General features: G+C 40.9%; 2 protein-coding genes across 3 annotated transcripts; one reads left to right on the top strand and one right to left on the bottom strand.

The window, feature by feature from the left end:
• Window positions 1–26,229: 26,229 nt before the first annotated feature.
• On the bottom strand, window positions 26,230–29,566 carry eevs (2-epi-5-epi-valiolone synthase). Of its 2 annotated transcripts, none has more exons than XM_030730077.1 (5): window positions 29,384–29,566; window positions 27,693–28,326; window positions 27,243–27,482; window positions 26,840–27,089; window positions 26,230–26,640 (listed from the first exon to the last, which is right to left on the bottom strand). In XM_030730077.1, exons 1-5 carry the CDS (start codon window positions 29,524–29,526, stop codon window positions 26,543–26,545), a joined length of 1,365 nt encoding a protein of 454 aa, XP_030585937.1. In that variant the 5' UTR covers window positions 29,527–29,566; the 3' UTR covers window positions 26,230–26,542. The 2 variants fall into 2 exon arrangements, with proteins under 2 accessions (XP_030585937.1, XP_030585936.1); XM_030730076.1 differs by having other exon boundaries at window positions 26,840–27,092; window positions 29,384–29,526.
• Window positions 29,567–37,795: 8,229 nt separating this feature from the next.
• On the top strand, window positions 37,796–48,647 carry LOC115780623 (uncharacterized). The gene is made up of 11 exons (XM_030729911.1): window positions 37,796–37,997; window positions 39,499–39,688; window positions 39,782–39,873; window positions 39,969–40,201; window positions 40,426–40,662; window positions 40,743–40,814; window positions 41,103–41,319; window positions 42,582–42,790; window positions 43,710–43,782; window positions 46,160–46,277; window positions 47,856–48,647. Exons 1-11 carry the CDS (start codon window positions 37,982–37,984, stop codon window positions 48,049–48,051), a joined length of 1,653 nt encoding a protein of 550 aa, XP_030585771.1. The 5' UTR covers window positions 37,796–37,981; the 3' UTR covers window positions 48,052–48,647.
• The last annotated feature ends 9,741 nt before the right edge of the window (window positions 48,648–58,388 follow it).

Raw genomic sequence — 58,388 nt, 5'->3', positions numbered from 1 at the left:
TGGGTCAGCTTCATTATCCGTGTCTGCAGCTAAATGCAGTAGCCTCTCATTCAAAAATATCTACACTAAACAATAAATAGTCATCACTGACAGTATTGCTTTCAGTTAAGCTAGCAAGGTGACTTAATTCTTCTGCAATTGTCTGAGACAAGACCTGGAAAATTCACGGATGCTCATCATCTTTATGATATAGCGAAAGGTAAGGTTAACAATAACAGTACTTGTTAGTTAGCCGTGGTAATGTTATCCAGCATTGTCATTTTATCATTCTGTATCTGCGTATAAAAGAAACAATCTCTGATTGGAAAGTAAGCTAACATCAACTTTAGCCACAGGTAGCTAAAATATATACTGCTGCCTGTCAGTGCTGTAATGTTAAAAGGTTTACTTTCTATATTAATGTAAAAATCAGTGACATCTTCCAACACTGTTGTTTAGAATAGTGTTTTAAATATTGACCTGAAAGCTATATGCCAAACCATTTCAATGTTCTGATGTGATTCATAATTTTCTTTTTGCCTTCTTCTTGTGTCCATCTTTCTCAGCAGCAGCCCACCTAACAAGCATGTCAGTCATCAAGATGTTACTACAGTGTGCCATGCTGTTCCAATAATGAACAAAAAAACTAGTGTTATTTGAGTTTCCACGATTTTCCAGTGGACACAGAAATACATGTCTGTTGAGGGAGAGCGATCAGGAGAGATGAGGGCCAAGTTTTAAAATCCTTTGTGGAGGAGGACAGTGTGTGACAGTGTCTGAAAGGAGACAAACCAGGTCAGAGCCTCCCTACAACTCACACTTCTTGGATGAACATTCATTACTCCAAGCAGCTGTGTTGGAAATCAAATCTCTCTGTACATCTAACCTGTGCTTTTTAAAAAAAATAGCTATTAATGAATGAATTGATGTGAAGAATTCTGTAAAATGTTTTGTAAATAGCTTGTCTTGAGTGATATGCATATGTACATCTTTTACATTTAAATTGCATATTTTTGTACATTTTACACATTTGGCAATGGAGCACATGGAGGAGAAAAAATGCTCAAATTAAAGCTTCCATTGTGGAACAAAGAAACAAGGTTTGTGGCAGTTTCTTGCAAACATTTATTAATTATATTAAACACTGTACATGGAGCAGTGATGGTAAAAAATATATATATTAGTACATACACAATTTAGGTCCATTTTGCATTGGCAGAGAAAATGTATTTATGAAAGGCATATCAATTGCATTTCAACATTAAACTAAATAAATTCCTCAGGGTTTTCAACTGAAGAAGACATCCATGTAGATGTCATGATAGAAATGATCGAGTCTCTGTCTCATTGAGAGGATAAGCTCCTCATCCCCTTCAACTCCATGCAGCAGCTTGCATATCCCTGGTTGTGGACGTGTGTCCTTCAGTTTCTCCCTGCTGGCCATGATGTGAGGATCTGGAAGAGGACCTGCAAAGTGAGATATGTCAATTTTAACATAGATTTCATTATGTCATGTGACCTTGCAAACTATGACAGTCACACTAATCACCTCCCTGTACATGTTTGTAATGCAAAAATAACTCCTTTAATAGTTCAAGCTGCTGCAAATTTTAATAGTAAAATTTTATTATAAAGATAATATAGAGGGCATATATGAAAAGCAGTACATACTATTACATACATACTATTCACTCTTATGTTAGAAATGCATTACCATCTTTGAATAGCTGGGGGCTCATATATATGTTTTGACAATATTTATTTATTTACTGTTAATCTATTAGCATAACTTGTTCTTCAAATAGCCATTTAGATGATTGGGGGATGAATGAATGTGACTGCTGCCTGGGTCTTCTAGGTTCTTATTTGTCTGCAGTGTTTATCTCCTGACATCAGACGGCTCACTGTGCACCTTTCATCCTCGCTGAAGCTGTTCAGCCTGGGATGAGCGTCTTCCTACTCACGTCTGTATCTTTGCAAGAGTTTAATTTCTTAGGACGTGGTGCAGTAGCGGGTGGACAGTAAAAAAATGCGCAGGTGTCTGTCTGTAGGCAACTGAAACTGCAGGACGCTCAGGCAGCACCGGGAAACCACATTTAACTTCCAAATAACAAACGATTGCGTATTTTTCGTGACGGGCGGCAACCCTAGTCTATACTATAAGGATCTAATCAAGATTAGAGCCTAAAGATGTTCTATTTGCAAAACAAAAAGGTCACGTAATGTTAGCTAGCAAACAAATTGACTAATGCTATCCTAGTCTATTAATTAACAGCTAGAAAAGACAAAGACATGTACCTGTGTTCAATGTTCAATGAAGAATTTGTAGCCTTTGTCCAGTTGTGAACGTGTTGTTCGTGAAAACTTGTCTGCATGTCATAGTATATCCTAAAACCATATTAGACTGTGTAAACTCCATGGCCATAGACATATGGCCAAAGGCGCAGGCATGCACAATCGATCTGCACATGGATCCTGCTCCTTCCTGTTTATTGACCAATAGTAGAGGAGCTGGAGCAAGAAGACAACCCTCCTCATTTGCATAATGAGGCAGAAATGCATACGGAAAAGGAAAAAGAGCAAGCAGAAATACGAGCGAAAAAAGGGAAAAGAGCAGGCAGAAATACATGTGGTAAAGGAAAAGCGGACGAGGAAATGTAAAAAGAACAAAGGCTTGTATAAGGAAAAGGCAAAACAAATATATACATTTCCTGATGAAAATGCATGTGTAAGGAAAAGGAAAAAGAAAATTTATACATTTCTTGATGAAAACGTGTGTGTAAAGAAAAGGCAAAACAAATATATACATTTCCTGATGAAAATGCATGTATAAGGAAAAGGAAAAAGAAAATTTATACATTTCTTGATGAAAACGCATGTATAAGGAAAAGGAAAAACAAGATATATACACTATATATATATTTCTGCTTTTATTTCTGATTATGTCAGTTTTGGTCCTCCATATGGAAGTACATCACAAGCCCTAGTGCAACTAGCCCATTGCAAGGAAAACAGCAAAAGTCTTTGAAGTTGTGCAAAAACACTAAGAATCCTGTATAGAATCCTGTTGCTTAGCAACAGTAACCAAACATTCTCTGCTTCAAAGGAATCAAGGGAACTGCTGTGTTTTGATGACACATTGATGACATCATTTCTGAAATTCCAGAATGCTTGAGTACCCCTACACAGGATATCTCTATCAAAGCACAATTTACTACGAGAGAGTAACGATCACAACACACTTTATTCTACAGAGGATATCTAACCAAAAGCTCAATTTACCATTAGAGAATAACCAATAAAAATGCCTAATAACAAGCCAGTACCACCTAATGGAGCGAAGCCGCACACTGCGCCCATTAAATCTGGGAAACATTTACCAGCTAAGCATGGCTTGGTTCCAGATAAGAAAAAGACTCAGCGCACAGCAAATCTGACACCTTCACCTAACTTGTGCAAAGTCACCAAGAACAGTGAGGCGCTAGACACCATTATCTTCAATACCTTTCAGAAGGCTTCTGCAGATATCCATGAGCTAAAGATGCATATACGCTCAACAGAAAAATATGCTTCATTTGAGAATGCTGATGATACTGTTGAAAAAGAAATTCAGGAACACATGAAGATGTTTTTTGAAACACGCCGACTGACTGCTAAGGCTGTTGGAGATGGTATAAGCATTGCAGACCTTGTTGAGATGATTATGCCTGGCATTACGGATGCCCATCGGATTAATACGGAATGCCAAAGCTTCGCAGATGTTGCTATCGTTGAAGAAGACGTGCCACTGCCATTGCTGACAGAGAGCCCTCCAAATATCTTTGAGGAAGATAAAGAGGTTGCCCCTCCTGAATCCAGTGTGATTCAGCATGAGGTTGTGCACACTGTTGCTATCGTGGAGGAAAATGTGCCACTGTCAGTGTTGACAGAAAGCATGACAAATATCTTTGAGGAAGATACAGAGGACTCCCCTCCTGAGTCCATTGTGATTCAGCACGAGGTTGAGCAGACTGTTGCTACCATGGAGGAAGACGTGCCACTGCCCGTGGTGACAGAGAGCCCTGCAAATGTCTTGGAGGAAGAGACAGAGGTTGCCCCTCCTGAATCCAGTGTGATTCAGCATGAGGTTGTGCAGGCTATCATGGAGGAAGATGTGCCACTGCCAGTGTTGACAGAAAGCGTGCCAAATATCTTTGAGGAAGATACAGAGGACTCCCCTCCTGAGTCCAATGTGATTCAGCACGAGGTTGAGCAGACTGTTGCTACCATGGAGGAAGACGTGCCACTGCCCGTGGTGACAGAGAGCCCTGCAAATGTCTTGGAGGAAGAGACAGAGGTTGCCCCTCCTGAATCCAGTGTGATTCAGCATGAGGTTGTGCAGGCGATCATGGAGGAAGATGTGCCACTGCCAGTGTTGACAGAAAGCGTGCCAAATATCTTTGAGGAAGATACAGAGGACTCCCCTCCTGAGTCCATTGTGATTCAGCACGAGGTTGAGCAGACTGTTGCTATCATGGAGGAAGACGTGCCACTGCCCGTGGTGACAGAGAGCCCTGCAAATGTCTTGGAGGAAGAGACAGAGGTTGCCCCTCCTGAATCCAGTGTGATTCAGCATGAGGTTGTGCAGGCTATCATGGAGGAAGATGTGCCACTGCCAGTGTTGACAGAAAGCGTGCCAAATATCTTTGAGGAAGATACAGAGGACTCCCCTCCTGAGTCCAATGTGATTCAGAACGAGGTTGAGCAGACTGTTGCTACCATGGAGGAAGACGTGCCACTGCCCGTGGTGACAGAGAGCCCTGCAAATGTCTTGGAGGAAGAGACAGAGGTTTCCCCTCCTGAATCCAGTGTGATTCAGCATGAGGTTGTGCAGGCTATCATGGAGAAAGATGTGCCACTGCCTGTGTTGACAGAAAGCGTGCCAAATATCTTTGAGGAAGATACAGAGGACTCCCCTCCTGAGTCCAATGTGATTCAGCACGAGGTTGAGCAGACTGTTGCTACCATGGAGGAAGATGTGCCACTGCCCGTGGTGACAGAGAGCCCTGCAAATGTCTTGGAGAAAGAGACAGAGGTTTCCCCTCCTGAATCCAGTGTGATTCAGCATGAGGTTGTGCAGGCTATCATGGAGGAAGATGTGCCACTGCCTGTGTTGACAGAAAGCGTGCCAAATATCTTTGAGGAAGATACAGAGGACTCCCCTGCTGAGTCCTATGTGATTCAGCACGAGGTTGAGGACTCCCCTGCTGAGTCCTATGTGATTCAGCACGAGGTTGAGCAGACTGTTGCTACCATGGAGGAAGACGTACCACTGCCCGTGGTGACAGAGAGCCCTGCAAATGTCTTGGAGGAAGAGACAGAGGTTGCCCCTCCTGAATCCAGTGTGATTCAGCATGAGGTTGTGCAGGCTATCATGGAGGAAGATGTGCCACTGCCAGTGTTGACAGAAAGCATGACAAATATCTTTGAGGAAGATACAGAGGACTCCCCTGCTGAGTCCTATGTGATTCAGCACGAGGTTGAGCAGACTGTTGCTACCATGGAGGAAGACGTACCACTGCCCGTGGTGACAGAGAGCCCTGCAAATGTCTTGGAGGAAGAGACAGAGGTTGCCCCTCCTGAATCCAGTGTGATTCAGCATGAGGTTGTGCAGGCTATCATGGAGGAAGATGTGCCACTGCCAGTGTTGACAGAAAGCATGACAAATATCTTTGAGGAAGATACAGAGGACTCCCCTCCTGAGTCCAATGTGATTCAGCACGAGGTTGAGCAGACTGTTGCTACCATGGAGGAAGACGTGCCACTGCCCGTGGTGACAGAGAGCCCTGCAAATGTCTTGGAGGAAGAGACAGAGGTTGCCCCTCCTGAATCCAGTGTGATTCAGCATGAGGTTGTGCAGGCTATCATGGTGAAAGATGTGCCACTGCCAGTGTTGACAGAAAGCGTGCCAAATATCTTTGAGGGAGATACAGAGGACTCCCATCCTGAGTCCATTGTGATTCAGCACGAGGTTGAGCAGACTGTTGCTACCATGGAGGAAGACGTGCCACTGCCCGTGGTGACAGAGAGCCCTGCAAATGTCTTGGAGGAAGAGACAGAGGTTTACCCTCCTGAATCCAGTGTGATTCAGCATGAGGTTGTGCAGGCTATCATGGAGGAAGATGTGCCACTGCCTGTGTTGACAGAAAGCGTGCCAAATATCTTTGAGGAAGATACAGAGGACTCCCCTGCTGAGTCCTATGTGATTCAGCACGAGGTTGAGCAGACTGTTGCTACCATGGAGGAAGACGTGCCACTGCCCGTGGTGACAGAGAGCCCTGCAAATGTCTTGGAGGAAGAGACAGAGGTTGCCCCTCCTGAATCCAGTGTGATACAGCATGAGGTTGTGCAGGCTATCATGGAGGAAGATGTGCCACTGCCAGTGTTGACAGAAAGCATGACAAATATCTTTGAGGAAGATACAGAGGACTCCCCTGCTGAGTCCTATGTGATTCAGCACGAGCTTGAGCAGACTGTTGCTACCATGGAGGAAGACGTGCCACTGCCAGTGCTGATGGAGAGCACATTAAACACATTAAATGAAACATATAGTCAGACCCCTTTGGAAGAGGCAATTCAAGACTTGCCCACAGAAAACAGAACTGGTGAACCGGCCACTGAAAGCCCTTTGTCACCCAATATCCTGGAGGAAGAAGGAGAAGATATAAAGGTGGTAAGACAAAAGAAAAGAACCATTTCAGACACAGAAGAGGATGAGTTTCACAAGAGAGAGAATAGTGAAGTGGCCACTGACAGCTCTTGGGAAACAATTAGTTCAGATGCAGAAAGGGAAGATATAAAGGTGGTAAGTCCACCAGACTACATAGGCTCCACCAGCAGAGCCCAAAAAGAAAAGAAAAAATCATGGTTCAAAAAATGTAAGAAAGGATTGAAAAAAATCTTTAGAAAAAACAAGATTGCCCCAGAAATAAATCCCACTCAGGAATCCACTCTGATCCATGATGAGCCTGTGCAGGCTGCTGCCATGGAGGGGGGAGTGCCTTTGCCAGTGCTGGCAGAGATCCCTTCTCACATGAAGAAAGATCTAGAAGAGGATGAGTTTCACAAGAGAGAGAATAGTGATGTGGCCACTGACAGCTCTTGGGAAACAATTACCTCGGACGCAGAAAGGGAAGATATAAAGGTGGTAAGTCCACCAGACTACATAGGCTCCACCAGCAGAGCCCAAAAAGAAGAGAAAAAATCATGGTTCAAAAAATGTAAGAAAGGATTGAAAAAAATCTGTAGAAAAAACAAGATTGCCCCAGAAATAAATCCCACTCAGGAATCCACTCTGATCCATGATGAGCCTGTGCAGGGTGCTGCCATGGACGGGCGAGTGCCTTTGCCAGTGCTGGCAGAGATCCCTTCTCACATGAAGAAAGATCTAGAAGAGGATGAGTTTCACAAGAGAGAGAATAGTGATGTGGCCACTGACAGCTCTTGGGAAACAATTACCTCGGACGCAGAAAGGGAAGATATAAAGGTGGTAAGTCCAACAGAATCCATGGACTCCACCAGCAGAGCCGAAAAAGAAGAGAAAAAATCATGGTTCAAAAAATGTAAGAAAGGATTGAAAAAAATCTTTAGAAAAAACAAGATTGCCCCAGAAATAAATCCCACTCAGGAATCCACTCTGATCCATGATGAGCCTGTGCAGGGTGCTGCCATGGAGGGGCAAGTGCCTTTGCCAGTGCTGGCAGAGATCCCTTCTCACATGAAGAAAGATGTAGAAGAGGATGAGTTTCACAAGAGAGAGAACAGTCAAGTGGCCGCTCAAAGCTCGTGGGAAAATATTAGCTCGGTGGAAGAAAAGGAAGATATAAAGGTGGTAAGTCCACTAGACTCCATGGACTCCACCAGCAGAGCCGAAAAAGAAAAGAAAAAATCATGGTTCAAAAAATGTAAGAAAGGCTTGACAAAATTGACAAAAAATAGAAAAAACAAGAGAACCATTTCAGAGGTCAATGAGGATCAGATTACACCAAAAATAAGTGCTACTGCTGAATCCACTCTGAACCGCGATGAGGAAGTGCAAGCTGCTCTCATCATGGAAGAGGAAGTGCTTCTGCCTGCGCTGAGAGACAGCTTCTCACATGCTGAAGCAAATGAAGAAAACAACAAGGAAGAGTTGAAGAAGCAATTGGCGGAAGTGTGCGCTGATGTGGTTCAATACATCCAAGATCGTTGCATCCCATTAGTCTCCCAGTCAAACAATAATCTTGCACCTTGATAAAACCTCTTTTTTCTTACCACCTTTTTCTAGTAACAAACAAATTGGCAAAATGTGTGTCCAAAATTTTGACTGGTACTGTATAAAAATAATGTCATTTGAATGTAAATTTGAAAATTTGATTATTAATAAAAAGTAAAACAAAAATTTCAATATGTATGATTGTGATCTGTGTGTTTGTGATAAGAATATTGGTTTATTCACCCTTGAACCCAACAGCAATAATGTGTATCTTTGTGAATCAAACTGTGTAACTTGAATTCACTGCAAAGTGAAAAGCAGTTACAAAACAGCAGTTAAATTTTCTATTAAGCATCCCACCCAGCTTGTTGGGATGCCGTCAATGAAAATCCCTCACAAGGGAATCATCGAGGATGGCAGATCATGATACCCAGTAAATTTATTCTGGGCTATAACTCTCCCAGCCCACCATGTACTGTACTAGTACATGTACTGTACATGTAGTAGGCCACAACCCCAGCATCTCACATCTAGCAGTCTCTTGACAGAGTAGACTGGCTCCCCATCAATGACCCAGGCAGGTGGCAGGGGCTGGACACAATAGGTTTCAGCTGGGAGACGCAGTAGATGTTGGGGATCCTCATGTTTCTGGAGAGATTAAAGCATACAGTCATGGGATTGATATCTATTTCAAAGGGGCCAATCAAGTTGGGTGACAGTTTCTTTGATTAAACTGCATTTGTTTACAATTTGGAAAAGAAAAAAAGTTATTGTTTTCTGTTATTGTTAAAGTTATTGTTCACACACTTTGATGCTGAATAAATCTTAAAAACTGGAGGATTCACCGACAAGCTCTGAAGCCTCTGTACAGCTGCCCCATTAATCTGTTGTACAGCATCACATAGCTTTAATGATTAAAAAATAAATTCACAATGAGGATCAGGAAAGAAAGTGTGCATCAGGATCTCGTGTGACCTGTTTATGATGTCTTTTCAACTCTTTAAACAACTGATCTGGAGCTGGTCAGTTCGAAAGTAACAGCTTCTGCATTTATGGTGTGATGTTTACTGTCTTTTTTATTTTATTTTTTTTATTTAAATTTTTATTAAATTTGAAAGACAAGCAAACAAACAAAAACATAAAACAAACAAACAAACAAAAAAAAAACCCAACCAAACCCTTGCCCCATTCAAACATACAAAACAAAAATAAAATAAACATCCTAAAATACAGATAACAGCACAAACTAAACTAAACCAAGCTAAACCAAGCAGCACATGCCCACTATACTTTCAACAGAGTATGAATAATTGTAAACTCCCCAACCATTATGCTTCTTTTATAAAAAACAAAAACTTATTCCAAACAAGTGCATAGGATTCCTGTCAGTCCTGTAATTTGGCTATCAGCAGTTCAAAAGATGCAATCTCCATCATAGTTTTTATCCACTCCCTATATTCAGGTCTTTCTTGGCTTTTCAATTTGCGAAGTATAACCCTAGCTGCTGCAATAAAACCAGTTAATAACAAAGCAGATGCATGTTTAGAAATTTTTGGCAAACATGACCTGTCTCCTAAAAGACACAACTGGGGCAATACAGGTGAAGGTATACCAAGCCATTTTCCCATTGTTTTGATTGCCTTTTGCCAAAAAGGCTGTACCAAAGGACAGGCCCATATTGCATGAATAAAAGTACCTTCCTGACTCTTACATTTCCAACACAAGCTGTTCTCCAGTACACCCATTATAAAGAGACGACTAGGTGTGAAGTAATAACGATGAAGTATCTTATAATGTGTCAATTTTCCTCGAGCCTCTCTTGTAAACCAACCCATTTTGGAAATTATATTTTTCCATGAATCCCTATCGATATTAACCTGCAAATCTCTTTGCCAGATCAGTCTAAGGCTCTCACTATTGTCATATAAAGTCTTGGCCATCATTTTATAAAACATAGAGGCTGACTGAACACTTCGTGATGCTTGAAAATAAAGCTGTACTACACTGACTTCCCCTGACAGGTATTTAATCACCTCACTCAAACTGCTACGTATTTGTATATATTTCCAAAAATCTAATTTGTTTTCTAAACCGAATTGAATTTTTAACTCTTCATAAGGTTTAATTGTTGTATGAGTAGCCACATCAGCAATAATTCTTATGCCCCTAGCCCATTAACGTTCCGCGGCCCGATCGCGGGCCGTCGCGCAGCATTCTTAAATATACAGTCAAATTTCTCCGTCCCTATGTTGTCAAAACACACATACGAAACATTAAAAGAAAGCTACGGTTCTCCTCTTTCTAACCATGTATGCCATTGCCATGTACAAAAATCACAGCATATACAGCGCAGGGTATTGTAAGCTGATAGCCTAAACTAGTAATTTGACTTTCCTACCTTCGACCGCTCGTCTGGACTCCAAATCTTCATAATTCTCCACAAATTTGGCATCATTCTGTCCATAACAGTCCAGTGAATATAATCCAATACATCCATGAGGTCAAAAACACGAGTCGTATCCACAAGGGCACCAAAAACAGCCTAAACTTTTCTTGAAAAAACGTAAACACTGTTTGTTGCCTCCTGTTAGCTGTGTAGCTGCCGATAGAGCCTCCATTTTGTTCCAAATCGGAAGCTCCGGGTCTTAGGCTTTGATTGACACCTAACTTGACCAACTGGGACACTGTGACGGCTGTCTGTAGCAAGGAATAGCCAATGGGTGTCACAGACTAGCACAAGCTCCTGCCCACATTCTCATGACAACAGATCCAACCTATCAGCTCACAGAATAAAAATAACACTACAGACGCTTAGCCAATGAAATTCTGAACACGTGGATGTATAGTTTGAGGGGTCTATGTTCTTTCTGTAAAACAGAGCATCCTTCGAATGAGAGATTAGTGGTTACAGGATTTCTGTGCGCTCATGTATAAAAGTTGTTTTATGTGTGCTATTGCTGTTTTGATGGGGGTTTTTTTTGTTCAAAACATTGCCAAAACACAAAGAAAAGATTATAAAAGGCTATAGTGCCATGAAAAAACTCCAGTCAAGTGTGTACCATGCCTTTGTAAACCGTGATGACTGACACAGAGAAAAGAACATGTAAAATAATAATGTGCCATAAGTATGTAAATAGTTTTATTTAATATTTTTATTTTAAATATAGTATGTATATAGTATATATAGTAATATTTGTGTGTTTATTAAAATGTTTGTTGACTATAGCACTGGTTTGGACTACTGTTTATAATGCACACGTTTAGTGTACTCTTTATTGCTTTTTATGATAAAATATGAATTTCTAAATCAGGGAGAGTGGCTTTGGCTCTATATTCTAATTCCTCTAAGTGTAAGCTTTCATTAGAGCCCTCATTGATGTCTGTAGGATGAAGCATTCAGACGTTATTGCCATATTTCAGGGTTGTCCAAGTGTATCCAAAAATGTCACTCTGAAAAACGCACAACCCATACCTTATGGAATATGCTGTAAAATGCTCAATTTTACAGCTATTGCTTTCAAATTTGAAATGGGAATAGCCAAGACCTTATTCTTTGCAATCATGATGTGTTTTAGTCCATAAGTACCAAATTCAACTGTCTACACACTTGTTTTTGTTTTTTTTTAATCTAGGCGAGAAAAAAAATCTTCAAATCTGTCTGTTCAAAAGAGAATAACTTTCTGATAGTTACACTTAGAGGAAATCTTACTTTTGTATTAAAAAATATAGAATGTTACCTTTCCAAAATGCCCAAGCTTTTTCACATAGTCCCAAGGGTTTAGGAACAGCTTTAACTTAAAAATTTTTAGGCGTTTTTGACACAAAACCCCCGGAATGTTAACTAGACAGCCAGGAATTCCAGAAAACTACATTCTTCCCCACTTTTACTGCTGGGTTATTCCAAAGTGATGAATATACCTGTTTATAATGTGAAATCTTTAACATTTTACGGAGTTTAACCCAAACATTTTTGGAGTGTTGGTAAATCGGATTAATCTCCTTAGTTCCCCGTTCGTATAAAACTGGGGTTCTTTGTGATAAAACTTCAGTTGGATTGAAGGGGGCAGCATATTCTTGTTCTATATTCACCCACCCTAGGTACTCATTCTCCTCCTGCCTACAATGTCTTGCCAATTCAGTCATCTCATAAGCAATGTTATACAACTCCACATTGGGTAGTGAAAGCCCTCCTTCCTTCCTTATTACATAAAGTTTATTTAAATTTATCCTTGCCTTTTTCCCATTCCATAAATAATCTTTAATCATTCTATTATATTGCGTTAAAAGCTCTCCAGATATTGATATCAGAAGCATCATTGACAAATAGTTAAACTGTGGCGCAACCACCATTTTGACTGTATTTATTTTCCCCCACAATGTTAAATTAAGCATCTTCCACTTCTCCAGACTGCTCTTTATCTTTACCAGGAGGGGAGTCATATTAATATGTATTATATCCAATATATTAGCACACAGTTTAACACCTATGTCTGTGTAGATTCTCAGTTATCCAGGTCATAGTAGTCTCTGGAGCTTGAAAAAGGCGACTGGACTTCTTTTTGTTTCTTGAAGACGTTTCACCTCTCATCCGAAAGGCTTCTTCAGTTCTCAACCAAATGGTGGAGAGACCCAGGTATTTAAACCCCTGTGGGCGTAGTCCCCTGGAGGTGGTTATGACCCTCTATTGATCATGTGCTTGACCACATGTGCCCAGGTGTGAAGGGGGCGTGGGTCATATTTAATCAGTGGTTTCAGTTGAAACCAATTTAGGACTCCGCTCCATTGTTTCCTGTGGCCTATTGAGGTCACTGGAACAAAGGTGTGAATGGGGGTTGAGACGTCTGGGAAGGGAGCTCAGGACAGCACTGTAAGCAGGGGAAAGTTGGTGACGTAATCCACCTCCTCTGTTCAATGATGGTTGTTCACAGTGGACATAGATGGCTTCTTTCACTCCTCTTTCAAACCATCTGTTTTCCCTGTCCAAAATGTGGACATTGGCATCCTCAAAAGAGTGCCCTTTTTCCTTCAGATGCAGATGTACTGCTGAATCTTGTCCTGTCGAGGTGGCTCTTCTATGTTGTGCCATTCGTTTGTGAAGAGGCTGTTTGGTTTCACCAATGTAGAGGTCCGAGCACTCTTCACTGCACTGAACAGCATACACTACATCGCTGATCTTGTGTTTGGCGGGTTTGTCCTTGGGATGCACCAGTTTTTGTCTTAGGGTGTGACTTGGTTTGAAGTATACTGAGATGTCATGCTTGGAGAAAATTCTTCTGAGTTTCTCTGACAAGCCTGACACATACGGGATGACAATGTTGTTCCTCTTGTCCTTCCCATTCTCTGTAGTTTGTGTTTGGCCTTCATTCCTGTGCATCTTAGCTGATTTGATGAAGGCCCAATTGGGGTAACCGCATGTTTTGAGGGCTTTCTTAATGTGTGTGTGTTCCTTATGCTTCCCTTCTGCCTTAGAGGGAACACTTTCCGCACGGTGTTGTAGGGTCCTGATCAACCCAAGTTTGTGTTCCAGAGGGTGGTGGGAGTCAAAGAGGAGATACTGGTCTGTGTGTGTGGGCTTCCGGTAAACTTCAATGTTGAGGCTTCCATCTTCCTCGATAAGCACCGCACAGTCCAGGAATGGTAACTTGTTATCTCTGGTGTCCTCCCTGGTAAAACGTATGTATTTATCCACTGAGTTAATGTGACGAGTGAAGGCTTCTACTTCTTGGGTTTTGATTTTGACCCAGGTGTCATCTACATATCTGTACCAGTGGCTAGGTGCCTTCCCTTTGAAAGAACCAAGAGCTTTACTTTCCACTTCCTCCATGTAAAGGTTGGCTACAATGGGAGACACTGGGGAGCCCATGGCACATCCATGCTTCTGTCTGTAGAATCCATCATTGTATTTAAAATATGTTGTGGTAAGGCAGAGATCTAAAAGTGCACAAATCTGATCTGGGGTGAAGCTGGTTCTGTTCAGTAAGGAATCGTCTTCCTGTAGTCGTCTTCTGACGGTCTCCACTGCCTCAGTTGTAGGTATGCAAGTGAAAAATGAAACCACATCAAAGGACACCATGGTTTCATCTGGATCCAGTACAAGATTCTGGACCTTGTTAGTAAAATCTGTAGAGTTTTCGATGTGGTGGGGTGTGATGCCAACAAGCGGTGATAAGATGGTGGCGAGGTGTTTGGAAATGTTGTAGGTGACCGAGTTTATACTGCTGATAATGGGTCGAAGTGGGACTCCTTCTTTGTGGATCTTTGGGAGTCCATAAATGCATGGAGTGGCTTCTCCAGGGTACAGGCGGTAGTAAGTGGGGCGGTCAATGGCTTTTTCCTTTTCAAGTTGTTGCAGGCCAAACCAGAAGAAAATGTGCTAGCCAACGGACTCAACTTTGCCATAGCCCCACAACAGCTTCCCATAGTAGACCTCATCACAGCAACAGAAACCGCTATAAGAAATAACAAACTTTCTCATCCTGTAGCAGAACAGATCAGGATGAAAGTTTCAGCCACTCTCTCCAGTGCAAGACTTCCTCCATCCAACCTCACCATTCAGGAGAAGAAGGCCATCACAGCCCTAAGCAAGGATCAAAACATCACCATACTGCCAGCCGACAAGGGGAGGTGCACGGTTGTGCTGAATTCATCGGATTACCACAACAAAATTACTACACTCCTCAGTGACAACAATACTTATGAGGTCTTGAGACGTGATCCCACAAGCAACTACAAGAAAAAAGTTGTTTGCTGCCTGCAACAACTTGAAAAGGAAAAAGCCATTGACCGCCCCACTTACTACCGCCTGTACCCTGGAGAAGCCACTCCATGCATTTATGGACTCCCAAAGATCCACAAAGAAGGAGTCCCACTTCGACCCATTATCAGCAGTATAAACTCGGTCACCTACAACATTTCCAAACACCTCGCCACCATCTTATCACCGCTTGTTGGCATCACACCCCACCACATCGAAAACTCTACAGATTTTACTAACAAGGTCCAGAATCTTGTACTGGATCCAGATGAAACCATGGTGTCCTTTGATGTGGTTTCACTTTTCACTTGCATACCTACAACTGAGGCAGTGGAGACCGTCAGAAGACGACTACAGGAAGACGATTCCTTACTGAACAGAACCAGCTTCACCCCAGATCAGATTTGTGCACTTTTAGATCTCTGCCTTACCACAACATATTTTAAATACAATGATGGATTCTACAGACAGAAGCATGGATGTGCCATGGGCTCCCCAGTGTCTCCCATTGTAGCCAACCTTTACATGGAGGAAGTGGAAAGTAAAGCTCTTGGTTCTTTCAAAGGGAAGGCACCTAGCCACTGGTACAGATATGTAGCTGACACCTGGGTCAAAATCAAAACCCAAGAAGTAGAAGCCTTCACTCGTCACATTAACTCAGTGGATAAATACATACGTTTTACCAGGGAGGACACCAGAGATAACAAGTTACCATTCCTGGACTGTGCGGTGCTTATCGAGGAAGATGGAAGCCTCAACATTGAAGTTTACCGGAAGCCCACACACACAGACCAGTATCTCCTCTTTGACTCCCACCACCCTCTGGAACACAAACTTGGGGTGATCAGGACCCTACAACACCGTGCGGAAAGTGTTCCCTCTAAGGCAGAAGGGAAGCATAAGGAACACACACACATTAAGAAAGCCCTCAAAACATGCGGTTACCCCAATTGGGCCTTCATCAAATCAGCTAAGATGCACAGGAATGAAGGCCAAACACAAACTACAGAGAATGGGAAGGACAAGAGGAACAACATTGTCATCCCATATGTGTCAGGCTTGTCAGAGAAACTCAGAAGAATTTTCTCCAAGCATGACATCTCAGTATACTTCAAACCAAGTCACACCCTAAGACAAAAACTGGTGCATCCCAAGGACAAACCCGCGAAACACAAGATCAGCGATGTAGTGTATGCTGTTCAGTGCAGTGAAGAGTGCTCGGACCTCTACATTGGTGAAACCAAACAGCCTCTTCACAAACGAATGGCACAACATAGAAGAGCCACCTCGACAGGACAAGATTCAGCAGTACATCTGCATCTGAAGGAAAAAGGGCACTCTTTTGAGGATGCCAATGTCCACATTTTGGACAGGGAAAACAGACGGTTTGAAAGAGGAGTGAAAGAAGCCATCTATGTCCACTGTGAACAACCATCATTGAACAGAGGAGGTGGATTACGTCACCAACTTTCCCCCGCTTACAGTGCTGTCCTGAGCTCCCTTCCCAGACGTCTCAACCCCCATTCACACCTTTGTTCCAGTGACCTCAATAGGCCACAGGAAACAATGGAGCGGAGTCCTAAATTGGTTTCAACTGAAACCACTGATTAAATATGACCCACGCCCCCTTCACACCTGGGCACATGTGTTCACGCACATGATCAATAGAGGGTCATAACCACCTCCAGGGGACTACGCCCACAGGGGTTTAAATACCTGGGTCTCTCCACCATTTGGTTGAGAACTGAAGAAGCCTTTCGGATGAGAGGTGAAACGTCTTCAAGAAACAAAAAGAAGTCCAGTCGCCTTTTTCAAGCTCCAGAGTTTAACACCTAAATATTTCAGACCAGATAACAGCCATTTAAAGTGTCCTGCACTAATCATATCTGGGTGACGTGTCTTGGATACGGCTATAGCTTCTGATTTATGCCAATTAATCTTGTAACCAGATCTGAGAAAATAAGTCAACCTCATCAAGAAGAGCCTGGGTAGAGGACGCAGGATCCGACACTAAACAAAGAATGTCATCTGCATATAAAAAAAAGCTTATGTTCTCTTTCTCCAGCCTCCACCCCCTTGATTCTAGCCTCCTTTCTTATCGCCACTGCTAACGTTTCTACCACTAGTGTAAACAGCAGCGGAGAAAAAGGGTCCCCTTGTATTGTGCCTCTAAATAACCTAAAAAAAAGGGGAAATCAGACCATTTGTGACCACTGCTGCTCTTGGTTTTGCATAAACCGTCTTAACCCAATTAAGAAATTCTTTCCCAAATCCAAATTTTTCCAATACGTTCAGTAAAGAGCCCCATTCCACTCGATCAAACGCCTTCTTAGTATCAAGTGAAAAGGCAGCTACTGGTACATCTTTTTCATGACTTAACCACATCGAGTGAAGGAGCCTCCAAAGGTTATCAGAGGCAGATCTCCCTTTGACAAAACCGACTTGATTGAAATGAATAAGTGATGGAATGACCTTTTCCATTCTCATAGCTAAAATTTTTTGTAAGAATCTTACAATCCACATTCACTAGACTGACTGTCTAAAACTACCAGGATCCACTGGGTCCTTATCTTTTTTCAGAATGAGTGAAATAAGGGCTTCATAAAAAGTCTCAGGTAGGCATCCAATGGAGCCTGCTTCTCTATAGAGCTCAGTAAGAATTGGTGCCAGCAAGTCTATATTGTACTTATAATATTCTACCAGAAATCCATCGATCCCAGGAGATTTACCCATTTTTATAGATTGAACTGCCGCTCTAATCTCCGCTTCCATAACTGGTGCATCTATAAATCTTGCCTGATCTGGAGAGAGCTGAGGTAGCTGTATTTTAGAAAAAAAAGCTTCAATTTTGTCTGCATCAGTCGGTATTTCAGAGGAATAGAGCTTTGAATAGAACTTCTGAAATGTATGATTAATCTCACAGGATTTAGTTACTATATTGCCTTGTTCATTTCTAATTCCTGGAATTATATAAGCGGCTTCCTGCTGTTTCAACTGCCTTGCCAATAGCTTGCTAGCTTTTTCCCCATTCTCAAAGAAATTTGCCCTTGTTTTAAAAAGTGCATATTCTGCTTTTTTGTTCTATATCTCATTTAAATCAAATATCAATTTACAGACTTCCTTCCATAATTGATTACTATAATTAAGTGACAGCTGTTTGTCTTTGTCCTTTACTTGCGATTCCAATAGAAACAATTTAGTGCTGTCTGTTCTTTTCTTTTGGCTAGAATATGCAATAATTTTGCCCCTACTAAAAGCCTTAGACGCATCCCAGACCATATTAAATTTATCAGTTGACCCTGTGTTTATCTGAAAAAATGACAATATTTTCACTTAACATATTTTTGAATACTGACTCTTGAAATAAAGATGTATTAAGTCTCCATATTCTACTTTTAACTGCCACCTCCCCAATCAAAATATCTAGTACCACCATTGCATGATCTGTTAGTGCTATGGATCCAATTTTACAGTTAATACCCAGGTCAGGCTGGTGAAGTTGACCTCAGAGATGTCTGAGGTCAACTTCACCAGCCTGACCTGGGGTGGTCAGCCAGGACTGCATTGATGTTAAGAGCCAGAAGAGGATTTTTGTGAAAACTAATCTTATACTATTGTGATTGGGAATTTAGCAAAAAATTAAGACAGGGTTTAATGATGTCACATTTATAATGGATGTACCTACTTTCTATACTTTATTATTGCTTGAAAAACAAAAAGAAAACAAGCATTAGTCTTTTGTGTGTCAATATTGTTTAGTGAAGTGGATTAGCATTTAATCAGTCCAAAATAAATTCTGCATATAAATTGGCCCACATGACAAACAGTAACATGAAACAGTTACTATCTAATATTTTTCCTCAAATTCATTCAAAAAAAATGTGGATTGCATCCCTTCAGGGTCAAATCCAGTTCCAGTCGATGAAAATCTTACTGGAAACTGTGGTGTATTTTTATCATTCGACATCAGTATTTTTTATCAATATTTTTATATCATGTAATGTTACATATATTAATCACACACACTGAATTAATGGTCACACTATATATATTATTTGTCACATATATTAATCACACACACTGGATTAATGGTCACATTATATATTATATGTCACCTATATTGTCACTCACACACTGGAACTACATGCTTTAGGTGAGTGGAAAGGACTGAGGCCTGCTCTGCCCAAGGCCTTGGGTTTTTTCCACTGGTAGTACTGCACTCATTCATATTTAGAGGTTCACCTTTGTACACAGTGCACTTTTGACACAGCATTGCCAGAGGGAAGGTCAAGTAGCGGGGAGTGTGTGTCCTGAAAAGGGGAGTTGGAGTCCCACCTAAGCTACTGAAAAATGTAAGGGAGAAATTGTGTATTGAGATAAGACCGCCCTAAAAGTGTTTCTTGTAATGTGAAAATATGGATAGAAGTGCTCCGGTGGAAGGTATTTCCACGTGGGAAAGTTGTTTGTTTATGACAGCCCAGAGAACAAGTCATGGAGCCATTGCGGGAGGATCCAACTAATACGATACATAGTGGATTGGGAGCATCCTTCTATGCCCATTGTTCCTGATAACAGAATTGGGAGGTGTGAGTTTGGGCGATAAAAGGCAGAGGCAAGGTTGGGAGAGAGCTCTTCTGCTTGCTTCACTTTTTGGCTCTATTGGGCTCCTTTTAGCGCACTTTTTGCTCTTCCTATCTCCTTTGTAACGGCTCCAAGGGCACACACTCCTGAGAGGGCTTCTTTGCTTTCTTACCACCCCTGCAACGGCACCAAGGCACTCACTCTCGGGAGGGCTTTTTGCTTTCTTGTACTTTGTTTAACTTTGTGCTTCAATAAATCTTGGAAACGAAACCTGCTCATCTCAAGTGAGTTTTTGTAAAGTGTGACGTTATTATCAAGGTGCATTTGTTTTCATTGGTCTCACTTCCGCCTGGTAAGAGGGGGAGCGGGAGAGAGCCGCAACCACGACCCGACAAAACATAAAAGAAATGATCACTGGTTCAGTGCACAGGTAAAGTTATACATGCAGCCTTCTTTCAGCCTTCAGTATAGCCTGCTCATATTCAAACCCATGGATGTTCAAACCACAGCAGTCAGCAACTCGTCCCTGGAGATGCATCCCTACACCTCTTTAGACAACAGCTCTTCACTTATGGCCGTCATCCTGGTTAGTTTCCCGTGAAAGGCGCATAATGGCTCAGGTATGATCTCAGGTACCTGTGGAAAAAGTCCAGTAAAGAAATTCCAATTTTTCCCTGTCAATTAAACAAAATACCATGAACTGCAGGTCTTGTGGGTCAATAATTAAATTTGCACAAACTAAGAAGGACATCAAAATGTCATACTTTAGAGACATGGTGAAAGACATGGTGAAAGTTTTAACAAATATGTAAAAAAACAGATGTTTTTAAACTAAAAGTTACATACTGCAGTTTTAATCTGTATAAGATCTGTATAATCTGTATAAACTTGTGGCTTTTGTTCTTACTGTTGATGATTGCCATTTTTTCAGTTTTACACATTTAGCTATGTGGTTTTGAAATAGTGCCCATTTTTACAAAGATTGTTGTTGGTTTAAAAACAACATAACTTTATGTATTGTTTATGAAAGACAGAGACAAGTAAAGACTATTGTGATGAACTATGAATAACATTCTGTGATAAATGATGGAAGTCACCCAGGAGTATTAAATAAAGATGGTTACATTTATTTCAGCTCTGAGTGTCTAATATCTAGCTGTTTTTATGGGAATGTGGATCTTTCAGATCAATTTGAGAGGTGATTTTACTAATGTTTCACATTTTGTTGTCTCATGTAGCGTGGGCCACTGGTCTTGGTCTCGGTCTTGCCCTCCCTCGGACTTGGTCTTGACTTGGTCTCGGACCCTAAAAGTGTTGGTCTTGTCTCGGTCTCAGTACGCTCTTGTCTTGGTCTTGTCTTGGTCTTGGGTTAGGTGGTCTTGACTACAACACTGCTGTAATTCTTAAACACAACAATCTTCACAACCTTTTACGGTGAAGTTGCATTTTCTTGTGCGCACACACACACAGAAATAATAAAAAAAACAGCTGTAGGAAAAAAGTTGTATTGATTTCCCACAAAGTTGCAAACACCAGTAAGTCATTCTGTGATGTGGAATATATCTTGTTTAATTGACTAATAAGTTAGTCACCAGGAACATCTCTACTCCTTGGGCTAAACTCACCTCTCAAGCTTCTAAGATCAAGTCCACAAACCACAGCCCTCATTTGAGCAATCTAGCAATCCAGTGGTGGATCTGCCAATTCTAGCATTCTATGGCAATTACCAGTCAGGCTTCACGATGTTGGGCATTGAACACAGGGCCCACTGGAGGACATTGTGCCCTCAGGCCACCCTTATGAAGTCTGTTTCTGGTTGTTTGGTCAGACATTCACACCAGCGGCCTGCTGGAGGTCATTTTGTTGCTCTGGCAGTGCTCATCCTGTTCCTCCATACACAAAGAAGCAGATATCGGTCCTGCTGCTGGGTTAAAGACCTTCTAGGGCCCTAGTGACACTGGGCCAGTACCAGAACCAGAACCAGTAAGAAACAGAAAAGATGAGGAATGTCACTGGCCTCCCCCTGTAAAACCATTCCTGTATGGGAGCTGTCTCTTTGTTACTCCGCTAGTGCACCTGTTGTTAATTTCATTAACACCCAAGCAGCTGTAACTGATTAATAACCCCCATTGCTTCTTAACTGACCAGTTCACTATCCCAGAAGTTTAATTGACCTGATGCCATTTTCCAATTTAAAAGTGTTCATTTAATTTTTTTTGAGTAATACAGTATTTTTATTTTTAATATATCTGTTGCATGTCCATCTATCTATTTTCTTCTACGTATCCAGTTCAAGGTTGCCGTGAGTCTGGAGCCTATCCCCAATCCCAGGTGCCATAGGGAAGGACAGGTCACCCATCCATCACAGAGCTAACACACAGAGGCAACCATTCACACTCACATTCACACCTGTGACTTATTTACAGTCATGAGTTAATCTAATGTGGATGTCTTTGGAATTTGGGAGGAAGCTGGAGCACCCTGAGCGAATCCACACAGACACGGGAGAACATGCACACTCCACACAAAAGTGACCCAGCCCTCCAGTGAATTCAAACCCAGGACCTTCTTTCTGTGAGGTGGACATACTAACCTACATGATGAGTTAAACTTATTAAACTTCACTTTTTAATTTCCCAAATCTTGGATAAATAAAAAAGTTTTCATCTCATGAAGAGGGAAATTATTCACAGAGACCAAAACCGTCACACCTCAGCAGCAAACCAGTATTACCAGCAAAGTGACAGGTCCCGCAGACAGACAGCAGACCCTCCTGACACCAACGTCAGCACTCAGAGCTGAGGTTCTGCGGTGCCTGAACACCACAGCCAAGCATCACTTGTACTTCTCGAATGACGGCATTGGGGAGATATTTCAAAACACGCTCACAGACTCCGACATAGCCAAAAGTTTTGCATGTGGCAAGGACAAGATTGCTCACATGATTAAAGTTCGGCATAGCACCTCATTTTAAGAAGCTGCTCGTGAATAGCATTAATGATGGCAGGTCTTACCCTGACTTACTACAGTTTTTGCAAAAGTCTCCTCCTTCTGTCCCATGGACAAGCCACTGTTGAAAGAGGATTTTCAATCAACAAAGAGGTAGAAATCTGTAACCTCCAGGAAGAATCCCTGGAATCACTGCGATTAGTCTGTGACCGGATCTGACAAAGGAGCTCCTTGCATCTGCAAGATCTCAGTACAGACTGCACCTGGTGAATGAAAGTAAAAAGAAGGAAAGTGCAGCACATGCTCTGAAAAGGAAGGCAGGAGAGGAGGAGCCGTTGGACCTCAGAACCCAGTGTCGGGTGTCTGTGAGTCAATTTGAATATGATGCAGACAAGTTGGCTGAGCAGGCTGAGGGAAAGGCTGTGTCCAAAATGTCTGAACTTATCACAAAGTCCAACACACTTCGTAGAAGACTAAAAGAAAAAAGAAGAGCTCCGCCAACTGGACGAAAGGGTTGAGGAGAAGGTCTCACACCTGAGACTGTTGTAACTGTGCCCCCCTTACCCCTTCTCTCTATCTCACTGTCTTGGTTTCCCTTCTTTACTCTGCCATCTTCCCCCAGAGCTCACTCTTTCACCCCACCTGTCTCCTCCTCCCTGTCCATTCGTCTCTTGCTTGTCTCCTATCTCTGTCACACTCTGTGTGTGTGTCTGTCTGTGTGAAAGTGAGTATGTTTCTCTGTCCATATTTTCTCTCTTCTATGTCTCTCTAGATGTCTCTCTCCTTTCCTCCACCATCTCACTCCCCACAGCACGCTCTTTCTCAATGTGAGTGTAATATTAAATGGTATCAACTGATAAATGATCTAATTGTACAGACTACAAAGTTTTAACACTTTTCCTAAAATTGCAATGGAATTTTTCATTTTGGGGCATGTTCACACTGCCATCTGTTTGTGTTGCAGTTGGTGGTGTTATTTAACTTACTTCAGTTGCTTGATGCTATTCCTGCTGATTATTTAGTTTTAGGATTTCCCATGTTATCAATATTCTATTGGAAAATAAATCATCGCTTATGAAACTTGAATTTCACTGCATTTTGTTTATTTTCTTTAAAAAAAATTCCTAAGCCTTTTTGAAATGTGTTTGGAATATTAATTATAATATTAATATTAATTATCAGTGTTTGGAATATTAATGTGTATGAGGTCTTAGTCAAGACAAAGTCACAGTTACACCTTCAAGTAAGTGCGATACTGTACTTAAGTACATTTTTCAGGTAACTGACAGGGATTAATTTTTACTCAGTGAATAAAGGACAAATGTTTAAAGGTAAACTCCAGTAAATTAATTAATAAACTGTGGATCAACCAAATAATAAACAATTAAATAATACATTAGACAGAGAGCAACAGATCAGAAAGTACTAGACTAACTTCTCTGTTTCAGTACATCCATCTCGAGGACTGGCCACAGAACGTACAATTAGAACATCACCAACGTCACCATGTTCTGTCATTAATCTGGACAAGATTTCTCTGTATTGATTAAATTAGAACATCAGGAAGAAGATGTGCCTATGACTGAGAGGAATCTGGGTCATGAAAAACCAGCTAGAACAAGACTGAATGACGAAGGTCAACTCATAGCGCTCAGAGATTGTTTATGTTTAGATAAACAAGCTGTATAAAAAATGTTTTGGTTAGACAGGAACACGGGCTTAGAGAGAGAGAGAGTGCACACTCTTACTCTGAGTCCCCACATGGCCATGTGTGTATATTTTCTGATCCTTTAATACAATAAATGTCTTACTTTTTGAATTAAAGTGTTTCAGGTGTCTTCCTTCATAAAAAACCTGTTTACCTGACAGATGGTGACCCCAACGTGATAAAGACTGATAACAGGTAATGACAGGTGATTTGTGAAGGAGGATGATTGGCAAAAGAGGACAAAGGGGAATATTTTCTCCAGGACTCACCTCGGGACTTTAACTCCTCAAAACACTCACGGGGGGGGCACCTCATGAAAAAGATAAGCAGAAACCTGTTGTTTTTAAATAACCAAATTCTGCAGAATTGGACATTAAAATGTTTTGTGAGTGAGGAGGAGGTAAGGTCTCGAGAGAACAAATTTTAAAGGATCTGTTAAACTGTTCAAAGCTTGAAAATATTAAAGTGTCAGAAAAACAAAAAAGGGGTTGACATTAAAAAATGAATAAATAGATAATGGGTAAAAGAAACAAAATAAGTGAAGTGATAAGAGTTGAAATGAGTAAAAAAAGGATTGTGAGAAATGAAGGAAACGTAAAACTGCCCTATAGCAATAGGCTATTAATCAAATTTATTTATTTATTTAAACCAAGAAGTGTGCGTTGTTGGAAACTTTTCTACTGAATAGAAATAACTCCTGTAATCCGCAGCATGAAGAATGGTGTGTGAGAATTGGCACACAGGACACAGAGAATAGAGCTGTGTTTAAATTCCCTTTCACAGTTTGTGTCCCACATAACAGATTCAAGCTGAGTACATTCATTAGAATTAAAATTTAGATTGGAATAACGTTTCTATTCTCATGTAATATTTTATATCATTACAGTAATACATAATGAAGTTCAGTTAGCTTTACAGAAAAATATCAGGTAGAAACGTCCTCCAAAGAGCTACTTTTACTTTCTTACTTTGAGTACATTTCAGACCCTGTACTTTTTTACTTTTACTTAAGTAAAGAAGTTGAATCAGTACTTTGACTTTTACCAAAGTATTTTTTAACACAAGTACTTGTACTTCTAATTAAGTACAGAATGTCTGTGCTTTTGCCACCTCTAGAAATGGGCTATTATCTTACATGGCTTAGTGCTGTGAATCCACCGCTAACCCAAAAAAGGCTGCTGCTCAATTTTGTGCTGGTAGTAAAAATATTGTAGCTGTAGTAAAATAGGTAGTATAAGGTAGTAAATTGAACTCTAGGATTGCTGTATTAACCCTGATTTAAGTTCAAGGCAAAAGAGTCCCCAGGCATCCTGAGTGCCTTTTAAAGGTTCCAGGTAGCACCAAGGAGGGGATGGAACAGGCATATGAGCTCTTATTTTAGATTATAGATTGTTGGCCAAGTGAGGAAATAGTTATTCAAAGCTGTTGATTTTTCTGTTGATTGATTGATTTTAATGTTATAATGAAGATAAGACAAGCTCTGTGTTAAATTTATTAGTTTTACTGGAACAATGTGCGACCTGTCGACAACATAATTTTATTGTTTTTGTTTGTTTTTTTATTGTTTTTATGTTTTGTGTGTTACTCTGTGTTGGTGAATAGACACCTGGTTGGTCTGTAGCTCATCTCTGCCTCAAGTCTCCTACTTTAATTCAGCCACTACTGGCCATTCTAACAACTCCATTATTTATCTTAAAGCTTCAGTGGCTGGGTATTTATCAAATTTAGATTAATAATATAAAATGTAAAATGACTAATTGTCTTTTATTATTAAATTAAAGAATAGGCTACCCAGCTGCAGGAACATTTAAATGATCATTAAAATACATTAATACATTGTAATCCAAATAGAGTTTCTAATCCTGAATTTGGCCATTCTGCATACCTTTTAATTGTAACAAAGTACTTTTTTACTTGACCTAAATTAAAAATGAATGACATAAAATATTTTTGAAGTGCAGTTTTTTGTTTTTTTTTTTGAGAGAAAGCATCACGAACCATAATATGATTAACATAAAACTCTTTAATGGTGCATACATGATATATTTGACAGTCATAACAAGCAACAAGCACAGCCATTTCTATAGCTTTGGGTTTTATGATATATCAGTGCAAAAATGGGTACCCCATATTTGGTCTTTGTGACTGTGTTTGTGAAAATGTAGCAGCCCGATGCTTTAAATCACAACCAATTTCTCTTACCAGTACAAACAATTCACAAGTACAGTACACAATTCTACACACATTCCTAAATGTAACAAAAAAACCCAAAACAGAAACAACCAAAAACCTGAAATAAAACAAAAACAGAATTGAAGCAGTTGTAGGATGGCAATATTTAAGGGTCACAGTTGTTCTCAGAAGAAGCTCTCACTTCCTCGCACCATTTTTCATAAGCTCTGTGCAGGATCTCATATGATGTGTTATTAAAGATTTCTGCAGTAAAGAAAGGAGAGCAAAGCGAAGATACTTTAATTGGCTCATGCAGCTCGTAAAGCAGTAAATATCTGAAGCTATTTGAAGCAGTTCCACCTATGCTACAAATACATGAGCAATGACTTCTACTTCTTTCTGCTTCTACTTCTTCTTTCTACTATTTTTTTTTTTTGGTCAGTTTAATTCTGTTGATTTTTACCTGCTTGCCCCAGACCGACGGGGAGAGGCATTCTGACCAGGCCGCCAGAATGTTTCAGTCTGTCCTGCAAAGAATTCTGTATGAGGTCCATCGTAAACTCTTCATGCCAGACAGGAAGCTCCAGGCTCAGCATGCAGCTGATGATCCTCTGCTTCTCTTCTTCTGTCAACAGGCCACACTCTTGGGACACATAAACCATGTAAGACATATCAATGTTGACTGCCTCGCCATGAAGCAGAGATGGGAGAACCTTCTAGATGACAAAGAGAAAGGTGAGATAATATCATATGAATCCCTTATACCTCATATAATTTCATATGTTTTTAAAGAGATGCAAACAGTTACACCATAACCTGTATCAACAAAGGATTTAAAGCTGTATTTGCCAGTAGGGATCATTTACCATTTCTAATGCTGGACTGATAAGGTGGCCAAAGTCCACAAGTCTGTTGAGGTCATCCTCCCAAAGGTTTGGGGCAAGCTCCTCCAACATGGTCATAATGGCTATGTGTGTTGCCTGTGATGCAGCCATGAAGCTGCTGCACCCATATAGACTGTTATCAACTTGAAATTTAGTATCCAGTAGCACAGAGCCATGTTTCTCAAGAAGTTCAAAAAGGGCCCTGTGCTTCATCAAGGCCATCTGCAAAGAACCAAAAAAAAGGTACATAGAATTACTACTACTATCAGGATAGTTTGAAACTTATCTTTGGGGACTTATGGAGTAGTTTCCGCACCATAAATGACACTGGTGTATCTGCGTATCCTAACTTTTATGACCCACAAGAATAGCACAAGTTTTTTCTATTTTTTTATTCCAACAAACAGACTTTATCAATTGACTTTGTCGTACCTTTAACATCTCTGCCAGCCCATTGGCGATATGTCGTCGGGGAATAGTTTGTATGAATGACAGGTCAAGGAAGGTGGCAGCAGGTGGAATGTAGGCACCCAGCTTGTTCTTGCAGTTTGCAAAGTTAACCCCTGTCTTTGCCCCTACACTGGCATCAATGTAGGAGAGCAGTGTGGTTGGGACTCTGATGTAAGGAGTGCGCCTCCTGTAAAGTGAGGCAGCCAGGCCCACTATGTCAAGGCACACTCCTCCACCAATGGCAATGATGGGCTCTGTGCGTCTGTCAAGGGAGAAGTTGTTGACCTCATCTAAGATCTTCAAGGCCATCTCCATAGATTTGTTCTCCTCAGTGGTAGGTAGAGCCAAGATCTTGTAAGACACATTCTTAGCTGTTAAGTATTCAGTTAGCTTGGAACCATAGATTTGGAAGACTTCCTGGTCAATTACCACAAAGCGTCTGATTGGCTTGTTGGATTTTTTAATGTCTTCTAGCTGCTGTGGGTCATTGATGTGGCCCAGAAGAAGGGTGTCGTTGCCCGGGTCCAGCAAGCCCTGAGTTTCAGTTACCTTGTAAGTAAAGACAATGGGGCTGATAACTGTCCAAGTTGTACCCTTCTCTGTGACACTCTCACAGCTGCCAGACAAGACACAAAAAAGTATTTATTATAATCTCAAGACACCAGGATGATTTTTGGTCCACATTTAGACTGAGATTGAATTGACTATATGTCAAAGACTCATCACTTAAACTGGGGTTGAACAGAAATGCTTAAGTTGTTCACTGATGCCCGCCACCTATCCTTCATCTTGGCCTAACCTCACAATGATGGAAAGATCAAAAGCAACAAATGGCTGCTTTAATTGATAGAGGCAACATTTGAGTTTCATTTAAATAAACAGTGAATATTTTTTCTTATCTCCAAGCAGGAACGTTATCATCTGGCCATACAAATAGTGCAAAGCACGAAAATGCTTATCTCCAAAATGCTTGATGTGGTATTTCTCAATAAAAATGTTTGCCATATAATGATATGTAATGTTTTATCACAGAAAATACTGTAGTGTTTAAAAATTCTATGTGCCCTAAAACAAAGAAAAGCAAAGGTTTTTAAGCTGCAGTGGCTAATTTCACACTTGGGTAAAAATATGTGTGCCACATTGAGCCATCGCATGATGAAAGAAATCTGTTGGCAAAACTTCAGCTTTCTATAACTGCTTCTTTGCCAGCTCTGTAAACCCCACCTTCCAGCATAAACCTAAGTGAAAAGGGCACTCACACAGTAAAATCAAATTGAAAATAATAGTAATAATAGTACAAAATATGTAAAACCTTGTTGTGACTGCTTAGTATGTTTTAGTGTAAAGCTTATCACAAAGAAATTGAACCCAGCAAATGAGCTCTTTTCATATACTCTATCCTTTAGTGTGACAAAAAAAAAGTTCAAACATCAGATTATACTGCATGTCATACTGTACAATTCTACTACCGAGCCGAATAAATAACAGCATAATTGTGTCTAAATCTTCAATGTAAAATTTACTGAGGATTAGACTGAAGAAAACTTACCTTTTGGATAGGTAAACAAGCAATTACGCAAACAAAAAGACAGCAATCATCCAAAAATATTAAAGCACTATCACGATTCCCCCTCTGTGAGTTCAGTAAATTAGAGAACAGTGTGTATACTCACATTTTTGCAGCTGAGACACTGTCCACTCTGTCCTTATTGATCTTTTTTCCCGGTTGGCACTTCCATGTATCTTTGACCCGTACTAAACTAAACTCAGTTTTCTTCTCTTTGGTGTCTTTTTCTTCTGGTTGAGCTTTCCCCATTCTTGCAGGGATGGTAAGAAGTGACAGGTGTGAACAAAGCAAATGACAAGTTGACTGAGAATCCTGTTTTAGAAGCCTTTAAATACAGTATAGTGTTTAGAGGATGCCCTTAGGGCAAAGGAGGAGCTTTTCAAGATGTTTCACATGTTAATGCATGCATTTTGTGTAACTGTGAGGTAACACCTGTTTTGCTGAGGGAAGAAAAGTATTTTTGTTGTTGTTGAATAATACATGACATTACTTACCTATATGGAATGTTAACTCTCAAAAAAAAAAAAAAAGCATGGATGGTGTTCTGAGAATGAATATTTCTTAAAAGTACACTTTATAGTGGACAAGGTATTTGCACTTTCATGGAATGTGCATACTTGTTTGCTCCTTCTTTCAAGCTCTTAAGACTGCCATGACCTGGCTGACTGAGAACCTACACAGACATCCCACAATCTACACGGTAATTATTGAGGTGGGAAACAACACCACAACACCACCATTATCCCAGTACCAAAGAAAACAGCCATAAAAGACCTTAATGGTCCAGATCAGTGGTGCTGATGTCTGTAGTCATGAAGTGTTTTGAAAGGCTTGTCCTCCAGAACCTCAAAGCCCGCCTCCCCCAGACGTTTGACCCACACCAGTTTGCCTAATTGGGCAAACGGGTCCACAGAGGACATCATCCCCACTACTCTCCACATAGCCTTGAAACACTTGGACTACTCAGGAACCTACGTCAGGATGCTGTTCGTTGATTACAGTTCATGTCAGCCCTGACATCCTGGTAGTGAAGTTACCTGACTTGAACTTACCCCCGCTCATGCTCCTGGATCAAAAACTTCCTGACCAACTATGCTGTTGATACTGTGATAAACCACAGTTTGTTAAAGTGAGTCAGCTCTGCTCCTCCACCTTGACATTCAGCACTGGCTCCCTCCAGGGCTGTGTGCTGAGCCCCCTCCTGTATGCCCTCTACATGGACGATTGCACCCCCATCCACTGCTCAAACACCATTATCAAGTTAGCCGACAACACCACAGTGGTCGGCCTGTTTACGGAGGGTGATAGGAGATGGTCAGGGTGGTGCATCAAGTATAACCTGGAGTTGAACACCACTAAGACCAAAGAGATGGTCATTGACTTCAGGAGGCAGAGAGGGGACAATGCTCAACTTTACATCAACAGAGAGTGTGTAGAGATAGTAGCCTCATTCAAGTTCCTGGGGGCCCACATTTCTGAAGAAATCACTTAATGGCCACCAGAAGTAACTAGGGTTCAACTTGTAATTTTGCACTCATGTTTTAAATGTCATTTAAAAATAAGTTTAAAGAGGTCTCTGCTGCAAAGATGATCAAAACTATCCTTGCCTTTGCCATAATGATATGCTCTCTGAAGTGAAATATTACAAATCAAGTTTTGTTCCCCAATTACTATTTTTATTCAGTATTATACAACACAGTATGGTGACTGAGGAGAAAGACAGTTTTACGACTTTACGGGAGCTATAGTTAAAAAATAAAACACTTTTTCAACCTGTGCAGCAGTGCTTGATGCCAGGGTACAAAGTACAGATAAAAGGAGAAGAGACCAAAACACATTTCTGATTGGAAAGACCAAATGTTTGATAGCTTTATGTTTCCCCACTCTGTCTTGATCCTTTTCCTCTGAGGAATATTCTATGCACCTGATGGTTAAAACTGCATTCATCAAAAGTAAATGAAAGATGAAATACTGGGCTTGTACTTGCATCTCTGAGAAAGGCATTGCATTTTCTCACAGGCACAGTCATTATCTGGACAATGTAAGAGGAAAAATGCTGAATGCACTTCAGGGAAATGCTTTATAAATACTATGCTGCTTAACACTTTGCAAAGACAAGTAAGAGAGCTAACATTCAGGATGTAAACTTGCCAGCGTATTCCCCAACATGTTGCTACATGACAGAATTTGTATGCTGTATTCCAGAGCATGAAGTACTGGCTTTGGGGTGCTGGGACTCTATATAGACACGTTACCATTTTAGCCATATTTTAAAACATTATTTTTATTGCACTTCTGTTAGTTTTTTTTTATATTTCATTAGATTTTATCATGTTATGGTTTAACAACATTACTATCTATGCCAGCCTTTCAAGTAGCAGGACAGGACTCACATGGTTTAACTGGGTGACTGGTTGCACCAAAAAAAAAAAGAAAAAAAAATACTGCATTTGATGTACAGTACTTGTAAGAGTGAAATTAGAGCTTAAAATGAAATGTATAATTATATGTATATTATGTGTATAATAACAAGCATCTATATGCAGTACCAGTCAAAGGTTTGGACACACTCAGCCATTAAAGTGTGGCCAAACTTTTGACCGATACTGTACACCTATAGTTACTCTGTGATGTGTCACATGCTTTCCATAATCAGAACAGGCCAGAGCTTTTTTTCAGTAAATTGTGGGTCACTTGGTGAGTTTTATAATAATGTTGCAACCTTTTCAGGAATTAGCTGCTGCAAGCTTTGTCAGTTCACCCAGTTTATCTCTAATGATAGATGAGTTGAAAAGGTAAGTTTTTAAGCTGCAATCAATAATTTTTTTTTTTTTATTGCTTTTATGTTAATTATTCATTCTTGTTTGAAAGGTCATTGTCTCTTTTAAGAGATGGCTTCAGTCTTTTCTGTTGGGTATCTGTGACCTTTGAGACAGTTGCATCTCCACGACCACTAAATTCTGTTATCAAAATGTAAAAAAAAAAAAAAGAAAAAAAAAAGCCCAGCGCAGTATAAATCTAAACAAAATTGGTACAAAGGCAAAGTAGAAATTGTTGAAACAATTTTTTTGTTTTTAATTATATGCTCATTTTGAATTTGATGCATGCAACATAAAAAAGATGGAAGATTTTTCATATTATTGCATCACCTCTTCTTTAATTTTAAGCAACAAAGGAAACTGTTTGTCTAACTATAAAAGAAATAGTCTCCTGCAAGAAACATCAAACCTTTACCAAACAAAGTCACTTGCGAGTTTTATTACACACTTACATTTCCTCCCATCTAGATTCCTGTCACTCAAGTTTCACTAACAAAAACTTTCCAGCGATCATATCACCCACTTAGTTCAGCAGTTGGCCTATTTGATAATTGGATCAGGGCCTTTGGACTGTTCCTTATTTTACATCCAGAGGCATTTATGCTTTTGAGTTTATAGCTGTTCCATGTAAACTATAAAACAATCTTCCTCAACCCATCATGCTGGCTGAGACAATGGTTCTATTTAAATTCAGGTTTTTTCTCTAACTGGTCACTCATATGTAAGGATCCTGTACAGTGTTCTTTACAAACCTGTTTAAAAGCATCTACCAAAACCTGAATAACTGTAGGTCAGATTCAAACAATGCAAAATACCTGAGGCATCTTCACCTTCAATTTTCTCAGAAAAACTTTCTCTTCTTTACATTCTAGATTTATTAGTATCTACTAATACACCTTCAGTAAAAGCCACATATCACCTAAATTCAGCCTTAACTTGTTACATTTTAACTGTCCATCATAATAGTAGATAGTCTTTAGCTCAAATAGATACATTGACAGAGTCCTGGTTTACTTGTCCAGGAGGATTAATGGCAGAATGAAGTGCAGATGGGCTTTTTTTCTTTTTTTTCTTTCCAGTGTCAAATTTTGATACACAGCCTTGGTGTAACTGTCTAAGCAAGCCATTTTTCAAAACAGGTTTCACAGACTCTGAGTTCAAAGAGTTTGACAGCCATAGGGCAACTAGGTGGAATGTAGTTATGAGCAGAGAGAGCTGAGCAGAGTTTGTAGGGTCTTTACCTTACAATATAAAGTGCCTTGTTGTGATTTGGCGCTATATAAATAAAATTGAACTGAATTGAATTGAGGTAGGAGAAGTACAGTCATTCTTTACTTTAAGTAAAATACAGAAGCTTATGTTAAAAAAATGCTCCTGATTCAACTTCTTTACTCACCTAAAATTGAACAAGTACAGGCTCTGAAATGCACTGAAAGTAAGAAAGTAAAAGGTAGCGCTTTGAAGGACATTTCTGTTTTGTGCAAAGCTAACTGAACTTTACTTTGCTTTTTTTTAAATACAGAATGGAAATTTTCCATATTTATGGTATTTTTCTGGCACCCCAACCTCCTGAATATTTCAGGGTTTTTTTAAGATTTTTTTTAACAGTGAAATACTTTTTAAAAAACACAAATTTAATTGTTCATTTAGATTTTTTTTTTTTCATGGAATTTGTAAACAGACTAAAAAGCAAAATTATTAATAGGTTAGCAAGCCACACTGAGCTTAAACTCATAGTTTTCTGCGTCACAAAAGTGGCTCTCTTTTTACCAGGATATAGCACCATAGTAACACGCTGAAGATATAACCTGGCCAGGAGCAGAGGAGCCATACTCTGGGATTAACGTGAGATTTGGCAGGTGAGGAAACCCTAAGATCAGGTGTAGTGGTGCAGCACGGGGAAATCGTAATAATTTGTTCTGGGAGCTTTTGTATATTTTTGTATATGTGTCTCTGCTTCAACACACCTGAGTCAAATATAGAAGTCATTAGCAGGACTCTGGAGAACTTTACTGCATACTGCGGAGGTAATTCAGCCATTTGATTCAGGTGTGTTAGATCAGGGACACATCTAAAACCTGCAGGACAGGGGCTCTCGAGGCCTGGAGTTGAAGAGCCCTGACCTAGGTATGTTAGATTCAACTCATTGTCATTGTGCGCACAAGGCACACAACAAAATGATCATTCCAGATCACTCATCCAGAGACAAGCATCTGTAATCATGCAGCCAGAGACCGGCGCTACCATTAGGCAATGTGGTTTAAGTGTCTTGTCCAAGGACACAACACAGCACAGGGACAGGGGCTCGAACCTGCAACCTTCCAGCTGCAAGGCAAGCACCTACCCACTGGGCCACTGCCACAGAATACTGCAAAGGAAGTTCAGCACAACCAGGCTTTCTTTATGTTGGCTTGACAAAACCTAAAACCGCAGTAAGATAATGGGTATCACAACAATGGATGTCAGCTTTCTCTGTTAAGGCAGGCTTTCTGCTTTAGGTTCTGCTCACATGATAACATGGGCATTTCACGCATCATATGACTCTTCTTTCACACAAAATGATCCCTGTGAGTGCCACCTACTCCAGTCAGAGATGATATCAGATGATGATGATAAAAAGGTCATGGAAAAAGAGAAAAAGGAGCATAAAAAATATATAACAACAAAATGCAACACTGTTGCAAATAAGACAAGAGTTGAAAGCTGCAGAATCATGGGATTTAGCACAAGTCATCCCTTGATAATGTCTCTGATTGGAGTAGGTGACACTAATGGGGATCATTGTGTGCAGAATAAGAATCTGATGCATACACAGATCCTACAGTGGAAACCCAGATTAACAGACAACGTTGATAAACAGCATCATGATACATGTTATCGCTGACTGGGGTTTCAGGTTTTGTCAAGCCAGCTGAGCAAAGAAAGCCTGGCTGTGCTGAACTAACTTAAACTCACTTCAGTGGGGCTTAACTTGAACTTTTTGGATTATTCACTTAGAAAGACACCATAACGAGGTTTCTTGGAGACAACCATCAAAGTGCAGTTTGCAGATCCGTGAAGATAAACTTTATGAATGCAGTCTCTTTCCTTTAACACATTCTGCATTATTTGCACTGCTGCTGTAGTATAGTGGAACAGCAAAAAGAAACCTACAAGAAGAACATGTCCTTGTCTGCCTATCATTACTTGTGCTAAGTGGTTAAATTATCCAAAAGACTTTGTATAAGGGCAGATCTTGACAACTCATCTTTTTTTTAAATTATTATTTCTAAAGGCTTAAATATTTCACATGTTTGAACTACTGAAGCAAATCTAGTGTGCCTCAAACTAATGAGGCTCTTTAATTTCATTTCAAAGGTGTCATATCTGCCTCAGGAGATCATCTGACAAACTGAAGACAGTTCTCACAGCACCTGATTTACCTCAGGCTAAAAGTCATAAACAAAAAAAAAAAAAGTCATGAATGTGTTTTGAAACCAATGTCTGTAGTGTCCACATAGTAATGTGTAGAGTTAGAGCTTCATTTGTGTTTTATGTATGTGGTTAGAGACTGGCCACATACATAAAACACCAAAGGCAGAGGAGAAGTCGTAGGGGTTCATACCAACATGTATGCTTTATCATCGGAGAATGGGTCCCCTTCACCAAAGAGGTTACCTCAAGCCTCATCTCCTCAACTGAAGTCAGGGCTCTTAACACACGGAAACATGCATAGCCATGTTTATTTATTCCCTTTATTCCTTAATGCCGGCTAGCAGCAGCAAAAATAGAGGTGCTTACTGAGAGAAAAGTTCAGCATATTCTCAACAACTCACCTCAGTATCACTGTCATCGCACAGAAGTGAGCTTCACTGACTCATCGACTCATATCAGACTCCTTTCACAAAGTTTTACAGCCTCCTCCAGAGTAAATAAACAGGGACGCTTCTCACCTGGTATATTGATAGCGCCAATTCACCTCAAGGCACTTCGTATTGTGGGTAAAAACCCTACAATAATACAGAGAAAACCCAACAGTCAAAACGACCCCCTATGAGCAAGCATTTGGCAACAGTGGGAAAGAAAAACTCTCTTTTAACAGGAAGAAACCTCCAACAGAACCAGGATCAGGGAGGGGCAGTCATCTGCCGCAACTGGTTGGGGCTGAGGGGAGAGACAGGACAAAAGGCATGCTGTGGAAGAGACCCAAAGATTAATAATAACTAATGATTAAATGCAGAGTGGGGTATAAACAGAGTAAATAAGGTGAATGAAAAGAAGCCTAGGCCTATAGCAGCATAACTAAGGGATGGTTCAGGGTCACCTGATCCAGCCCTAACTATAAGCTTTATCAAAAAGGAAAGTTTTAAGCCTAATCTTAAAAATAGAGAGGGTGTCTGTCTCCCGAATCCAAGCTGGGAGCTGATTCCACAGAAGAGGGGCCTGAAAGCTGAAGGCTCTGCCTCCCATTTAACTCTTAATTATCCTAGGAACCACAAGTAAGCCAGCAGTCTGAGAGCAAAGTGCTCTGTTGGGGTGATATGGTACTATGAGGACTTTACAATAAGATGGGGCCTGATTATTCAAGACCTTGTATATGAGAAGTATTTTAAATTCAATTCTAGACTTAACAGGGAGCCAATGAAGAGAAGCCAATATGGGAGAAATCTGCTCTCTCTTTCTAGTCCCTGTCAGTACTTGAGCTGCAGCATTTTGGATCAGCTGAAGACTTTTCAGGGAGCTTTTAGGACAGCCTGATAATAATGAATTACAATAGTCCAGCCTCGAAGTAATAAATGCACGAATTAGTGTTTCAGCATCAGTCTGAGAAAGGATGTTTCTAATTTCAGAAATATTGCGCAAATGCAAAATAAAAAAAGAAAGAAAGAAAAAGCGGTCCTACACTTGAATTGGGAGTGCTAAGAAAATTAACTTTACCTTTAAAAGTTAACTCTGTTTCTGTCAAATCTAAAGTCTTTGCCAACTTAGCATGCAGGTTTGCTTTAAGTTTGCAAAGAATAAATAACATGTTCATCTTAATGCAGTTAAAAATTTAAACTCAGAAAAAGTAAAACACCTGTTTTGCTACTACAGCACAAGTGGAACAGTGGTATTATCAGACTGCAGGATTCAGGGGGGCAAAGGTAAATGGCATAATCCTGACATCCTGGAATATTTATCCTACACTGTAGATATATTTCTACTTTTTTTTTTTTGTACCCGCTCTATTCCACACTGCAGAGGTAGCAGAGCTCATTCGCCCTCAGACTTATGTAACCCTGCTGCCATTGTCCTGCTTGTGACAGGTGAACACACCTGTCACTACATAAGAGTCCACACAGGCATTTCTCAATCCAACCTTCTTGCTTCTGTTTCTTAGTTTTATAGTGTAAATGGGGTTTTTTTTATTATTAATTATACTGCAATGCTTTTTTTCAACTGTAGATCATAGTTTTTTATTATTATTCCTTTATGTTGCTGCTGCGATAATACAGCAATTCCCATTGCGGGATAAATAAAATATGTCCGTGTATGTTTTGAATGAGTGTTGCACCTCTTGCCTAAACTATGAACTTCAGAGGTTTCTGGCTCACGGACGCATCTTCATCCACCCACCTACCTACCACGCTTCTTAGTGTGATTGACACACTGATCTGGGAAAGCCGTTTGATAACCGCTCCGTGGTCGCCTGTTAGTCTGGCTGTGGATCAATAAAGGGGGGCGGGACCTGCTGTCACGTGCCAGAATCAGTTGGATAATGAAAGGTGGTGTTGCGCAACCCTGTAGTCCCTCCGCCCTACTTCATGAGTCATATAATTTTTGGTGATATAACTGAAACTCCTGCTACCTCCGCCGGGATAGATTTGCGTCTTCTTGGAAAAGTGTCACACCCATAAAACGGAAGCATGTCTACCGAGAAAGGTAAGACTGTGCGCTAAATCACAGATTTTTTTTTTCCCCACGCTGTGATAAATCGACAAAACAAGGGGCAGCACGTACATAATGTAAAAGTTCGGTGTGAATGCGAATTAGACCAACTTCATTATAACACAGACACATGCCGAAATGTCAACAATAATCATGTGGTCTGAGGTCCATGAGCTGTTTTCATTTGGATTGATTGTGTACTACGGTGTGCTGTAATCTGTTAGTGTGCTGCTATTACAGGCTATGATCTTCAAAGTAATCGTAACTTTATCTGTATGAGGTAGTTGAGTAAAAAGTGGAAATAAAGTACAAACGTGAGCCTAAACCTGCACTCGTGCACAGTAGGTTGGAGTAAACTGCTTATTTTTTATTTTATTTTATTTTTTTATTGAGCGATCCCTGTCAAGACTATTTATGGCCTTTTGAATAATTTAGGTATTTTTGGCTTTGCTTTATACACTCAGTGGTCATTTTTTTAGGTACACGTTGCTAGTACAGTGTTGGACCTGCTTCAGAACTGCAGTAATTCAGATTCAACGTGGTGCTGGAAACATTCCTCAGAGATTTTCGCCCATATTGATATGATAGTTGCTGCAGATTTGTTGACTGCACATCAGTGATATGAATCTCCACTTACAGCATATCCCATTCAGAGATGTAGATCAGCAGTTTCTGAAATACTCAGACCAACCCGTCTAGAAGCAGCAACATGCCACGCTCAGTCACTTATATCACTTTACTTCCCCACTTTGATGGTCAGTTTGAACTTTACCGTCTTGACCAGGTCCGCATGCCTTAATGCACTGAGTTGCTGCCATGTGATTGGCTGATGAAATATTTGTATTAACCAACAGTTGGAACAGGTGTATCTAACAAAGGTGGCGAGTGAGTGTAGGTACAAGCTGAATCAATCATCAAGAAACTATTACTTATCATTATGAAGTACTAAATTTAGCAATCAGTTTTTATTGTTTTTTTGTTTTTTTTCCTTTATAGAGCCACTATAATACATTCTATTTTATTGCATTCTTTCATTTGTACTTATTGAGCTCTTTTATTTTAATATCTTAATTTTTCTATTTAATGAGTACTTTTTTGTGTGTAATTTTTACATTATTGAACTTATTTTTGTTGTCATATTGCATTTTTTTCAGTCAGTTATTCTACTTTAGTAATACTATTTGTTACAGCAGCCACAAATAGTAAATACTGTACAGCATATAACAGGAATTTGCCAACTTTTGGAGATCAGTTAAATATTTCTTATTTATCTTATTGTATATACTGTTGAATAATGAATGCATATATTAGGTATTGCCTCAATTTTCTCAGATTCTTATAGACCAGTTGATTAATTGGGAAACTGATGAAGGGATTATTCGATCCTAAACATCATCTCATAGTTTCTGCACTGCATCATATTGCCTGGGCCAGGAAATGGCAATAGAGCGAATGAATAAATCATTGTGTAACATTACATATGTCGTTCCCCCAGTTCCTGACACCCCAGTGGAAATCATTGTGGAGCATTTAACTAAAGCCCAGCACATAGCTGCAGCATGTGGTAATGTTCCTGAGGAGTTGACAAGTCACTTGCAGAAGGCTTTGGACATCGCTAGTGGCCTGGATGACTACCTGGAGAAAATGGCCACACAGGAAAGTGAACCTCTTGCAGAACTTTATAAGTATGTCCTCACTCCATGCTCATAATCATACAGAGCTCAAGGGATGTACTGTGTGATGTAAGCGTTAACATTTTCAGTTATGCTCCATTGTAGAAAGACATTTTCTCATGACTGGGATCAAGTACACAAGGAGGGTAAAACCATGTTCAAGCTTCCCAAGGAATGTATCACTGGACATGTTGAAGGTGAGACATTTAAATGTTGCTCACATCATACCATATTCTTTTTTAACTGGGTTACTCATATTGCAATAACATGATCTCTGATGTGTTTGTGGCAGGTCAAACCCTGAAGATGCTGATCTACATGAGCCAAGCAAAGAGGGTCTTAGAGATTGGGATGTTCACTGGCTATGGAGCTCTGTCCATGGCTGAAGCGCTACCAGAGGACGGCTGCTTAGTGGCCTGTGAGTTGGAGCCATACCTCAAAGAGTTTGCTCAGCCCATTTTTGACAAGTCTCCACATGGCAAGAAGATTACTGTCAAGACTGGAAATGCCATGGAGACGCTAAAGGCGAGTGAACTTTAGATCCTTTCGAAGGCGTAGTGGGCTATTTTGCAATTTTGGGAGCTATTTTGGGGGAATAATTATGTGATCCCCACTCTAGGAAGCATTTCATAACTTCTTCACATATGTTGTTACTGTGTAACGTGTCCATAATCTGAACAGGCAAATGTTAACACTGACAAACTGTGAGTCACATGGTCAGTTTTGTAACGATGTTGTATTCCCTCCAGGAATTAGCTGCTGCAGGTGAGCAGTTTGACATGGTTTTCATCGATGCTGACAAAAACAACTACATCAGCTATTATAAATTTATCATGGACAACAACATACTCAGATTGCGAGGGGTCATATGTATCGATAACTCACTGTTCAAAGCCAAGGTTTATCTTAACGACGCCACAGATAGCAATGGACTGGCCCTTCGTGAGTTTAACCAGTTTGTCTCTAATGACCCCCGAGTAGAGCAGGTGAGTTTCAGATGTTTTCATGTTACAATCAGTATTTTGTTAGTTAACTTTTATGGTGATAATTCCTTCTTGTTTGAAAGGTCATTGTCCCTTTAAGAGATGGCCTCAGTCTTATCCGTCGGGTACCTCTGGCCGAGTGCTCACGGCGACAGGTACTTCAAGTTCATTGTAACTGCTTATTTGGACTCTTGATACTACTGTGCCATCATTGATTCTACCTGTGCCGTCCCTGCTGAGAAGTCCAAATGCTCTTGGTTTACTGTTTTGTAGACTTAACTTCGTCTGTATGCCAAAGTCAGGTCTACAAAATGAGAGTCCACAATTTTGCTACATGTAGCTTTAATTTGCAGCATATCATGTAATGCAGCTACTGATAACTTTCTCCTGGCAACAGCATCATTCTCACTGACCATGTCTGCCCTTTCATTCTTGTGTATTAGTGTAAAATAACAGATGATGAGGTTTTCCGCGGGGTCAGAGGACATTCCATCCTGGATCGGATGCGCCTTGATAGTAAGGTGGCCTATGTGACAGGAGCTGGGCAAGGCATAGGCCGAGCATTCGCCCATGCCCTGGGTGAGGCTGGTGCAAAGGTGGCAGTGGTAGACCTGGATCAAGCTAAAGCTGAGGCAGTTGCAGAGGAGCTTTTTCTTAAAGGTAAAGCATGCTTACAAAAAACAAAGCCTGACCTGCATGCTCCTGTTCTATTCCCAGCCTTCCTTATTTTAAAGAAGACATTCCCAAAGTGGTTTGTAGCCCACCTGGTGGGACATTAAGGTACTGCAGGTTATAAACTAGTATCTTGTCAGCAGCTAGGAAGCACTGAAATGGAGCAATGGCTATCAGGTTGCAGAAGTGAAGCTGTTAATAGAGTATCAGCCTCAAAAATCAGTCAACAAAAACACAGAAATACTTCATCTTACGTGTAATGATCAAACTTGTGAATAGAGGTTTGGGTGGGCTGCGATAGATTTTCAGATGTCAAAATGGGCTACGGCAGTCTTAAGTCTAGTAATCATGGATTTATAAATTAAAACAATTTTCAGGGTCCATATATGAGGAGAGGGTTGCAACCAATTAAAAAAACTGTCTGAATTGTCAAACTAAATAATGGAGTAACTTGGTCTTAATCCCTAACTCCTAACTCACTGTGACTCTCAGTTTCATTCTGTAATCAGGAACCAACTATTTTTAGTTGGTTCCTGATTACTTTCCTGTCTTTACTCACATGATTGTGTGATGTGTTTGTAGTTTTTGAGCTCTTTCTTTCCTTAAAATGTAAAGTTCATAACAAGAGACACATTGCAACACTTGATTCAACATAACTTGCTCTTTTCTTCTAACTGTAACGTTCACCCCCGCTGGGTCTCAATTGTGAAAGGAGTCCAGAGGAATGTCACGTTGAATAGGCTGTAGTCTGTCAGCTTTTGTTCGCTGCCATAGCTGGCATACTGCAGCGCTCTTAAAATGGCTTGCAGTCCAGAGCAATAAGTTCAAAGACAGCCAGGAAGTAAAATGAAAATCTGTAAGAGTCACAGCATTGTGTTGGCCTCAAAGTGGTGAAACTGACTTTAAACTGGAAAATCTGCGATGACAGCAGCGACGAAGGGCACACTGTTGAATAAAACTCAGGCTTTAATTGCTAGAGTTAAAAAAAAGCACACCCTGCATTAATTCATTCAACATGAGTTTACATTTTTGGGCCAAGTGGTTGAAATCGTGTGAGATTGGTTTGTGTTTTGACCAGCAGATGGCAGCATACTAAAGGATAAAATGTTTGGTCAAGCATGATCCTCTGCATCAGAACCTGCATCATATCTTCTTCCATTTTTTTTTTTTTTAAAATTTTTGTTTAAAATATCTAAAATGTCCAAGGGTCACATTTTCTCACAGTACACCCCTGTGTTACATTTAAACAGGTATCAGTGCCATTTCAATAACAGCTGACATCAGCAAGTCAGATGACGTCCAGAGTATGATCGACACCATAGTTTCCAAATGGGGAGCGATCCACATCGCTTGTAACAATGCCGGCATCAACATGAACTCAGCCAGCGAAGACACCAGTCTAGAGGAGTGGGACCAAACCTTTAATGTGAACCTCAGGGGGACTTTCATGTGCTGTCAGGTGTGTGAGGGCAGTGTGCAATAGTAGCAAATACTGTTTTTTATAAAGTGATTTGGTCAAAATTAGTTTCATAAGAAATGTACTCTTGGCACTTGATTTTGGTACTATGATAAACAACTCAGATCAAATTCTGCACCAATTTCATAGGTTAGTTTAATTTCCATTCCCAAAATAAAAACTACATGAAACAGAGACACTTTTAAAGTGAATCACCTACTTACTAATCAGTCTGAGTTAATAATGGGAAAGTGTTTAAATGAGCACATTTAATGAAACAAATAGCAGCTGAAGACTTGAGACACTTGACACACACACACACACACACTAGCCATATTATATGCATCCTTTTGGATCATTTTTAGATAAGCCACTAGTTTTTGTGTTTTTGTAGCTTTAGAAACAACCCTCAAAAACCTAAGCACGGTGTTCATCTAAGTATCATGATTCTGCACACACAATGAGTACAGTCAATGCAAAATGTGTCTTTGTTAATTTATGTTCAAGTGAGTATGTAAATCTGTTAAAATTAGATACATTTACAAACTTGTGTCAGTAAAATATGACTAAAAATATGCTGAAAGAACCAAAAAGATTCTTGATGATGTATTCCTTCAGCAGTCTATTTCTATCCAAACTAGTTAGGACTATGACCTAATTAATGGTGCAACCAGCTTGAGCTCCTTTGTAGTAACTAAATTTAGTTCTAAATTATCTAGCTGCTGCGAGACATCTATATGTACAACCTACAAGCCCTTTTTTTGTGCAGCTTTCAAATCCACACCAAACGCTATCCCGTCTCCAACGATAAACTACATGTTTTTGTGTTGATCTGTGCTCAACAGCTTTGGGCATGGCATATCGGTGCCTTAATAATAAGGTGTTTAATGTGTCTCTCTCCCACTCCGAATCCTTGCCTTAGGCAGCAGGTCGAGTGATGTTGAAGCAAGGGTACGGCAAGATTATCAACACAGCTTCCATGGCCAGTCTAATAGGTGAGTGATGATTCTATTTCCCCACTTTCTCTCTGGAGCCCCTCCATGTCTGCTTTTAATCTCTCCATTTGGCGTGGAGAGTTGGGCAGAGTGGAGGGCGGGGGGGGGGGGGGGGGGGGGGGGGGGGGGGGGGTATTTAAATACATTTGCGCTGTACAGCTATGTGGGTGAGTGCACATCACATTAGATTTTTCATCTTCAAACAAAGTCTTTTTTAGTAGTTTTCCCCTGTTTGTGAGAAACTTAAGGTGAGCCTTCACTTTTAAAACAGGATTAGGCAGCTCTCCTCCTTTGCAACTTTTAGCCCAGTTAAACAGTTCTATAGAGATGCAATCACCCCTGCGTGCAGTAGCAGAAAAAAAATACAGTGTTGTGATTGCGTCTCGCCGAGGCATTTTTGCATCATAATAAACATCCCCTCTCTGCGGAGCTGTCTGGAGGATGTGGAAGGCAACCTGAGGTCCAACTTGGGAGGGGAGGGTTCCTGTGCAGCGGCAAAACCCCAGCCTGTGCCAACGGCCTTGTTTGAACAGCGGAAGACACTTTTAGAGTTTAGTGAGAGCCTAGTAAAAGCCTTGTAATTCGCTGCACCGGTGTAATGTTCCTTCTCCAACAGGTTCCTCCAGAGGAACAGCAACACTTCATCAGCAGTATAGTCAAATCGCCAGTAAAGCGCTGTGCCATATGGACCCCAGTCCCGACTGCAGGGGCAATCTGTAAAACAGGAGCATGCTGGTAAATAGAGGCCAGCATAAAGAAAATGATCAATTACTCGCATTACGCTCAGTCCTTCAGGAATTTACTTTATTGGTGTGGACATCTGTTATAATATTGTCATAATGTGTAATCAGATGGGACCTGTTCTAGCCAAGTGGAAGACCAAAAAGCAGCCGTAAATGTCCAATTAAAATGCACAATGACAGCTTTTTGTCCATCTGCTGAATGGCGCGTGTGCGTGTGCCCGCTAACGCCCCCTCGACACACACACACACACACACACACACACACACACACACACACACACACTGAACATCAACAACTATATTTTTTCTGAATGATGGCCAGCAGCTCAAAGATACCAGACAGGAAATATCTTTTTTGATAGTCTTTTCTCTTTTTTTTTGACCTTACTGAGAGTTTTGTGACTCCTGCACACATACCTGCAGATCTGTGCTGCATAGTAATGTACATAACAGCAGCTGGGAAAAGAGTACATCATTTGAACTCCTTATCTGCTCAGAAGAATTCAAAATGTAAAGGCGTGCCTGATAAAGAGCATGTTTTCTCCCACTTGCAATGGGCAATAAGTAGGGTGAATGTTAAAGAGGGCTTTGGAGAATGCTCTCCTTCTACTTCTTTTTCCCTTCTCTGGGGATTACTGCTCTTTAAGACGGCGAAAACATCAATGCAGGTTTATTTAAAGGATGAAGGCATTTTCTGAATGGTATTTTGGGGCCGTATCATCAGGTCTTGAGCAAGGATTAGTGCTGTTAGGCATTTTGAGCTGTGTTTCCTGTCCTGATAAGTCGGATTTCACCTTCAATCTGCGTGTAAGCCCTGGGCTCGGCTCCTCCTCGCTTGCTCCTCTGAGGTCCCAGCCTACCCTTATCCAGCCCAGCCCAACCCAGCCTTACCTTCCTCTGCAATCTTGCCACTAAACCTTGCTCTCAGCTACCATGCTGCTGTCCCACCCTTTCCATGTTATTTCTTCATCAGATCCCAACTTTTACCTCTACACTGCAAATCTTCTTTTTTTTTCTTTTTTTAAAATCTGAGCATTGTATGCAGGATGCTCCAGCCCTTTTCTCCTCAGGACCACTCTCTGCCTCTCCGCAGCTGGCCGGTATTTATCATTCCTGGTCTCACACTGAAGCCATTTGGCAGTCAGATCGGCGGGTGATGAGGTTAACTACTAAAGTTGTATGTAACTTGGAGCCTTCCTTGTGATGATTAATCAACCAGCAGAAAATGAGCCCCTGTCCCGGCATCCCATGCAGTGTGCAGCATCTGTGATGGTCAAGGCAAACAAATGGCTCCCTGCCTTTGTTGCTGAGGACAGAGCATAACTGGACATTATAAGCAATTAATTTTACATAGCTTCATCCCCAGCAGCTAATGGAAGAGCTTTTATGTAGTATGCACAAGAAACCACAGGAACTGGAATGCACACCGAATAAGCTGTTTGCCCTCTTTAAGAGGGAAACTATTTAGTTATGGCAGAGGATAAAACAAACAGATGTTTTTATTAGAATTTGAAAAGTGCATGCCACTATTAACGATGCTGTTAATGTATTCTTAAATAACATGTGTCAGTTCCTGAAATGGACGACGGCGACTATTTCGGTTGCTAATTTTCTTTCCACCGTCCACTGTGCAGTCCCCCATCCTCAGAAGCAGCTTTCCTACAACACATCCAAGGCTGGTGTGGTCAAACTGACTCAGACTCTGGGTGCCGAATGGGTTGACAGAGGAGTGCGTGTCAACTGCATCTCACCGTAAGTACTGCCTATTCTTGGCCTTCTTCTACCAAAACACACAGGTCCACCTTTTGATTATACTAAGCTGCAAAAGGAAGCAGTGATTAGCGTGTTTGCTTTCATATGAAGAGCCCCATTTGGGGAGGGGGGGCTAATTTAAGTCCTCAAACAATGCATCAGTGCTTAATTAGATGACGTCTTGAGGGATGAATCAACCAAACACTTGCTCTAATTGTTCTGTTCAATTAGGGAATCAAATTTGCAACCTCACTCCAAGTGTCGGCGCAACAATAGCGCCTTGTTTGTATCTATTTGTCTGTGAAGCTGAGCGGTAGGAAGAAAATGAGGAGAACACAGGAAGGGCTGTATGAATGTGTGTTGGGGTGGGGGGGTTCGGGGGGTGGGGATAAGTGAAGCATCTCTTAGCCCCAGCCATCCCTGAGCAAATCCGTCCGGTGGCACCGGGCGAGCCAGGCCCAGTCACAGCCCCAGAACAAAGCCCTCACACACGCACCACGCTCAGCTTTATTTATCGGCAGCTTGTTTGCTAATTTTAATTTGCAAAGAAGCAATTCGCTCTCCCCTCACTAACCGGGTGTCTCAATGGACCCCTGATTTCTTTGAAGTGACAGTCGGTAAATATGCATAAAAAAGGGACACAATTAGCGCTCACGAGGTTGACTGGAGCCTGATTCCATTGGCAACTTTAGCCGCAGCGGTGATAAGCTGCATTATCTAGAAAATTGGCTGAGGGAAAACAGTACCTCTGATTGCCAGGAAAGGTTCCAGATAACAGGGCAGCTGAAGAGAAATATAATTGAGGTGGAATATGTTAACCAAGGTGTCACATGCTCCTTGGAAGTGCTAATTTAGCCAAATGTTGGAATTCCATATCAAGGCACCAGGATACATCGAACAATGATTCAGGCTTCATGGCTTTTAGTCACTGTCACAGCAATTGTGTAGAAAGTCAGAAGTCGTCTCGTATTAGGCGCAGGCGCGCATGTTGACATATTTATTCAAATGTAAGCTCTGTGATATTTGACTGTAGGAAGTGGAGAGGATGGCATTTGTTGTGACACAGAGCTATTAGATGCCGGAGCGCAACCACCAAACTAAAAGCAGCGGCTTTCTGATAAACTCCTTCTAAATACTGTCTCAGCATCAAAGTAGCACATTTCAATCAGGAAATATGAGGGAGCTGAATATAATAAGTATTTAACCAAAGGCTATGTGCAAATTATGCCACACGTCCCCTCATACCCATGGGCTCTTCCAGAGATGTGCCAGTCATTAAAGTGCCACCCCGTCCCACCGTAAATATCATCAGAGATGCCATGCCATGCCCTTTCTACAAAGGATAATTGGGTGTATTTTTGTCACCAAAGTGGTGGCTCTGAAACAACGCTGTCACTCCTGGCTCTGAACTGTGATGTCTTCTGATTTCATTGTGTGTGTGTGTGTGTGTGTGTGTGCGTGTGTGTGTGTGTGTGTGTGTGTGTGTGTGTGTGTGTGTGTGTGTGTGTGTGTGTGTGTGTGTGTGTGTGTTTTTTCCCTCCTCTTTCTCCCTCTCACTTTGTCTGCCTCTCTTTTCAGGGGGATTGTTGACACCCCTCTCATCCACTCGGAGAGTCTGAGGCCTCTGGTGCAGCGCTGGCTGTCAGATATTCCTGCTGGTAGACTGGCTCAAGTGACAGACCTGCAAGCTGCAGTGGTCTACTTGGCATCTGATGCCTCTGACTACATGACAGGGCATAACTTAGTCATAGAAGGTGGGCAAAGTCTGTGGTAAAAGGACTAGATGAAGAGATGAAAACTTTTCCCCCTGCTCTCTTCATTCTCCAGGGATCAAAAATAGGTGGCATTCATATTATCTCCCTTTGAGATGTGAACAGCAGTATTAGTTTAAATGTAACTGCAGTTTTTCCAGCTGATATGTGATTTGGAGTAAGGAGATGAATAGGAGTTTTTTATTTCTTTCTCTTTGTGGACTGTAGGTTTAGTTCAACGTCCAGTGTGGTAAAACAATACAGAAAAGAGTTTTAGGAGTTTTATCGTTTGCAAGCCGGAGAGATGAGGAAAGTACTGCAGTGTTCTTTTAAAATGAGACCAAATTATCGCAGCTTCTTTTTTGTTACACTTTTTTACACTCTGGATGCTGATTAAACATACCCCATTTCTGATGCCTGTGACTGTAACGTTTTATTGTATCTGCTCCAGTACAAACTCAGCCAAATGCTGTTAAAAACACAAATGGGTAATAAAAAGTAATACAGGTTTTGTAATGAACTAGGGGGATGTTATCCTTGCATGATTACATGTAAAGTGAATTGTGTGATTTTTTTTCCTCTTAATTAGCTGCAGCAATGCTGTTTTTATACTGTATATACCAATTAGTCACAATATTAAAACCACTGAAATGTGAAATTAATAATATTGATCGTGTTACAATGCAGTGTTTTACCAGGAAAACTTGCGTTCTGGCATCCTGATGTCACTGACGACAGCTGCCTCTTCCCCAGACCTGCCACACAGCAAAAATTGTTCAGGGTTAGGGATGTGGCAGTAAGTCCTCAGGCGCCGACCTGACCTGTTTGTCTGTTAGGCAAATAGGAGCAAGCCTGATCCACACAGGATGTAACCTTAAGGATCTAAGGAATCAAACAGCCCCCATCCTGATGCCAAAAACCACAGGACACCCACCTGAGGTGTTCTCGCCCTGGCGTGCTTCTTGGTGCGGTTGTATTTAATTGTTCTTAAAAACCCCAGAAATTTGCTAATACACAATATCCGGGTCAGGTGTGAATGTAAACTGGTGGTTTACATTCACACCTGTATGGATGTGTTCTTGCACCGTTTGCACCTCAACTCACCGCTTTCGCCCAAGACTCGTGTGCCGTACGCAGGGTTACAGCGTCCCAGTCCCCCTCTCTCTAGCTCTTGCTTGCCAACTGGTTCTCACAAGTGGTGCTTGTGAGAACCATCTTAATTGCTCCATTAACTGTTTGTGCGCTGAAAAACAATACTTAAAGGAGAGGTTAGCTGAGGAGGTGACCCCAGTTGCTGCAATTACATGAAAAGTAGCGGCCAATTAGCACTCTCTGCAATGTGACACTGTTGGTGTTTATGTGAGCAACTTCACGTTCTCACTGTTAGTGACCAATCTCTGATTTACATAATTGTGGGATTGGTCATTAATCAGAATGGCTTGTGAGAGGATCCCATTAAGATATGGAGTGAGATCTGATCATCTCCTCTCTCCTCTCTATTTATCTCAAGCTGCATTGGCACATTGGAAATTATTGGGATTCTTATCCTCATATTTTTTGGTGAAATATCAAACTTTGGCACAGTACACGGACGTGAGACTTTGCAGAATTTGTTCACAAGGGTTTGTCACTTGTAGGCCGTTTCACCGTCTTGCCACTGAGGGGCAGCATCAAGTCAGCTGCAGCACTGACACAATGACAAAAAAGTTACAACAAGGGGGTTATCACATTATTTGCTATCATCTAAAGATAATAACAGCGAGCTGCTACACGTATGTGGGCAGATTATTACAAGGAGACCTCTCCAATTCTAGTATGCAAACAGCTCAATGTGATAGTCAAAGAAAAGCTGAATAAATACTAATATATTTTCAATTAAATTGTGGTGTGATAGTGGACAGTTACATTTCAAATGCATTAAAAATATAATTATGTCCAGCTGTTGAGAGATTCAGATAATTGTTACAAGTTAAGTGAAGTGGAAATGCAATATAGCAAAATGGCTGGAAAGTGCGGTATCTGTTTGCATCTGCAAATCTTTACTTCAGACAAACAAGATTTAATTTAAAAATCTAAGGTTTGATTATATATTTTTTTCCAAGTTAACTAAAGTTGACAAGACACATTCTGAGGTGTATTTAATTCAAAATGCAGTTGCCAGCATCTCCCCAGAAAGCAAAAATAACCATCCTTTTCCAGTCAGTCGCTGTCATCATTTAGTGGCGGTGTCTAAACTGTTGTTTTGCCATCATGTTTTGCACCATATTAAACAGTTTCAAAGCCCTCTTGGAGAGGTCTTTGTTTTCCTTTACAATTGCAGCCAAAAGAGCTAAATCCATAATTTGAGCAGCAAAACATGATCCCTTTGAATACCATAGCCTGCTTCATGAGGTGTAAGTGATCTTGAATCCATTATTTATGACCTCCTTTTGGTACCATTACACTGAAGAGTGGGACCCTGTTGTACATCGCACTGTTGTGCTAAACACTTCTCCAGCGAAAAAGGAAAAAGGAAAAAAAATAAAAAGCCACTTGCACTCTCGCACTTCAAATCAACTTTGATTAATGCTCTGCTCTGTCGCGGCATGCAACATTTTACAGCAGCAGCCGTTCAGTGGGAGACCTGGGTCGAACTTGAACAACACCATGAGGCAGTATGAGTTGCTGAGCAGGCTGTGTCCTAGTGACAAGAGGGCCCAAGGGTTTATGGATGACATATTAACATTCGACCATATCAATACAGTTTTATTGATGGATTATAGCATCCTGTTACATACCCACTCAGTGAAGTGTTCGAAGAAGAAATGTTATCCCTTATAAATTGAGTTGAGCCCCCTGATGCTATCATCACAGATAGGACTGTGCAACAGCAAAAAAAAAAAGAAAAAAAAGGAAAGTCAACATTTATCGTGTTATAGGGGGTAGGAGTGCTGTGCAAACTTTAAACTTAATGAACCCTAACGATTTAATTGGACTAATTAAATGATGGAACGCACTAATCCTTACTGCAGCCCAAATATTCAGCAATTCTGCTTCAAAATACATGTGAAAATGTAACTTTGCTGCAACACACAGAGTGGTCATTAACACTAGAAATGCCATATAAATGCCACTCAATATTTTATATATAAAGGCAAGTGAATTTCAATTATTTAAGAAAATATCTTCAGTTGTAAATGAAGTAGATAAACGCAGAAGCTTCTGTAGTTGCAGTAGTTATAAACTGTAGTTCAAACAAGGTTTCCTTTACAAATTGATAATTAGCAAGTTTAAAACCACAACTTCTCATTTTTACATTTGTTTTTTAAGCAGGTTTAATAAACCAGATGAAATTAGTAGCAAGTGAGGTGCTGTCGCACATTTCGTTAGCTGAAGGTGTCTTTGTGAAGTGCTAAGCTAATTGTCTGCTAGCGTCGACTGAATGTAAAAAGTGGATGCAGTGATGTCCCTGTGATGTTACTGGTTTGTGAAATTCTGTTTTTGAAGCATCGAGCTAATTGCTGCCTCCATCTTGGCTTTTAGAAAACATCCTGTGTGTGTGATAGAGCTGACCGGCTGTAGTGGCTTAGGCCCTGTAGACCTAAAGCATACTGTGCTTTATTGTTATTTTTTAACCTAATGGAGTTCATAATTTACACAATAGACACCATATTGTATTCGAAGAGACTTGCAACTAGTTACTGAGACCATAATCTTATCAGGAAAGATTATGGTCTTTTACGGTATTATGAAAAGCAATCTTATCAGGAGATATTACATGTTAAGTTTTTTGCTAAGATCATAGAGCAAGTGAGCCAAGTGCTGTTTTCGCTTGGACTTTAGTTCAGCAGGACTTCTGTTTGCAACCACAGGAGTCACCCCCTGTTGGCCAGTAAACAGAATGCAGGTTTTCTGCTGAAAACTGTCTTCTTTAATATACAGTCTATGGGTGCTAGTGCTAGCTAACTGTTTAGCACACAGGCATAGGAGTGCTACTGACCTTCTTATCTAAGTTTCGACTCAGAAGCGAATGCACTTTCCTCAAACTGTCAGTGTTTCTATTCAAAACAAAAAATACAAAGAAGAAAAAAAACCCAGATTATTATGGAGCTCATATCTTTTTAATTAAGTTAACTTTCTTTTTCAAAAGCATGGACGCCTACTAGTAGCCGCTGTTTCATTTTGATCACGAAGGGTTGCATCAAGTTTGATTAGCTCTTTGTGTTCTCTTGTGATTGTGTGTGTTGCACTTGACTCGCTGAACACACTGGATCATTGTCTACCAACGTTTGTTGGCTCATGTGTTATTCATTGAAAAGCTGTTTTGCTGTTTGCTCTCTGCATGCTACCTGCCGACTTCACATGGGGTCACTTTAACTGGCTGCTGTGTGTGTACTCAGAAGGCTTGCCAATAAATAAAAGTGAGGCATTATTATATCGTATTTCATTTGAATGCTTGTGGGGAGACTTTCTCAATCACTATTTATTAAGAACCTTTTACCAAAATCGTGTTTCACATACTTCTGTTGTGTTCAGTTGTAGTGGCTTGGCTCAAAAAACATGGGATTTTTCATATTCAGATCAAATATTTCATAATTAAATCAAAACATACCTGAGGTGTTTTTCTTTCATCATGACTGTGGTAACACAGATGTGCTCCCACTGCTTTAACAAAAACAAGACTGCTTTAGCACTGCATTTTTTTAAACAAACATTCAACAGTTTATTTCACCATTTGTATTTGTTTCATACTGATGCATTTACCCAGTATCTTTATAGTGTTTTTTTTTTAAAGATGCTTCCTATGACAACTGGAGGTGTCTAAAAAACAATTCAAACGTCCACATCCTGTCTCCACATCGTAAATATATCAGGCTTTTATTCAACATTAATACTGAGCTGGGGAAACATTGCACTCTGAGTTCTCTAATTACAATGCAGCTAATGTATTATTTCCTCCCCATGTGGGATTACTTTCATCTTTCCCATTAAGATGCACATTTTGTTTGGATACTCAAATTACAAACCCCATATTAAATCTGACTGTGCAAAAGGCATTGATCATAGCCCCGATAGCTGCACTCCAACTTTGATTTAATTTGCACTTCCATTAATATCTATGAGACGTCCGATTGTCGTCTTGGGCATATTGATGGTATTGTAAGCCCTGCCTTCATATAATGTTCCCCAGCGGCAATGAGGAAATGTTACAGAGAATTAGGCCGAGAAGCAGGCTCAGTGGAACTGGCACTGCAGTCGGAAATTCATTATCCTAATAAATAGAGGGGGAAAAAAGCAAGAATCTTAAGAGAAATTTCTCTAGCCCCTTCTTTCTCCTGCCACAAGAAAACACAAAAAAGCCCTGACTTTGGCTTGAGAGTGGATGACTGTAACGTAGGTGCTTCTTATTATTATACCCAAGGGTCTTTCTGGGACACTGAGAAGTCTTTAAAATGTGCCTGATGATTCAATAGTGAAGCAGCCACTCACTGCCTGTCCATCACGAGGCTTTATGTCTACATATCTGTTTGGCTATACTGTATGTGGCTGTATTGCCTTAATAAGAATGCAGTATCAATCTCATTAAAATCTTCACAACTCGAATGAATCATTTAAAGAGAAAATAATACAACTTCAGTAGTAATCTCAGCTAGATAAGTGACAAGCCATGCTGATTTCTTATGTTGATTAATGAAGTGCCAGCTGAGTATATGTACTGTTCCCTTCCTTTGTTGAAGCACTGACACGCTGTTTTCTATGGGGAAAACACTACTGGAGCCAAGAGACATGAGTTATGCTGTAATTAATGCAATCATGAAGATGAAAATAGCTGTTGTTGCATCTAGAAAACGACAATGAAGAGCGTGTGAACTGGAGAGGAGGAAGATTCATTGTTAGGTGACTGCGTTCAGAGACTGTGCTGTCCTCTGGGGCCCCTCTCCGAGGCTCGGTATAGGAAACAAATATGTTTTACTGCATCTTTCCCTTTCTGTAGCACAGCTTTTACTCAAGACATCTGCAAGCTTTTTCAGAGGATAGCACACTTTCCCTTTTTGTTTTGAAAAAGGGGTAGGGCTCCGCTTGTCTTACGATTCTGCCAGAGTGATTCATTTACAGGTCATTAAAAAAAACTCGTCTTTTGAAAGCGTTAGGCTGCTCAGGTGGCGAAGCCTGTGCAGGGGAGGCATGTCATAAATAAAGGCAGCTACATTTCAAATGCCATAAATAGGGGACACCTAAGGACCTTGCATGATTGCAGACATCTAATCATTTAATTTATGCGTGTCTAAAGGAGCCCTCATTAACATTCAAGTAGCACTCATCTGTCTAGCGGGATCATTCCAAAGGCTGCATCACACTCAGATGGAACGTATCTATTTGGGCAACACAGCATGGCTACACACTCAGCAAGCACCTTCTCACTTTCTCCCTCAATGTCACCAGAGACACAGCATGTAACTCTCATAACTTACATTGTGTGATTTGTGATCCAGTGATTGTGTTGCTGTTAATATGGGAACCTTTGACAAAGTTAAAGCCATATTCTCTAGGTCACAGTACAGTGTGTGCGACACTTCTGACTGTTTTGCTGCAAATGATTTAACCCTTTCTCGGTGAAGCCTGGACAAAAGGTGAGCCTTGGATTGTATTTGCAGACGATCATCAGCAACCTTTTGATGAAGACAACCGAAGCCTGTGATGTTTATTTTTGAAGACTGTCTGAAGTCTTTGTTAGCACTGCGATACAGTAACACACCTCAGTGTCTGCACAGCAGACGCATGCATGACAGAAATTCAATAATAATTGGCGTGGATTGCTCTTGACACGTGCTGGTTGCTGACAGCTGCTTTGTTCTATGGTCAGATTTCATATTTAACACATCAAAGAGTTGGGATACTTCACACTCCTCTAAGGACCGATAGCAGGTCTGACATGTTGCTGTTAAGAAAGGAGAGCATTGGTCTTTCTCTGGTGGTGAATAAAGTCAAGTTGCATTCAGTGTTCCTTTTTTCACTTTCTTACCTGATAAATTCATTTAAACGCAGGCAGTTTTTACGAGGAATGCAGTAAGCGTCATCGAGGTGTGAAGTGTCATGTTTACAGTGATAATGAAAGAATATTGGCATGAAATTTCTACGACATGGAAGATATTTACAAGTCCCTTGCATGAGTAATCTGTAAGCCTGTATAGTATCAATGACTTTGCACATAGATGTTTTAACACTAGGACTCTGAAAAGGGGAAAAAAAACAGACACTGCTCCAAAAGAGGAAGGGACTTCCTGCATGTGTCAAGGAAGTGTGGACAAGCTATTGAAATGTTGTTTTAGGCTGCTTTTAGCCATTTATGTTCAGGCTAGCTTCTGCTGTCTTTTGCATCTTAGTCCAATCACAGATTTTGTCACGAACCAACTGAATGGAGGACTCACTCACTGGACACAGAGGAAAGCTTAACACCAGTTTATTTACAGGAAGCTTGAATTCAGTGATAAACACAGTCTGAGATGCAATGGAATCAGAAACTAGGCAGTTGTTGCAGTCTAAGTCCATAGACGCACACATTGTCACAAATACTCAGGAGGTTCCAAAGACTGGAGAGGTCTGCACAGAAACAAGGGTTAGCTCCAAAATCTCACTGACAGCATGAACAGGTCGGAAGCCAAAACACAATACTTCTTGCTGATGCAAAGATCTGTGGACAACTGAGGGATTTCTTCAGCCTTAAATAGTCAGCCTTGCTGACCACATGAAGAGGAGGGCACAGATGGCTGGACTGAATGGGCTTAACCTAGAATATATGAAAAGATATGCTGGGGTAATTTCAAACAGACAGTAATAGATTAATAACAGAAGAATGAAACTTGGACACAGTTTTTTAGATTCAGTGTGAAGTTGAATGCTTCTAGTAGATAACCAAACTTTCTGACCTGGGGTGTATTCGGGCGCTGGGACTCAATGGCAGTCAGCACGCTGCTTATTCACCAAGGCCGCCCACGTTGCCCTCCAAAAGCGCAGATAGCGACAAAGATAGTGTTGGACAGAGAGGACACTCAACTCAGCCTCCTGAGATGGAGGAGTCTGTCCATTTGTCTGATGATGAAAGCCAGATGACAAACTAAGCTGGGTGCCAACTTAGGTGCGGAATTCTTTCCAAACACAGGATGTGAACTGCAGGACTGAGTCTGATACAAAGTCCTGGGGGACGCTATGGAGCTGGGCTGTCTCCAGAGTCGTGGGGAGCTTAGTAAAAGTGATGAGGTGGGCTGCTTTTGAGAACTGGTCAGTAATGGTAAGCATGGTGGTATGACCTGATAATGGCAGAAATCCAGGGAAATGTGGGACCAGCAATCCAGCTGGAAGTGAGCTGACAGTCTTGTTCTATACACATACTCCCTCGTGTCTTTGACCAGAGATGACCACCAAAACAATCTCTGAAGGAAGGTTGTGGTTCCTTGGACCCCAGGGTGACAGGTGAATTTGGCTGTGTGTGCCTAGTGCCGTACCTGAGATCTGATGGAGGATGGGACATAGGGGAGGGCTGCCACCTGGATCTGGCTCGTTCTGTTGGGCGGTGTGGACCAGTGACTTGATCTCTCAGGTTAGTGATCCAACGACACAGGAAGCTGGGAGAATGGTTTCACTTTTTGCTGGGGAGGAGTTCAAAACTGAGAACTGGCAGGAAAAGGCATCTGGCTGAGTGTTCTGGGAGCCTGTTCAGTAAGAGATGGAAAACTTGAATCTAGCAAAAAACAAGGACCACCTGGCTTGGTTCAAACGCTTGGCAGTTTGATTGTTTGACAGGTTTTTGTGGTCGGTCCATACGATGAATGGTTGTTTGGCTCTCTAGCCAGTGCCTCCACTCTTTCATGGCAAATTTCACCACCAGCAGCTCTCGGTCACCTCCGTCATAGCTGTGTTCTGCTGGAGACAGATGACTAGAAAAGAAAGCACAGGTATGCATCTAATCATTGAACCTGTCTGCATCTGCCCCTCAGTCAGAAGCATCAACTTCAACAATGAACTGGAGAGATGGATTGGGTTGAGCCAGAAGTGGAACTGAAGTGAACAATTCTTTTAGGTGGTCAAAGGCTTCCTGGGTCATGGTGTTCCACTGAACACCTTGGGAGAGATGTCAAGCATTTCGAAGATCTGGTTGTGAGAAGATGGTGGCTCCCTGTAATAGCTCCAAGGCAGAAGACAACAATGGCAATGGATTCTTGTGCTGTGATCCTGGCTAGATGGCACCTGGACAAGCTCAGGGAAAGAGATTAGCAGAATGTCCAGCTGTTTGGCGAGATGATCGTCCAGAAAGCTTTGCTCAGTCTATTTAAACATAAAGTGTCAAAGAGTTCTTTTCACAACAAATTGTTGCAGGATGAGGTAGGGCAGAATTATTAGAAAAATGACCTGCCTGTGTCCCAACTTCAGCTGACAGGGACTGACTTTTAGCCAATGGCTTTCTTCTAATAAAATGTCCATTTTATTAGAAGAAAGAAAGAAAAGGGTAGGCCAGCGTAGGAAGACTCGGGGGACCATGACACATTTGGCATTTCCTTTGTGTAGACTGCAGTGCTGTGAAAAAATATTTGCCCCCTTCTTGATTTCTTAGGGTTTTTTTTTTTTGGGGGGGGGGGGGGGGGGGGGGGGGTGGTTGCATATTTGTTACACTTGCATGATTCAGATCATCAAACTAATTTTAACATTAGACAAAGAAAACCAGAGTAAAGTTTTTAAATGGCAATTTTATTTATTAAGAGGGGAAAAAAAGCTATCCAAACATCTGTGACCCTGTGTGAATGAGTAACTGCCCCTAAACTTAATAACCAGCATTTGCAATAACTGGCAATGAGTCATTCACATCCCTGTGGAGGAATTTAGCCCACTCTTCTTTGCAGAATTGTTTTAATCCAGCCACATTGGAGGGGTTTGAAGCATTAATGGCCTGTTTAATGAATGCCAAAGCATCTCAATTGGATTTAAATCTGGACTTTGACCAGGCCACTGCAAAACCTTCATTTTTTTTTTCTTAGCTATTCTGAGGTTTACTTGCTGGAGTGTTTTGTATCATTGTCCTGCTGCATAATTCAAGTGCACTTGAGCTTCAGGGCACAAATTGACGGCTGGACATTCTCCTTCAGAATTTTCTGGTAGAGAGCAGAATTCATGGCTCCACCAATCAAGACAAATCATCCAAGTCCTGAAACAGCAAAGCAGCCCCAGACCATCACACTACCACCACCATGTTTGACTGTTGGTAGGACTTTTTTTTTTTAGGAAATGCTGTGCTGTGTTTTATGCTAGAGGGACTCAAACCTTCCAAGAAGTCAGTCCACAGAATATTTTTCCAAAAGTCTTGGGGATCATCAGGATGTTTTTTTAG

The sequence above is a fragment of the Archocentrus centrarchus genome, chromosome 5 (genome assembly GCF_007364275.1).
Source record: "Archocentrus centrarchus isolate MPI-CPG fArcCen1 chromosome 5, fArcCen1, whole genome shotgun sequence".
Lineage (NCBI taxonomy): Eukaryota > Metazoa > Chordata > Actinopteri > Cichliformes > Cichlidae > Archocentrus > Archocentrus centrarchus.
This window is presented reverse-complemented; position numbering and strand designations above follow the sequence as displayed.

Excerpts from the sequence above, each read along its gene's own strand:
- eevs (XM_030730076.1), bottom strand. The coding sequence starts at position 29,526 with ATGGGGAAAGCTCAACCAGAAGAAAAAGACACCAAAGAGAAGAAAACT. Across the intron at positions 28,327-29,383 it reads AGTGTCTCAGCTGCAAAAAT|CTGTGAGAGTGTCACAGAGA; the intron begins GTGAGTATACAC and ends CTTGTCTGGCAG. Across the intron at positions 27,093-27,242 it reads TCAGTCCAGCATTAGAAATG|AAGGTTCTCCCATCTCTGCT; the intron begins GTAAATGATCCC and ends TTTGTCATCTAG.
- LOC115780623 (XM_030729911.1), top strand. Across the intron at positions 40,202-40,425 it reads ATGCCATGGAGACGCTAAAG|GAATTAGCTGCTGCAGGTGA; the intron begins GCGAGTGAACTT and ends TATTCCCTCCAG. Across the intron at positions 41,320-42,581 it reads AGAGGAGCTTTTTCTTAAAG|GTATCAGTGCCATTTCAATA; the intron begins GTAAAGCATGCT and ends ACATTTAAACAG.